The sequence below is a fragment of the Rhinatrema bivittatum genome, chromosome 19 (assembly GCF_901001135.1).
Source record: "Rhinatrema bivittatum chromosome 19, aRhiBiv1.1, whole genome shotgun sequence".
Classification (NCBI taxonomy): domain Eukaryota; kingdom Metazoa; phylum Chordata; class Amphibia; order Gymnophiona; family Rhinatrematidae; genus Rhinatrema; species Rhinatrema bivittatum.
In genome coordinates, this window is record NC_042633.1 from 28349677 (window position 1) to 28411998 (window position 62322).

General features: G+C 45.2%; 1 protein-coding gene across 4 annotated transcripts; it reads right to left on the reverse strand.

Annotated features, from left to right (window-relative positions):
* Positions 1–17811: 17811 nt before the first annotated feature.
* Positions 17812–60647, reverse strand: LOC115080195 (butyrophilin subfamily 1 member A1-like). Of its 4 annotated transcripts, none has more exons than XM_029584316.1 (9): positions 60148–60647; positions 48297–48392; positions 47545–47901; positions 43759–44040; positions 33345–33473; positions 26869–26889; positions 25673–25693; positions 25551–25577; positions 17812–19781 (listed from the first exon to the last, which is right to left on the reverse strand). In XM_029584316.1, exons 2-9 carry the CDS (start codon positions 48379–48381, stop codon positions 19252–19254), a joined length of 1452 nt encoding a protein of 483 aa, XP_029440176.1. In that variant the 5' UTR covers positions 48382–48392; positions 60148–60647; the 3' UTR covers positions 17812–19251. The 4 variants fall into 4 exon arrangements, with proteins under 4 accessions (XP_029440176.1, XP_029440177.1, XP_029440175.1 ...); XM_029584317.1 differs by lacking the exon at positions 60148–60647 and adding an exon at positions 49307–49741 and having other exon boundaries at positions 47545–47808; XM_029584315.1 differs by lacking the exon at positions 60148–60647 and adding an exon at positions 49307–49740.
* Positions 60648–62322: the final 1675 nt, after the last annotated feature.

Below are 62322 nucleotides of genomic sequence, written 5' to 3' on the forward strand. Positions count from 1 at the left end.
ATCTTTTTGGAGCTGTGATATTCATGAGCCAGAGCCTTGCTGAAACTATTTTCAATTTTATTTTATGTACCTATGCTTAATGTGATAAGGTTTTATATTTGCAAAAGATTGTGCCTTGTCTGTTAGAAAGGGGCAGATTTGAAATTGAAACCTGAAAGAGAGCTATTTTGAGAGATTTCTAGGGCTAAGAATTAAAAACAAACAGCTAGTCTGCTTAGCCATTGTTAATGTGGGTGGGGCTAATTGGATTGGGTTTCCCACTGTCTCATGTATTATGCGTGCTAGCCTCGGCAGACCCGCAGCCTGGCCCTCTCACCTCTCTCAGATGAATCCAGTGCCTGCTTTCTCCTCCATGGCGGCGTTTGGGCTGCCGGCTCCGTACTCGGGCCGCCCCTGCTGCCTCTGACTCCGCTGCAGATCCCTGTGCTCCGAGTCGGGCCTCTCCATGTGGCCCGCGGATAGACGCTGCCATCCAGCAATATGCCCCACCCTTGGTGCATGCGTACCATTGAGTCTTATGAAGGGCCCACGGCGGAAACTTGGCCGCAGCCCCGGATGTTGACATCAGCAGAATTCCATTACTTAAGTCCGGGCTCCACTCCTGAGGCTTGCCTTTGTAAGAGGTCTCCACGCTGGTTGTGTACTCGTTGCCTACTGGTGATTCTCCTATGGTCCTGGTTCCTGATCCTCACTGACTCCTGTTCCTGGTTTCCTTGTTCCTGATTCCTAACCTACACTTGTATTGCTTTCTCGGACATGACCTCTGCTTTGCATGACTACGCCGTTGACTCTCTCCAAGACCGGACCTCAGCTCTACCTATGCCACTGCTTCCTGATTTCCACTGGACCTGACTTCAGCTTTCCCTACGACGTTTCTTAAGTCTACGTCCTGGACTTGGCCTATTCAGGATTTGGCCTGTTCTTGCTCGGGCACCTCCTGTCTGACTTTGGTTATCTTGGCGCCAGTCTCTGGGACTCTGCCTTGTCCAGTACAGACTTCTTCATTCTACTGTTACCACCACTGGGCTGACCTCTCGATCCTTCCATCGACGACGATATACGGAAGCCCACCTAAGATCAGCCGGCCCCGGTACCCAAAGGCTCAACCCATGGGGAATGAGAGCTGGTATTGCTGAAGCACCAGCTGGCCTCCACCCTTTACCCATGCCACCTGTCGACAGTGGGGACCCGTAGGATACCTCCTATAGGTAGTGCCAACCCCACCTCGGCCTAACGGTCCACCTCCGGCGCAACATCATGTCCTGAGGAAACTGAATGTTTTTGGAGCTGGGATCTTCATGAGACGGAACCCTGCTAAAAGTAAGTACAAGTTTATTTTATTATTTACCTGTGATTAATGTAATAGTGCTTTCTATTTGCAAAAGATTGCGCTTTGTCTGTCAGGGGCAGATTTGAAATTGAAACCTGAAATAGCTATTTTGTGAGCTTTCTAGGGCTAAGAATTACAAAAGCACAGCCAGTCTACTTAGCCATTGTTAGTGTGGGTGGGGCTAATTGGATTTGGTTTGCCACAGCCTCATGTGCTGGGGAAACTGAATCTTTTTGGAGCTGGGATCTTCATGAGCCAGAGCCTTACTGAAACTAAGTGCAATTTTATTTTGTTATTTACTTTTGCTTAAATGTGATAAGGCATTCTATGTACAAAAGGTTGTGCCTTGTCTGTTAGAAAAGGGCAGATTTGAAATTGAAATTTTATGTTCTGAATTTTTATTTTATGTACCTCTGCTTAATAGGATAAGGTTTTATATTTGCAAAAGATTGTGCCTTGTCTGTTAGAAAGGGGTAGATTTGAAATTGAAACCTGAAAGAGAGATATTTTGTGAGATTTCTAGGGCTAAGAATTAAAAAAGCACAGCTAGTCTACTTAGCCATTGTTAGTGTGGGTGGGGCTAATTGGATTTGGTTTGCCACAGCCTCATGTGTTGGGGAAACTGAAATCTTTTTGGAGCTGTGATATTCATGAGCCAGAGCCTTGCTGAAACTATTTACAATTCTATTTTATGTACCTATGCTTAATGTGATAAGGTTTTATATTTGCAAATGATTGTGCATTGTCTGTTAGAAAGGGGCAGATTTGAAATTGAAACCTGAAAGAGAGCTATTTTGAGAGATTTCTAGGGCTAAGAATTAAAAACAAACAGCCAGTCTACTTAGCCATTGTTAGTGTGGGTGGGGCTAATTGAATTTGGTTTGCCACAGTTTCATGTGCTGGGGTAACTGAAACTTTTTGGAGCTGTGATATTCATGAGCCAGAGCCTTGCTGAAACTAAGTGCAATTTTATTTTATCTATCTATGCTTAATGTGATAATGCTTTATATTTGCAAAAGATTGTGCCTTGTGTGTTAGAAAGGGGCAGATTTGAAATTGAAACCTGAAAGAAAGATATTTTGTGAGCTTTCTAGGGCTAAGAATTAAAAAAGAAAACAGCCAGTCTCCTTAGCCATTCTTAGTGGGTGGGGCTAATTGGATTTGGTTTGCCACAGCCTCATGTGCTGGGGAAACTGAAATCTTTTTGGAGCTATGATATTCATGAGCCAGAGCCTTGCTGAAACTATTTACAATTTTATGTTATGTACCTATGCTTAATGTGATAAGGTTTTATATTTGCAAAAGATTGTGCCTTGTCTGTTAGAAAGGGGTAGATTTGAAATTGAAACCTGAAAGAGCTATTTCCTGAGCTCTCTAGGGGTAGGTATTAAAAAAGAACAGCCAGTCTACTTAGCCATTGTTAGTGTGGGTGGGGCTAATTGGATTTGGTTTGCCACAGCCTCATGTGCTGGGGAAACTGAATCTTTTTGGAGCTGGGATCTTCATGAGCCAGAGCCTTGCTGAAACTAAGTGCAATTTTATTTTGCTATTTACCTATGTTTCATGTAATAATGCTTTATATTTGCAAAAGATTGTGCCTTGTCTGTTAGAAAGGGGCAGATTTGAAATTGAAACCTGAAAGAGAGCTATTTTGAGAGATTTCTAGGGCTAAGAATTAAAAAACAAAACAGCCAGTCTACTTAGCCATTGTTAGTGTGGGTGGGGCTAATTGAATTTGGTTTGCCACAGTTTCATGTGCTGGGAAAACTGAATCTTTTTGGAGCTGGGATCTTCATGAGCCAGAGCCTTGCTGAAACTAAGTGCAATTTTATTTTATCTATCTATGCTTAATGTGATAATGCTTTATATTTGCAAAAGATTGTGCCTTGTCTGTTAGAAAGGGGCAGATTTGAAATTGAGACTTGAAAGAAAGATATTTTGTGAGATTTCTAGGGCTAAGAATTAAAAAACAAAACAGCCAGTCTCCTTAGCCATTCTTTGTGGGTGGGGCTAATTGGATTTGGTTTGCCACAGCCTCATGTGCTGGGGAAACTGTAATCTTTTTGGAGCTGTGATATTTATGAGCCAGAGCCTTGCTGAAACTATTTACAATTTTATTTTATGTACCTATGCTTAATGTGATAAGGTTTTATATTTGCAAAAGATTGTGCCTTGTCTGTTAGAAAGGGGCAGATTTGAAATTGAAACCTGAAAGAGAGATATTTTGTGAGATTTCTAGGGCTAAGAATTAAAAAAGAAAACAGCCAGTCTCCTTAGCCATTCTTAGTGGGTGGGGCTAATTGGATTTGGTTTGCCACAGCCTCATGTGCTGGGGAAACTGAAATCTTTTTGGAGCTGTGATATTCATGAGCCAGAGCCTTGGTGAAACTATTTACAATTTTATGTTATGTACCTATGCTTAATGTGATAAGGCTTTATATTTGCAAACGATTGTGCCTTGTCTGTTAGAAAGGGGCAGATTTGAAATTGAAACCTGAAAGAGAGATATTTTGTGAGATTTCTAGGGCTAAGAATTAAAAAAGAAAACAGCCAGTCTCCTTAGCCATTCTTAGTGGGTGGGGCTAATTGGATTTGGTTTGCCACAGCCTCATGTGCTGGGGAAACTGAAATCTTTTTGGAGCTGTGATATTCATGAGCCAGAGCCTTTCTAAAACTAAGTGCAATTTTATTTTATCTATCTATGCTTAATGTGATAATGCTTTATATTTGCAAAAGATTGTGCCTTGTGTGTTAGAAAGGGGCAGATTTGAAATTGAAACCTGAAAGAAAGATATTTTGTGAGCTTTCTAGGGCTAAGAATTAAAAAAAAAAAAAAACAGCCAGTCTAATTAGCCATTGTTAATGTGGGTAGGGCTAATTGAATTTGGTTTGCCACAGTTTCATGTGCTGGGGAAATTGAAACTTTTTGGAGCTGGGGTCTTCGTGAGCCAGAGCCTTGCTGAAACTAAGTGCAATTTTATTTTATCTATCTATGCTTAATGTGATAATGCTTTATATTTGCAAAAGATTGTGCCTTGTCTGTTAGAAAGGGGCAGATTTGAAATTGAAACTTGAAAGAAAGATATTTTGTGAGATTTCTAGGGCTAAGAATTAAAAAACAAAACAGCCAGTCTCCTTAGCCATTCTTAGTGGGTGGGGCTAATTGGATTTGGTTTGCCACAGCCTCATGTGCTGGGGAAACTGAAATCTTTTTGGAGCTGTGATATTCATGAGCCAGAGCCTTGCTGAAACTATTTTCAATTTTATTTTATGTACCTATGCTTAATGTGATAGGGTTTTATATTTGCAAAAGATTGTGCCTTGTCTGTTAGAAAGGGGCAGATTTGAAATTGAAACCTGAAAGAGAGCTATTTTGAGAGATTTCTAGGGCTAAGAATTAAAAACAAACAGCTAGTCTGCTTAGCCATTGTTAATGTGGGTGGGGCTAATTGGATTGGGTTTCCCACTGTCTCATGTATTATGCGTGCTAGCCTCGGCAGACCCGCAGCCTGGCCCCCTCACCTCTCTCAGATGAATCCAGTGCCTGCTTTCTCCTCCATGGCGGCGTTTGGGCTGCCGGCTCCGTACTCGGGCCGCCCCTGCTGCCTCTGACTCCGCTGCAGATCCCTGTGCTCCGAGTCGGGCCTCTCCATGTGGCCCGCGGATAGACGCTGCCATCCAGCAATATGCCCCACCCTTGGTGCATGCGTACCATTGAGTCTTATGAAGGGCCCACGGCGGAAACTTGGCCGCAGCCCCGGATGTTGACATCAGCAGAATTCCATTACTTAAGTCCGGGCTCCACTCCTGAGGCTTGCCTTTGTAAGAGGTCTCCACGCTGGTTGTGTACTCGTTGCCTACTGGTGATTCTCCTATGGTCCTGGTTCCAGATCCTCACTGACTCCTGTTCCTGGTTTCCTTGTTCCTGATTCCTAACCTACACTTGTATTGCTTTCTCGGACATGACCTCTGCTTTGCATGACTACGCCGTTGACTCTCTCCAAGACCGGACCTCAGCTCTACCTATGCCACTGCTTCCTGATTTCCAGTGGACCTGACTTCAGCTTTCCCTACGACGTTTCTTAAGTCTACGTCCTGGACTTGGCCTATTCAGGCTTTGGCCTGTTCTTGCTCGGGCACCTCCTGTCTGACTTTGGTTATCTTGGCGCCAGTCTCCGGGACTCTGCCTTGTCCAGTACAGACTTCTTCATTCTACTGTTACCACCACTGGGCTGACCTCTCGATCCTTCCATCGACGACGATATACGGAAGCCCACCTAAGACCAGCCGGCCCCGGTACCCAAAGGCTCAACCCATGGGGAATGAGAGCTGGTATTGCTGAAGCACCAGCTGGCCTCCACCCTTTACCCACGCCACCTGTCGACAGTGGGGACCCGTAGGATACCTCCTATAGGTAGTGCCAACCCCACCTCGGCCTAACGGTCCACCTCCGGCGCAACATCATGTCCTGAGGAAACTGAATGTTTTTGGAGCTGGGATCTTCATGAGACGGAACCCTGCTAAAAGTAAGTACAAGTTTATTTTATTATTTACCTGTGATTAATGTAATAGTGCTTTCTATTTGCAAAAGATTGCGCTTTGTCTGTCAGGGGCAGATTTGAAATTGAAACCTGAAATAGCTATTTTGTGAGCTTTCTAGGGCTAAGAATTACAAAAGCACAGCCAGTCTACTTAGCCATTGTTAGTGTGTGTGGGGCTAATTGGATTTGGTTTGCCACAGCCTCATGTGCTGGGGAAACTGAATCTTTTTGGAGCTGGGATCTTCATGAGCCAGAGCCTTACTGAAACTAAGTGCAATTTTATTTTGTTATTTACTTTTGCTTAAATGTGATAAGGCATTCTATGTACAAAAGGTTGTGCCTTGTCTGTTAGAAAAGGGCAGATTTGAAATTGAAATTTTATGTTCTGAATTTTTATTTTATGTACCTCTGCTTAATAGGATAAGGTTTTATATTTGCAAAAGATTGTGCCTTGTCTGTTAGAAAGGGGTAGATTTGAAATTGAAACCTGAAAGAGAGATATTTTGTGAGATTTCTAGGGCTAAGAATTAAAAAAGAAAACAGCCAGTCTCCTTAGCCATTCTTAGTGGGTGGGGGTAATTGGATTTGGTTTGCCACAGCCTCATGTGCTAATTAACTGAAACTTTTTGGAGCTGGGATCTTCATGAGCCAGAGCCTTGCTGAAACTATTTACAATTGTATTTTATGTACCTATGCTTAATGTGATAAGGTTTTATATTTGGAAATGATTGTGCCTTGTCTGTAAGAAAGGGGCAGATTTGAAATTGAAACCTGAAAGAGAGCTATTTTGAGAGATTTCTAGGGCTAAGAATTAAAAACAAAACAGCCAGTCTACTTAGCCATTGTTAGTGTGGGTGGGGCTAATTGAATTTGGTTTGCCACAGTTTCATGTGCTGAATAACTGAAACTTTTTGGAGCTGGGATCTTCATGAGCCAGAGCCTTGCTGAAACTAAGTGCAATTTTATTTTATCTATCTATGCTTAATGTGATAATGCTTTATATTTGCAAAAGATTGTGCCTTGTGTGTTAGAAAGGGGCAGATTTGAAATTGAAACCTGAAAGAAAGATATTTTGTGAGCTTTCTAGGGCTAAGAATTAAAAAAAAAAACCAGCCAGTCTAATTAGCCATTGTTAGTGTGGGTAGGGCTAATTGAATTTGGTTTGCCACAATTTCATGTGCTGGGGAAACTGAAACTTTTTGTAGCTGGGGTCTTCGTGATCCAGAGCCTTGCTGAAATTAAGTGCAATTTTATTTTATCTATCTATGCTTAATGTGATAATGCTTTATATTTGCAAAAGATTGTGCCTTGTCTGTTAGAAAGGGGCAGATTTGAAATTGAAACTTGAAAGAAAGATATTTTGTGAGATTTCTAGGGCTAAGAATTAAAAAACAAAACAGCCAGTCTCCTTAGCCATTCTTAGTGGGTGGGGCTAATTGGATTTGATTTGCCACAGCCTCATGTGCTGTGGAAACTGAAATCTTTTTGGAACAGGGATCTTCATGAGCCAGAGCCTTGCTGAAACTAAGTGCAATTTTATTTTATCTATCTATGCTGTTACGGTCTCCTTATGGATAGTAGTGGAACCACAGTTAAGACCGCTTACCTTGTGGTTGGAGAGTCGGGAACCAGGGGGTGAGCCAAGAGGTTGATAGATAATCCCGGTCGAGGCAGGCAGCAATCAATCAGGAACCAAGCAGATAATCCAAATAGGCAGGCAGGCAGGCAAGCAGAGAAGTCCAGTAGGCAGTCCGAATCGGGGCAGGCAGCGATCAATCAGGAACCAAGCAGATAATCCAAATAGGCAGGCAGGCAGGCAAGCAGAGAAGTCCAGAAGGCAGTCCGAATCGGGGCAGGCAGCGATCAATCAGGAACCAAGCAGATAATCCAAATAGGCAGGCAGGCAGGCAAGCAGAGAAGTCCAGAAGGCAGTCCGAATCGGGGCAGGCAGCGATCAATCAGGAACCAAGCAGATAATCCAAATAGGCAGGCAGGCAGGCAAGCAGAGAAGTCCAGTAGGCAGTCCGAATCGGGGCAGGCAGCGATCAATCAGGAACCAAGCAGATAATCCAAATAGGCAGGCAGGCAGGCAAGCAGAGAAGTCCAGTAGGCAGTCCGAATCGGGGTCAAAAGGCAGCGAAAACAGCAGCTAATCCTACACAGAGTCCAAGGAACCAAAGTGGCCGAAGCAGAGAGCTAGAGACACTGCTCTCTTTAAATAACCCTTTTTCCCGCGCAAATGCGCCTCTCCCGGCGTCTGACGTCAGGGGGCGTGGCCAGCCCCCGAATCGCGCGATGCTTCGTGCCCTGTTCTGTGCCGGAGTGCTGGCGCGCCTGACGCAGGGAAATGCCCCGACCACCACCGGGCCGCGGAGAAGATGCTGCGATGTCCGTCCTGCTGCTCCCCGGATCCTGCCTGATCCTACCCGCGCGCTGCCCTGCTCTAGCCCGCGCGGCCGAGGTAACAGTACCCCCCCCCGGAAGACCCCCCTTCCGCCCCCGGGGGCCAGGCTGAGAGGGAAAGCGAAGATGGAAGGCCCGGAGTAACCGAGGAGCCTGAACATGGGACGAAGGCTCCCAAGTATTCTCCTCAGGTCCAAAGTTCTTCCAGGAAATAAGGTATTGAAGCCGCCCCCGTACGCGTCTGGAGTCTAAGATATCGTGGACTTCGTAGCGGGTGTCATCAGGAAGAATGGAGACAACAGGCTTCCGGGACCGGTGCGGCCAAGTCATGACAGCAGGCTTCAGCAAGGAAACGTGGAAGGCGTTGTGAACCCGCAAGGAGGAGGGCAGGCATAGTCTATAAGTGACCGGATTGAGCCGTTGAGTGATAGGAAAGGGTCCAATGAAACGAGGCGCAAATTTAGCAGATGGTAAACGTAAGCGAAGGTGACGGGTGCTCAACCAGACGAGGTCTCCAGATTGAAGATTGGGGGCCGGACACCGAGTCTTATCAGCCTGAAGCTTCATGGCAGCAGCGTGCTTGGTCAACAAAGCATGCGTCTCAGTCCACAGACGGGCCATAGAGGTAACCGTGGCAGTAACCGCAGGGCAATCGGAGGAGGCGCGGACGGGCAAAGGGAAATTCAGGTGCCGCCCAAACACCAAGAAAAACGGAGAGCGGCCAGCGGCCTGATGAACATGATTGTTGTGGGAGATCTCGGCCCAAACCAACAGGGAAGCCCAATCATCCTGACGGCGATTCACGTAGGCCCGGAGGAATGCCTTTACCGATTGATTGGTGCGCTCGGTAAGGCCGTTAGATTGAGGGTGATAGGCAGAGGAGAAATCAAGCTTCACCCGGAGAAGTTTGCAAAGATCCGTCCAAAACCGCGCCGTAAACTGGACCCCACGGTCAGAAACAATACTAAGGGGAAGGCCATGAAGACGAAAAACATGGTGCAAAAAAAGTTGGGCCAGTTCAGGAACGGAGGGCAACCCAGGGAGGGGAATGAAATGCGCCATCCGAGAAAAACGATCCACCACAACCCAGATGACCGTATTACCACCGGAGGGTGGGAGGTCGGTAATAAAATCGGTGGCAATATGGGTCCAAGGAGACGTAGGAGGAGGAAGCGGATGCAACAGGCCAAGAGGCCGCCGTCGAGGCGTCTTCTGCGCCGCACAGATGGGACAGGAGTCCACAAAGGCCTTGACGTCCCTCTCCCAATGAGGCCACCAATAATGTCTCGATAGAAGGTTCTTGGAACGGGCAACCCCCGGGTGACCAGCCAAGGGATCAGAGTGACACCATCGGAGAACTTTCGAGCGCAACCGTTTAGGTACAACGGTCTTCCCCAGCGGAACAGTGAAAGTGGCAGCTAACTGGAGTTGAGCGGGATCAATGAGATAGCGGGGGGGATCCGGCGCATCAACAATATCAAAGCTACGGGAAAGAGCGTCGGCGCGGACGTTCTTCTGCGCAGGCCGGAAACGGACCAACAAATGAAACCTGCTAAAAAAAAGTGCCCACCGGGCTTGCCGAGGGTTCAAACGCTGGGCAGTCGCCAAATATTCAAGGTTTTTATGGTCTGTATAGACCGTAACAACATGGCGGGCGCCTTCCAAAAGGTGTCGCCACTCTTCCAAAGCCAATTTTATGGCCAAGAGTTCTCGGTCACCAATAGTATAGTTACGTTCCGCAGGTGTGAATTTTTTAGAAAAGAAGGCACATGTTACCCACTGGTCCTCTGCTGATTTTTGGAGGAGAACTGCCCCTACACCAACAGCCGAGGCGTCCACTTCGAGGGTAAAAGGTCTCGCAGGATTGGGACGTAGAAGACATAGATCCTTGGTAAATTCCGTCTTTAAACGTTGAAAAGCTAGGACCGCCTCCTCTGGCCAGCTTTGTATAGGGGCTCCCTTCTTAGTGAGAGCTGTAAGAGGTGCCACTAATGAAGAAAAATGGGGAATAAATTGCCTATAGTAGTTAGAAAACCCTAAAAATCTTTGTAAGGCTTTCAACCCCACCGGTTGAGGCCATTTGAGAATGGCACTGAGTTTGTCAGGGTCCATGGCTAAGCCTTTGTTGGAGACAATATATCCGAGAAAAGGCAGTTGTTGCTTGTGGAAGACACACTTCTCCAACTTGGCAAACAGTTTATGTTCCCGGAGGCGTTGCAAAACTTGGCGAACATGACTAACATGTTGAGGCAGTGACTGAGAAAATATCAATATATCGTCTAAATACACAATGACGTGGGAGTAAAGGATATCACGAAAGATATCATTGATCATGTCCTGAAATACCGCGGGGGCATTACAAAGTCCAAAGGGCATCACTCGATATTCGTAGTGGCCATCATGTGTATTAAACGCGGTTTTCCACTCATCCCCCTCTCGAATTCTTATCAGATTGTAGGCCCCCCGTAAGTCCAATTTGGTAAAAATTTGAGCTCCTTTTATCCGGTCAAACAGTTCAGAAATGAGAGGAATTGGATACTTGTTCTTCCTAGTGATGTCATTAAGACCACGGTAGTCAATGCAGGGTCTTAAAGACCCATCCTTCTTTTTAACAAAAAAGAACCCGGCTCCTGCCGGGGAAGTAGAGGGTCGAATAAACCCACGCTCCAGGTTCTCCGCAATATATTGATGTAGCGCCGTTGACTCGGGTTCCGATAAGGTGTAAATTCTTCCCTTGGGTGGAGACTTCCCGGGCAGAAGATCAATGGCACAATCATACTGTCGGTGGGGTGGTAAAGATTCCGCGTGTTGCTTGTTGAAAACATCTTGAAAATCTCGGTATGAGCGTGGAAGTCCATTAGAAAGTTGCGTCGCGTGCAGGGAAAGGTTGCGATAATCCCTAAGGCAGTGTTGGAAGCAAAATGGGCTCCATGTCGCGAGCTGTAGCGAGGCCCAATCTAGGTGAGGCTGATGAATCCGTAACCATGGTAATCCCAATATGATCTGGTTCACGGACAAAGGAAGGACATAGAGCTGGATGTTTTCTTGGTGGAGAACACCGGTGTGAATCAACAGAGGCTTGGTAATATAAGAGATGTGCATTCCCACCGGCTGCCCCGATACTGAGGTTACCGACAATGGAGTAGATAATGATTCCACCGGAATCCGATATTTCTGCACCAGGCGTTCTTGAATAAAGTTACCCGCCGCCCCGGAGTCTATGAAGGCCTGGAAATGTAATGATTCGTTGTTTATACAGATCGTTGTGGGTAATAATAGTTGAGGAGAGGGAATGGTGGGACCCAGGGAGGCCTCTCCTACCCGACCTAGGTCCGTGAGTTTCCCGGCTTGTTGGGACATTTATTGAGGAAATGTCCAGCTCCGGCGCAGTACAGGCAGAGATTCTTTGCACGTCGGCGATTCCGTTCTTCGGGAGTCAGTCGAAATCTATCTATTTGCATGGGTTCTTCCGTGTCCCCTGAAGCCTGGACAGTTTGCGGAACGACCATAGGTTGCTGAAAGGTAGGAGCCAAACGAAAATTTCTCCGAGTGGCAGCTCGCTCTCGCGTCCGTTCTTGAAAGCGTAAATCCAGTCGAATGGCTAGGCGGATTAACCCCTCCAGGGTTTCTGGGGGATCTCTACCAGCTAATTGGTCCTTTATATTCTCTGCTAGTCCTTGTCGAAAAATGGCTGTGAGGCTCTCCTCTCCCCAAGCAAGTTCGGCTGCCAAAGTGCGAAACTGAATGGCATATTCTCCCACTGATCGATATCCTTGTTTTATCTGGAGTAATTCATTCGCTGCGGAAGATGAACGTCCCGGCTCATCAAAAATCAGACGGAATTCCTTAAGAAACCGATCCAGAGAGTTAAGGATAGGATCGTCTCGTTCCCATAAGGGAGAGGCCCATGCCAATGCGGGACCCTCCAACAAGGACAGGAGGAAGGTGGTCTTGGTCTTATCATTGGGGAAGGAGGCAGGTTGTAGCGAGAACTGCATCCGGCACTGGTTGATGAAGCCTCGACATAAAGCAGCATTTCCATTAAATCGAGGCGGAGGTGGTACCCTGACAGGAGCAGGGGCAGCCGCCACGCTGGGTGCTGTGGCAGCCGGAATGTGGGCTAGAGCATCCATACGTGCAACCAAGCGATCCAGGACCCCTGTGACTTGATCTAGAACCCCCTGTTGTTGTTGAATCTTGTTTGCCATTCCAGGAATGGCTTGTAAGGCGGTCAAATCAACTGGTTCCATGGCTTCGGCCAACTGTTACGGTCTCCTTATGGATAGTAGTGGAACCACAGTTAAGACCGCTTACCTTGTGGTTGGAGAGTCGGGAACCAGGGGGTGAGCCAAGAGGTTGATAGATAATCCCGGTCGAGGCAGGCAGCAATCAATCAGGAACCAAGCAGATAATCCAAATAGGCAGGCAGGCAGGCAAGCAGAGAAGTCCAGTAGGCAGTCCGAATCGGGGCAGGCAGCGATCAATCAGGAACCAAGCAGATAATCCAAATAGGCAGGCAGGCAGGCAAGCAGAGAAGTCCAGAAGGCAGTCCGAATCGGGGCAGGCAGCGATCAATCAGGAACCAAGCAGATAATCCAAATAGGCAGGCAGGCAGGCAAGCAGAGAAGTCCAGAAGGCAGTCCGAATCGGGGCAGGCAGCGATCAATCAGGAACCAAGCAGATAATCCAAATAGGCAGGCAGGCAGGCAAGCAGAGAAGTCCAGTAGGCAGTCCGAATCGGGGCAGGCAGCGATCAATCAGGAACCAAGCAGATAATCCAAATAGGCAGGCAGGCAGGCAAGCAGAGAAGTCCAGTAGGCAGTCCGAATCGGGGTCAAAAGGCAGCGAAAACAGCAGCTAATCCCACACAGAGTCCAAGGAACCAAAGTGGCCGAAGCAGAGAGCTAGAGACACTGCTCTCTTTAAATAACCCTTTTTCCCGCGCAAATGCGCCTCTCCCGGCGTCTGACGTCAGGGGGCGTGGCCAGCCCCCGAATCGCGCGATGCTTCGTGCCCTGTTCTGTGCCGGAGTGCTGGCGCGCCTGACGCAGGGAAATGCCCCGACCACCACCGGGCCGCGGAGAAGATGCTGCGATGTCCGTCCTGCTGCTCCCCGGATCCTGCCTGATCCTACCCGCGCGCTGCCCTGCTCTAGCCCGCGCGGCCGAGGTAACATATGCTTAATGTGATAAGGCTTTATATTTGCAAAAGATTGTGCCTTGTCTGTTAGAAAAGGGCAGATTTGAAATTGAAATTTTATGTTCTGAATTTTTATTTTATGTACCTCTGCTTAATAGGATAAGGTTTTATATTTGCAAAAGATTGTGCCTTGTCTGTTAGAAAGGGGTAGATTTGAAATTGAAACCTGAAAGAGAGATATTTTGTGAGATTTCTAGGGCTAAGAATTAAAAAAGAAAACAGCCAGTCTACTTAGCCATTGTTAATTGTTAATGTGATAAGACTTTATATTTGCAAAAGATTGTTCCTTGTCTGTTAGAAAGGGGTAGATTTGAAATTGAAACCTGAAAGAGCTATTTTGTGAGCTCTCTAGGGGTAGGTATTAAAAAAGAACAGCCAGTCTACTTAGCCATTGTTAGTGTGGGTGGGGCTAATTGAATTTGGTTTGCCACAGTTTCATGTGCTGGGGAAATTGAAACTTTTTGGAACTGGGACCTTCATGAGCCAGAGCCTTGCTGAAACTAAGTGCAATTTTATTTTGTTATTTACTTTTGCTTAAATGTGATAAGGCATTCTATGTACAAAAGATTGTGCCTTGTCTGTTAGAAAGGGGTAGAATTGAAATTGAAACCTGAAAGAGAGATATTTTGTGAGATTTCTAGGGCTAAGAATTAAAAAAGAAAACAGCCAGTCTCCTTAGCCATTCTTAGTGGGTGGGGCTAATTGGATTTGGTTTGCCACAGCCTCATGTGCTGGGGAAACTGAAATCTTTTTGGAGCTGTGATATTCATGAGCCAGAGCCTTGCTGAAACTATTTACAATTTTATTTTATGTACCTATGCTTAATGTGATAAGGTTTTATATTTGCAAAAGATTGTGCCTTGTCTGTTAGAAAGGGGCAGATTTGAAATTGAAACCTGAAAGAGAGCTATTTTGAGAGATTTCTAGGGCTAAGAATTAAAAACAAACAGCTAGTCTGCTTAGCCATTGTTAATGTGGGTGGGGCTAATTGGATTGGGTTTCCCACTGTCTCATGTATTATGCGTGCTAGCCTCGGCAGACCCTCAGCCTGGCCCCCTCACCTCTCTCAGATGAATCCAGTGCCTGCTTTCTCCTCCATGGCGGCGTTTGGGCTGCCGGCTCCGTACTCGGGCCGCCCCTGCTGCCTCTGACTCCGCTGCAGATCCCTGTGCTCCGAGTCGGGCCTCTCCATGTGGCCCGCGGATAGACGCTGCCATCCAGCAATATGCCCCACCTTTGGTGCATGCGTACCATTGAGTCTTATGAAGGGCCCACGGCGGAAAATTGGCCGCAGCCCCGGATGTTGACATCAGCAGAATTCCATTACTTAAGTCCGGGCTCCACTCCTGAGGCTTGCCTTTGTAAGAGGTCTCCACGCTGGTTGTGTACTCGTTGCCTACTGGTGATTCTTCTATGGTCCTGGTTCCTGATCCTCACTGACTCCTGTTCCTGGTTTCCTTGTTCCTGATTCCTAACCTACACTTGTATTGCTTTCTCGGACATGACCTCTGCTTTGCATGACTACGCCGTTGACTCTCTCCAAGACCGGACCTCAGCTCTACCTATGCCACTGCTTCCTGATTTCCACTGGACCTGACTTCAGCTTTCCCTACGACGTTTCTTAAGTCTATGTCCTGGACTTGGCCTATTCAGGCTTTGGCCTGTTCTTGCTCGGGCACCTCCTGTCTGACTTTGGTTATCTTGGCGCCAGTCTCCGGGACTCTGCCTTGTCCAGTACAGACTTCTTCATTCTACTGTTACCACCACTGGGCTGACCTCTCGATCCTTCCATCGACGACGATATACGGAAGCCCACCTAAGACCAGCCGGCCCCGGTACCCAAAGGCTCAACCCATGGGGAATGAGAGCTGGTATTGCTGAAGCACCAGCTGGCCTCCACCCTTTACCCACGCCACCTGTCGACAGTGGGGACCCGTAGGATACCTCCTATAGGTAGTGCCAACCCCACCTCGGCCTAAGGGTCCACCTCCGGCGCAACATCATGTCCTGAGGAAACTGAATGTTTTTGGAGCTGGGATCTTCATGAGACGGAACCCTGCTAAAAGTAAGTACAAGTTTATTTTATTATTTACCTGTGATTAATGTAATAGTGCTTTCTATTTGCAAAAGATTGCCCTTTGTCTGTCAGGGGCAGATTTGAAATTGAAACATGAAATAGCTATTTTGTGAGCTTTCTAGGGCTAAGAATTACAAAAGCACAGCCAGTCTACTTAGCCATTGTTAGTGTGGGTGGGGCTAATTGGATTTGGTTTGCCACAGCCTCATGTGCTGGGGAAACTGAATCTTTTTGGAGCTGGGATCTTCATGAGCCAGAGCCTTACTGAAACTAAGTGCAATTTTATTTTGTTATTTACTTTTGCTTAAATGTGATAAGGCATTCTATGTACAAAAGGTTGTGCCTTGTCTGTTAGAAAAGGGCAGATTTGAAATTGAAATTTTATGTTCTGAATTTTTATTTTATGTACCTCTGCTTAATAGGATAAGGTTTTATATTTGCAAAAGATTGTACCTTGTCTGTTAGAAAGGGGTAGATTTGAAATTGAAACCTGAAAGAGAGATATTTTGTGAGATTTCTAGGGCTAAGAATTAAAAAAGCACAGCTAGTCTACTTAGCCATTGTTAGTGTGGGTGGGGCTAATTGGATTTGGTTTGCCACAGTTTCATGTGCTGGGGAAACTGAAATCTTTTTGGAGCTGTGATATTCATGAGCCAGAGCCTTGCTGAAACTATTTACAATTGTATTTTATGTACCTATTCTTAATGTGATAAGGTTTTATATTTGCAAATGATTGTGCCTTGTCTGTTAGAAAGGGGCAGATTTGAAATTGAAACTTGAAAGAAAGATATTTTGTGAGATTTCTAGGGCTAAGAATTAAAAAACAAAACAGCCAGTCTCCTTAGCCATTCTTAGTGGGTAGGGCTAATTGGATTTGGTTTGCCACAGCCTCATGTGCTGGGGAAACTGAAATCTTTTTGGAACAGTGATATTCATGAGCCAGAGCCTTGCTGAAACTAAGTACAATTTTATTTTATCTATCTATGCTTAATGTGATAAGGCTTTATATTTGCAAAAGATTGTGCCTTGTCTGTTAGAAAAGGGCAGATTTGAAATTGAAATTTTATGTTCTGAATTTTTATTTTATGTACCTCTGCTTAATATGATAAGGTTTTATATTTGCAAAAGATTGTGCCTTGTCTGTTAGAAAGGGGTAGATTTGAAATTGAAACCTGAAAGAGAGATATTTTGTGAGATTTCTAGGGCTAAGAATTAAAAAAGAAAACAGCCAGTCTCCTTAGCCATTCTTAGTGGGTGGGGCTAATTGGATTTGGTTTGCCACAGCTTCATGTGCTGGGGAAACTGAAATCTTTTTGGAGCTGTGATATTCATGAGCCAGAGCCTTGCTGAAACTATTTACAATTTTATTTTATGTACCTATGCTTAATATGATAAGGTTTTATATTTGCAAAAGATTGTGCCTTGTCTGTTAGAAAGGGGTAGATTTGAAATTGAAACCTGAAAGAGCTATTTTGTGAGCTCTCTAGGGGTAGGTATTAAAAAAGAACAGCCAGTCTACTTAGCCATTGTTAGTGGGTGGGGCTAATTGGATTTGGTTTGCCACAGCCTCATGTGCTGGGGAAACTGAATCTTTTTGGAGCTGGGATCTTCATGAGCCAGAGCCGTGCTGAAACTAAGTGCAATTTTATTTTGCTATTTACCTATGTTTAATGTAATAATGCTTTATATTTGCAAAAGATTGTGCCTTGTCTGTTAGAAAGGGGCAGATTTGAAATTGAAACTTGAAAGAAAGATATTTTGTGATATTTCTAGGGCTAAGAATTAAAAAACAAAACAGCCAGTCTCCTTAGCCATTCTTAGTGGGTGGGGCTAATTGGATTTGGTTTGCCACAGCCTCATGTCCTCGGGCCGCCCCTAAGAATTACAAAAGCACAGCCAGTCTACTTAGCCATTGTTAGTGTGGGTGGGGCTAATTGGATTTGGTTTGCCACAGCCTCATGTGCTGGGGAAACTGAAATCTTTTTGGAGCTGGGATCTTCATGAGCCAGAGCCCTGCAGAAAGTAAGTATAATTTTATTTTGTTTTTACCTGTGCTTAATGTAATAATGCTTTATATTTGCAAAAGATTGTGCCTTTTCTGTTAGGAAGTGATATATTTGAAATTGAAACCTGAAAGAGAGTTATTTTATCTGCTTTCTAGGGCTAAGAATTAAAAAAGCATAGACAGTTGTCTAAATGTTAGACTTCAATAAGACGCTTGTCAGCACATTTTCAAACAAAGATATGACTCAGAATTTAGTTAGAACAAATATAAATTTAATATTTCATACCTTTGGAAGCACAGATGCCAACCTTGTAAGACAGGCAGAGCATCACTGTGTCTTACAATCTCTTGTGAAAGCTGTTACTTTATAGTTTTCAAACCATACCTAGAAAATGCTTGTGAGAGGATCCTTCACACAATATGACAGTGTCATAAACTGAACTTCTCTACCCTGAGAAAATTCCTCCCACCTTAAAAAGTTCTTTTGTCTTAGCATTGCTTTGATGCACTCTGTTTCCTTCTGATCTTCTGTATTTTGTAAATAGATATGTTTGTGTTTTGTTGTTGGTTCCAAGCCTTTAATTAGTCTTGACCTCCGGGAATCTCCAGTTCACCTGCAATCTTCAGTTCACCTGCTTCTTTCAATGAGATAGGAATCTGTGAGAACCAAGCTTGAAATATAGTTCAGATATCTGCCATCGATAACCTTATGGCCTTTAATTATAGGCTTTACAGAGCCTACAGGTTTCTCAGGTCTTTTCCAAATTCTTGAATCTGAGGTCAGTCAAAGGTTCACTGTATCCCAGCAGATTCAGTTTGAAGCAGACAGCTAAGGATTCTGGTACTAGCTGAATGAACCAAAGTCCTGAACCAAAATCTTCATTATATCACAGTCCTCCTAGCTATTGTTTATTCAGGACAGCCTTCTGAAAGGTGTTTGGTCTTTCACTGACATGTGACAGTGAACGGAGCAATCAGCAATAAGTGAAGGAGTGAATAAATTAATATTTAGTGCCTGACACTTTAATATTGATTTATTCACTCCTGACCTGCCCTAAGCTTCCTCAGGGGGAGGGAGCTTAGGGTAGGTCAGCCAAGGGTACCTGCAGTCAGGTTTGGAAAATGGACGCTGAATTTATCAGCGTCTGTTTTTCCCAACCCATGGATGTGCAGCGGTTAGGAAAACGGACGCTGAATGTAATCTGCTTTGAAGTGCTGAAAAAAGTGCAACAAGCGAATAGAAAAAAAAATGTAAACAAATGCCTGAAAACCCTAGCAGCTGCCTCTCTTCTTCTCTTCTGCTGGGAAGTAGAAAAGAAAAAGTCATATGATGGGAGCGACCGGCCTAGCGGGGGAAGCCCTAGCTCCCGATAGGGCAAGCCGCCCCTGGGCACAGGCTTTGCTCTCCTTTCTGTCTCCCTCAGTGTGCTACACAATGAAAAATCCCACCACAGATTGTATATACCAAACCAGAGCATCTCGATCAAGAGTCATCAGGCAGTCCCTCCGCGGCCTGGCTAAAAACGTGCTGGCTCCACAGCACAGCTACTGTTCTCCAGAGTGTAAGTGGGTTCACATCAGAGGAAATTAGTAAAGTGCATACAGATTTGAATTTCAAACCTATGGAGGTAAATTTTAAAAAAGTGCCGATGCCTAGTTCCCATGTGCAGGAATATGAGCTTGGCCAAATTGGGTCTCATTCCCAGGCTGGGACTGCTCGGATCTTCAGAACACCTTCAATACGATAAGGGTAGAAGAAAGGCAGGAGTGTCCCTGTTAAGGTGTGGGTGAAGGTGAAGAGAAGAGATTTCTCATCTGCATTGTAAAAGGAGACCTTTCCCGCCTCGCAGTCCAGGAGGATCCCCACTGCCCGGGGTCTCACGCTCAGGGGGAGGGGTGTGCTGGGGGAGGTGCAGGCCAAGTATGCACCTTCATTCCTCTGCCTCACTACACAGTACCCTTCTTCAGGTGATGGTCTGACCTCTCGCTTCCTGTTCACAGAGTCTTGGCACATCCCCACCTCCCAGCCAGTCTCTTCTCCCACCTCCACCTCCCAGTAATGTCTCCCCGAGGTGAAGCGCTCGCTCCCCAGCACGCAGCAGGAATAATCAAATCTCTGGGGAACGTCGGGCACGTCCTGTCTTGTCTCCCCGCGTCCCACACTTTTGCGATCCTCGGACAGGATGAGAGTTGGATAAGCAGTCTCGGGGTCCAGCGTCACAGCCACTGTAAGGAGAGACAAATTCATGATAGACAATCAAGCGGACAATTATGATTGGTTCCTAATCCCCACACCTCTAGCCCTCATTGGCTGCTTTCTCAGTCACCCACTTCACACTCTGGGGGTCATTTACTATGCTGTAGTATTTTGCCAAGGAGAGGAGAAATGCTGGGGGGTGGAGGTGGCATTCCTGCAGTATTTTTTTCCCTCCACAGTACTTCCCCATGGTATTTTTTTCTAGCGAAAAAAATCTGCAAAAATAATTCCGCCAAGAAATGGTGGCCCAGTTCGCTTGGGGCACTTTTTGATGAAAATATTGTGTGATATTGCTGTGATAACTCTGTTACATGAGAAGCAGCATTTTTTCTGCGTTCAATGCTTATCGTGGTTGGTGAATATACCCCTATGAGAGGAGCTGTGCTATTGGCAGGCCCAGGGATACTAGCAATTTTATTGGACCATGGGTGTTACTCTTTCATAGGCTGCATGGCACAAGACTCCTCATTGGCCCCCTTCTTCTCCTAATAATTCCTTTGGTTGTTAGATGAAATTGCTCCAGAGTGAGTTTTTGTTCTCTGCAGATGGCGACTCTAGAAATGTTTAAACTGAGCAGCCCTTTAATTTCAATTTCAAACATTCCCACCTTGCCTGTAACAGCAGACAGACCACTCCCTGCTGCACTTTTAGTGCCACACGCTCCGCTCATCCAGCACTCCTTGCTTCTTACACTACTCCCAGACCTGACATAGTAACGTAGTAAATAACAGCCGAAAATCAATCGAAGCAGCCTATTCTGCTTGCCCAATTGAGATTATTCCACTGTGGGTAGGTAGATGACCAGAGAGACTCCCGTGTTCGAACCAATATCAGCTCCCCACTCCCATTGTCTTCCTTTTGCTACCACTGCCCTCCATGCCAGTCTCCAGCGTACCCAGAATCAATTAAAGTACTGACCTCCAACAATTCTGCTGGTAGGCCATTTCAGGCCTTCTCTCCCTATTTCTCTTCTTATTAATACTTTACTGGTACTGAGATAACATGCCCCCTCTCTCTCCTTTCCTCTAGGTCCTCAAGTCTCTTCTCAGATGGCTTTTGGTTCACCCATTACACTATTTTGTTGCCTTTTTCTCAACCACCTCTATCTAGATATGGGCTCCAGAACTGAAGTGTTATAAGTGAGACCTCCCCACTGACCTGTACAGGGGCACTATCACCACTTTTGTATTCTGCTGGTTATACCTCTTCCAATGCACCCTAGCATCCTTCTGGCTTTGGCCACCACCTTATCACATTGTCACTACCTTGGATCATCAGATACCTTCACACCAAAGTTTCTCATCTTGGTTGGTGCAAATCAGCTCTTATCACATAATGCCCCTGCAGATTTCTGCCCCAGGTACATGACTGTACTTTTTACTTTATTTTATTTTTTACAGTGAATCTTAACTGCCAAGTATACGACTATCCGTCAAGCTTTCCAGAAACTTAGAAATGTGATGTCAGAAAAACACTGTATGGCCTATCCAGTCTACCTATTCACCCAACTGGAGAAAGTGCAGAGAAAGGTGACCAAAATGATAAGGGGCATGGAATGGTTGCCCTATGAGGAAAGGCTAAGGAAGTTAGGGCTGTTCAGTTTGGAGAAGAGATGGCTGAGGGGGGGATATGATAGAAGTCTACAAAATCATGAAAGGACTTGAACAAGTTAATGTACATTGGTTATTTACTCTCTCAGATAATAGAAGGACCAGGGGGCACTCCATGAATTTAGCAAGTAGCTCATTTAAAACAAATCAAAGAAAATTCTTTTCCACTCAGTGCATAGTTAAGCTCTGGAATTCATTGCCAGAGGATGTGGTTACAGCAGTTTGTGTAGCTGGGTTTAAAAAGAGTTTGGATAAGTTCCTAGAGGAAAAATCCATAAACTGCTATGACAGTAATTAATAAGCAATAGTAGCTTGTGATCTATCTAACGTTTGGGTACTTTCCAGGTACTTGTGACTTAGATTGACCACTGTTGGACACAGGATACTGGGCTTGATGGACCCTTGCTCTGACCCAGTATGGTAACTTCTTATGTTGATTCCATGCTTTATGGAATTCGTTTTTGTCTCCATCACTGGGAGGCCGTTCCATGCATCCACCACCCCCTCTGTAAAGAAATATTTCCTAAGCTTACTCCTGAGTCTACCCCCTTTCACCCTTATCCCATGACCCCTCACTTTAGATCCTTTTTTACATTGAAAAAGGCTCACCTCCTGTGCATGGAAACCTGTGAGATATTTAAATTTCTCTATTATATCTCCCCTATCTCACATTTCCTCTAGGGTGTACATGTTTAGATCTTTAAGTCTGTCCCCATATTCTTTAGAATGAAAGACCACTGACCATTTTAGTAGCCACCCTCAGGACCAACTCCAATCAAAGTCAGTCCAGATCACTTCTCCTTCTGTCTACTGCCTCACGGGGGTCCACGCTGTTGCTGATCAAAAGTATCATCTTCAAAAAAACAAACTTTTTTTTCCCCTAATAATCCCTCTGCAAATTCCATCACCAGGATAATCTTTGAAGTGCTCCACTCAACACTTCTCTCTCCTCATGGTGAATGCCATTTACCACCACCCTCTGTTTATCACTCAGCCAGTTTCTAATCCAATCCCCCACTGGGGACACAGGCCTACGCTGATCAGTGTATTTTTGAGTTTCCTGTGGGGGACAGTATCAAAAGCTTTGCTGAAATCCAAGGAAACCACATACAGTGCATGCCTTCAGTTTAAGTCTCTAGTCACCTAATCAAATAAATGAGACTCATTTGACATGCTCTCCCTCTGGTAAGGTCATGTTGCCTCAGATCCTCCAACACACTGGAATATAGATCGTTCACTATCCTTCAGTAGAGCTTCCATTAATTTATCCATTCCTGAAGTATGACTAAGTGGTCCATTTTCAGCTGCTGTCTGGCCAGAAATTTTAGCTGGATAAACTTAACCAGCTAACTGTTGGGATATTCAGCTGCATATATAACTTTAACCAGCCTATTTCAGACTGCCCTATGGCATGACCAGAGTTAGCTGCAAAAGTTAGCTGGCTAACTCTGAAATCGGAGTTAGGAGGATAAATTTACCGGGTATGTTAACTCCTCCCTAATCACTCCAAAACATCCCTAAATTATCTGGCTAAATTTTATCTGGCTTACTACTTAGCTGGATAATGCAGAGGAGGTTAGCCAGTGGGCATTTGTAATCCAGACATGTGGCCGGCTAAATCCGAATTTGGCTGGGCAAATGGTATTGAATATGGCTTCTACCTGTCCTGTTTCCATACTCCTCTTTGTTAGCATTTTTATGAAAAGGGACCATATCCATCATTCTCCTCTCCAAAATCTATTGAACAGATCATTCAGTGGACCTGCCAGAACCTTTCTGAGATCCCTTTCATTTCCTAGGATGTATCCCATCTGGCACCATGGCTCTTTTTTTTTTACTTTCAGGTCTGCTACTTCCACACTAACAGTCTCTACTGTAAATGTTATATTTATCCCACCAGTAGAGATTTAGGGAGGTCACGCAGGTACAGAAATTCTGTCCCTGCTCTCTTCTTACCAGACGAATCACTCCCTGCCCCTGCAGTGTCTGATCAGGAGCAGGGGGGTGTTTGCCCTGGACATAACGGGCCCGTGCCCTAAGTCTCCTTCAGCGGCTGTTGGACTGTGAAGAAAAGGAGAGGCCCAGCAAGGCTGCAACAGACCCCATCCTGCAGCAGCCAAAAAAAGAGGTCTGGAAGGGCGGAAGTGTGTAAGTGTGTGTGTGAGAGAGAATGTGTGTGTTACAGAATGTGTGTATATGAAACAAGAGGAAAAGGTTTGTGTGCCCCCACCTCACCCTACAAATCCAAGACATCGCAGGGTGACTAGAAATCTAAGGTTTGTTGTGTTTGTGGCATTGTGGACCCTTGGTCGCTGTGGAGATGACTCCGCCCATGGGGAGGGGCCCCATGGGGAACCACAGCGATAGGCTAAACTCAGATAGCAGACACGGAATGAATGGAAGTCTTTATTGTACTGCTGTAGATAGATGGTATGAAGCAGGAAGGTAAGGCACTGAGGTTCTCAAGGTGCCAATACGTTCAACAGTCTTAGATGTAGAATCTCACCCAAATGTTCAAGAGAGGTGGGGACCCGTGGAGCGGGCAACACCGAGCCTGGTGGGTGGAGTTGGAGCACCGGATCATACACAGGAGTGTAGGTGTCTTCCTGGTAGAGAGATGGTGGGACCGAAGGTCCGTGGTACAGGATACATAGACTGGTAGGCCCTCGAGGAGCGACTACCTGATAGTCCGGAGATCCTGAAAAGAGCGGGTGTCTTGAGCTTCTGAGGAGCGAGGCCCTTGGAGTGTAGAGCGGCGTCTAAGTGTGCAGTTTAGAGCGGTCAGAGTAGCTTAAACCGAAGTCCTTGCTAACTCAAAGGTGGTAGCGAAACGGAGGCTTTAAATACCCGGAGGTATTGACGTCATGTGGTGGGGACACCCCCGAGGTTCCCGCCATGACGTGTATTTGAGTGTAGGAGATGTGCACGCGCGCGCCCTAATAGGTCACGGGAGTGAGCATGGTGGACTGGAACACCCATGCTAAGCTGGAGATGCCGAGGCCCTCGGCACTCTGCATTGGAGGCAGCCATCTTGCCCAAGGAGGAGGGAAATGGAAGAAAAGAGGAAAGGCAAAGCGGTCGCAGCAGTCTGCGACAGACGGACGCAACAAAGTTCCAATGTAGGGACAGCAGGGGATTTTTATCCTTATGAGTTTTAATGATTGGGTGATATTTGATGTGTGTGCTGTCTTGAAATATTTTATTGGTGATAGGTAAATTTTTAAAAAAATGTATGAGTTTTTAATTTTTGGAGTTATTCTATTTGTTAGCTGTTTTGAAATATTTATTAATTTTATTAGTATGGCTTTACTATTATGATCAATGTTTTATAGTTCTTGATTTTATTGTTTGTTTTATGAGGAATGGTGATGTTTCTGCTTTTCCCATTGTTGCACTGCATACAGAATCTGGCTTGTTGCTGTTTCCAGTTCAGGTTTTTATCTGCACATTTGTATTTCTACATTTTATTCTCCATTTGGCAAGGGTTTGTCTGTATTCGGCATGTGTGACCGAGGTGAGGTATTCTGCTAGAGTTTAGTTTCTGTGTAGGGAGCTATAGCAGCCTGACTTGTTCTGTTTTCCTAATAGGAGGTGTACTGGTGTTTTAGAGCCTGCAGTTGAACTTGAGGTGCAGGTTTTATATTGGGATTCTGTCCTATCCTGTACAGACCCCAGACTTCACTCCCATATAGAAGAATATTTATTGATTGATGCTCTTGAATAATTATAGGGGTAGTTTTACTAGATGGTTGAATGTGGCCAGGGATTTATTTGTTACTTAGATGGTTCTTCTGTCTAAAGACAGCTGTACTGGAACGTAGAAAAGAGATCAGTTGTCTGATGTCCAATTATGTGTTTTTAGAGGATTGTTCTTGGGGAGAGGAAGTGGCTGATCATGATTGAGTTAATCATCAAAACCTCAAGGGGAGGGAAAAGAAGGGCTTATGAGCCCATACCCTGGCTCTTTTAGGTACCTAGTAGTGCCCCTGATCAGGACACACACACACTTTTGTGTCACAACAAATTAATGTTCTCTCCCTATCATCATCTGTAGAAGTTTGTACTGAGAGCCTACGCTGGGAACAGCTGCACAGAGAAGAAATTCAAATTGGATAGGCCAGATGTTACCTGCATAGCTACGGCATCTTCTCCATTCTGAAACCAGACAAAGAAACGCAAGGATCAGAGCTCAGACAATCACAGGAAAGAAAGTCTTAAACACTTTGATATACTCGGGAACAAAATCTTACCAAGTTCTGCAGAAAGAGATTCTACAATTAAAAAAAAACAAATATAGACAAGTTAGAGCTCCTAAGTTGTAAAACTTAGTTGTAAATCTCTTTACCAAATCATCCTTAGAGTCACGTAATACGATTAGCACACACTGCTGTAGCTTCTGAATGTTAAGACTGGGATGACAGCTCCTTTCAGTCTTCCATCTAAAGAATGTTGAGCTCTCAGGTGGTCAAATTGTCAAACTGCCGCCTTCGATGTGTATTCATATTTAAGTGTTCAATAACTTCATAGATGTCTTCACAATTGCTCTTTATAGAATCTACATTCCAAGAGTCTTTCTCAAAGTTACCAGCCCTTGATGAAGGAGCCAGCCTCCGAAACATCTTGATGTCGGCTGTGACAGACTGGATATAAGATAAGTGGCAATAATGGCACATTTAACACCGATATTATAATTATTTGGATGTGGACATTTCAAAGAGCATTCATCTGAGGTACCTAATGATTAGAAGCCTTCACCAGGCTCACAGTCACGATAGCTGAATCATTGAACAGCATCGTATGAAGGTACACTCAGCATCAAATATATTTTCTTCAGACATCATTTTAACAGGTCTTATTTTTCAAGATTGTGTCTACATGTTATATTAAGGGTCCTTTTTTTCTATTCATTTTAAGAGTGGCACGTCCCAACTGAAAATGGCCTTCCCCCGAAAAAGCCCCAGTTCATTAAAAAAAAAAAAAAAAAGTCTCCCCACCCCCTCAGGCCCCCACAACTGCTTCACAGGGCCTCCCCAGGTTCCTTTGATCCCCCTCCTGCCCTCCAAATGAAGCCTGCAGGGCCTAGGCCTACCTGGTTGGGCTGAGCCCAAGCCCATCTGGGGCCTCCGTAGGCCAGACTGATGGCCCTCTCCAACCCCCTCAAAATATACTGAGGCTGGGGCCCTCCTGTGGGAGTGTATGCTGCAGAACAGACATGGCACCTGCCTTGCTGCAAACCCTTTATAAAATGGCTTGGGCCAGCCCTGAGATCAGTGCCATTTTGATATCACACCGGGCCAGTAGGAGGGCCAGCCGGAGCTATTTTCAAAAGGATGTATGGCAGGGCAGGAGCGATCAGACATCAGGGGAATAAAGGGCTAGAGTTTAAAAAAAAAAAAAAAAGAATAGAATGTTTTTAGACACCGTAAAGAACTTTACAATTACTTACGGACATCTGCAGAAAGCCGTGCTGCAAGAAAACAAAAGAAGGCACGATCAGTACCAAACAGACATTGACAGCAAGATTTGATTTCTCATGGTGGCGTAGTCGCGCTTGTTCTTTTCATTGGTTCGACTCATACTCATTTCTTGATTTATTCAGCTATGCTTAGGGAGGGCACAATTCTGAAAGCCATGTATCTGGAGAAAGACAGATTTGCCTAGCCTTGGTATGGCTGAAAAGTAGCCACAGCACGCATACTTCCAGCTGTGCTACAAAGGGGAGACCTTCCTTTGGGCAGGCCGAGATCAGGGGAATAAAACAGCACCTGTACTTGACATCTTGTCACGTGCACACCCTATTTTATCCCCTTTCCCTCACCTGCACAAAACGCAGGTGCGAGAATATGCAGCCGCTTTTAGCGCACGCACTTTCTGCTGATTTTCAAAGAGAAGACAGCGGCCTGGTACAAGCGTTGAGAGTGCCCACAGCCAGCGGTGTGGTTTCTCTTGAAACTCCACATAAAGCACATGAGCTACAAATGGCTGCATACTTTACACCAACGCAGTCTCTTTGCAAATTGCCTTATAAATCTACTCATACCATCCATAAGAGAGAGAAACATAGAAAAGGTAAAGAAATTGCCAATCACTGGGCGTCTGCGACGACCACAAGACTCCCACTCTGATTTGTGCTATGGTGAGATCATTAATGACATCACGGATCACAGTCGATTCTAAAAATGAGATAAAAGGGACAATTTTCTTTAAATAGCGCGCTCAGCATGCACACCGTACACCAATTCTCAGAGTACCACCACCCACATGGTTTCCATTTGACCCTAAAGTATGAACATTAAAAGCTCCCAAATGCACCGAGCCTGCTATTTCATGTGAGTGACTGGCAGGGGTAACTTTGAAAAAGTCATGATCTTCTTGCACGTTTTTCCTCTTCCATGCCAAACATATGCCTGGGAAAGCCTCCTTGCAGCAAGCAGTCAAAGTGCACTCTTTACTGTAACGGCGTGGCAGGGTTTCAGGGCCTCTTCATGGGGCATGGATTAGACAGGATGCAAGAGCTGCTGTCACCGGGGACTCGGGAGATGTGGACAAGGGGAAGACCCAGGACACGGCATCCACCATTTGTACCCTACGGAGGTTCCTATCATACTATTTCCGTGTTTTGGATATGCGAGTTCATTAGAAATGTAACATGCCCACATATGCACTAAATAGAGGATCCAAAGCATAGCGTGATCATGTCAGAAAAATCTCAATCATCTCTTCGATTGGTTGACCAGAGAATTAGATTCAGGTTAATGCTGCCAAATTGAACGGGTTTGTTTGTGCACACCATGACAAAAGTGAACCTCACTCAAAAGCCAGGATACGTTGTGAATGATCTCAGTCTCACGAAATGTACTGGTAGTGCTCACCTCAATATTTGCATTGTGCCACAGAGAGGCTCCTTCTGGAGTTCGTAAGATGTAATACGTACATGCAACCTATCACGATGCACCTGGAAGTTCCTTTTAATAACACGAGTGGCACCCCATACAATTAGGATGATTTCTGTATCTTCCTGCCACATTTTGTGGTTTCCAATTACGTCTTTTGGTACTTGTGGATCTTCTCTCTTTCTGTACACCATACAGCATAATCAATTGGTACTGACGCTTCTATTAGCAATGCTATTCTTGTGTTTCCTCCTGTTTTCTTGCACCAAGCTTTGTATCTGTAGGGAAAAGACTGTACAGGACTAGGACAACTTCATTCAAGCGATTCTTTCAAAGTCAAGGTCCCAGTGTTTTTCTGGTACAGCAGTGTGTTAGTATTTACACAGTTTCCAGTGGATAAGCTGTGGCACCTTGTTGTGCCTTTCTGTATCCAGGTCTTCTGACATCAGTACATCACATCTAGCATTTGTCCGTTTGAGCATTTTTTCTACACTGGGTGTAAACTCTTCCCTGTAGTCCACTGTCCTATGGTGCAATTATCAATCTCTCATCTTTAGCTTTAAGTTGATTTCACCTTAGCCATTCCTGTGTCACATTTTGATCCACATGGGGTTACAGAAGTAACTCTGTATTTCCCCCTGTATTTGCGCTTTTACCAATTGTTTTTCCTTCTTTGCTGGTCTGATTCTTTAAAGAGGTTTTTTTTCTCTCATTTTGCAAATTCAGTTTCTTATTCCCCCCACACTGGTGAATTCTCACTCATTCCTTCCCCACGTTGAAATAATTGTCTAGTCTTAGATCTTTATCAGGCCAGTCTACAATTCTAAAACTGTAGGAGAGTGCAGGGATTGCAAGTTGGTTGATAGCTTGCATCTTATTCTGTGCTGTTAAAGCACTTTTCAATAGCTGATCTTCTCTCTCATTAGCTTATGCTGGATTGTTGCATTTTCTTCTAAACCTAGATAGATTTGAGCTTTGTGCTGGATGTGGAATACTTGGATTTCAACAAAGCTTTGGATGCTGTCCCACACTGGAGGCTGATAAAGATGAGCAACCCAAGTGGAATCTAAGTTGTGTGTTGTTGTCAGTGTTACGAGCGCGCGCGGGCGCGGTCGTCTCGGGCGGGTGGTGAGCCCTTGGGCCACGGCAGGACCCCAGGAGGAGCCCAAGGCCACACCGTGGGAGGTGAGCTGAGCAGGCATGGTGAGCCAGGCAGGCAGGAACAGAAGCAGGGAGTCCGACCCTCAGCCAGACCTGCATGCCCATGGTAGCCAACACGGGGAAGTTGACTAATGAACGGTCCTCCGACTGTTCCCGGCCCTTTCGGACCTGCCGCTGGGAACGGCAATGGGCAGCAGGCCGGACAGAGGCGAGGGCAGACAGAGTCCTTAAACAGAAGACATCAGACGGGGCAGAAGCAGGCTGAAGCAAGACGGAGACATCAGGACAAGGGCTGAAGCGAGACACAGGAAAGATCCAGGCGAGCAGGAACTCCGATGCTGGGATACTCACATCCGAAGCCCCCTCGGCTGGCAGAAGCTCAAGAGCCCGGGGGACGAATCCCTCCTGTTGGCCACTCCAGGGCCCAACAGGACAGAAGGCTCAGGAACCAGACGAGGACGTAGGTCAAGGCAGAGACAGGAAGACATCCGGGCGAGGACTGAAGCAGACACTGTAGACAAGGCTGGGCGGAAACATGGCACTGTCCATCAGGGCGCCCTACTCAGCCCACCCGTGGGACTGAGTCGCGGACCACCCTGTCCCAGACGCGCCCTACACAGCCCAGGAAGGCTGGTCGCGGACCACGCTGAGAAGGAGGGCGTGGGGAAGACCCAGGCGAACAGGAACTCCGATGCTGGGATACTCACATCCGAAGTCCTTACAGCTGGCAAGAACAGGAACAGACATCAGGAAACACGTCAAGGCAGACATCAGGAAACACGTCAAGGCAGACATCAGGAAACATGGAGGACCTGGATCAGCGAGGTTACAGACAACTGTAATGCACAATCCGAAGGCCCGGTGCAAATGAACAGACAGTCCTTAAATACTGGAGGTAGAAGGCAACTCCCTGGGAGGAGCTTGCCAGGACCGCCCACCGCTGGTCCTATAACTAGGGTAGAGAGCTGCGGGCCAGCCCCTATGGAAGGGCGTCGCCCAACAGGAAGTCCAAACGCTGAGGCATGCAAGCCACAGGCACAGCTAGGCCTCTCAGGCCCTGGAGCAAGTCCCGGATGGAACACAGACGAGGCCCTGGCTTCAAAGCGGCCTCTGGAGGAAGGTAAGAGACCTCCTGTAGTGCAGCAGCAGCAGGGGGGATCGCAACAGTCAGAGCAACAGGGAAAACTAAGCTGGAAAGTAGTAAGACTGTATCCTTCTTCTAGCTCGGTTTGGGAAGAGGGGGGAAGATTTTGGATGGAAACAGGACTTTAGAAGGAAGGATTATAGGGGGCCATCAGCCTTGTACCATACTTGTACATTTGGCCAGGCGGAAGAAAGATCCCTGGGAGGGTTGCTGGTCCCATGGTGAACATTATAAAAGCAGTGAGAGGGCAAGGGAATGATTCAGGGCTGTCATTCCCCTCCCCCATCTTCACTTTTAAAAGTAGTGGAGGGAAGGGAGATGCCAGAGAGAATTGTTATCCCCCCAGCTTTACTTGCAAATGCTGTGGGAGGGCATTACCAGTGGCAGGGGGAAGGTTGAGTTTAGGAACCCATTTTTATTCAAGGCTGAGTGCCTAATCTAGGAAAATTCAGTCAAAAATCTAGACACCTAAGTTTGGCTGAACATTTCAAGAAATCGAGGTGACCAAAAACTTTGGCTGCATAAATTAGACATGCTGCCTTGGCTGAAATATGGTCGGACAGATCTTGAATAGGTTTTTTTTGGATTATTTTATGCAGCATTTATACTCTAAATTGTATTTTTCCTTATTGTACCCCAAATCAGTTCATGTGAGTGGGGTTTTCTTCCCTACCAGCAGATGGAGACAGAAGAAAAGCTTTTACTATACTAGTAGTACATTAGACAGTGTGCGTTGGGGTGAGTTTGACACAAACTATAAGGAAGGCCCAGTAGGGCCTCACTGCCAACTGGTGGAGCAGATGCTGCAGAGACTGGGCTGGAACTATGCCCGTACCAGTCCCTTTCACCTCGGGCATTCCAGGCATCCACCACCCTTTCAGTGAAGAAATATTTCCTGACATTGGTTCTAAGTCGTCTTCCCTGGAGCTTCAAATCGTGACCCCTAGTTCTACTAAATTGTTTCCAATGGAAAAAGTTTGTTGACAACCATGGATCATTAAAACCTTCCAAGTATCTGAACATCTGTATCATATCACCCCTGCTCCGCCTCTCCTCCAGGGTATACATATTCAGGTTCTTCAACCTCTCCTCATAAGTCATTCGATGGAGACCACCCACCTTTTAGGTCTCCTCTAGACTGACTCCATCCTGCCTGGGTCTCCTTTGTGATACGATCTTGAGAACTGAACACAGTACTCCAGGTGAGGCCTCACCAAGCACCTGTACAAGGAGATTATCACTTCCCTTTTCTTTCTAGATATTCCTCTCTCTATGCAGCCTAACATATTTAATGTAAAAAAATTAGAGACAAATGCCAGAACATAATAAAATTGAAGATAGTGAATACAATATTACAGAATATATTTCAATACAAATATGAAGCTGAACCTAATAAAATGGTATACAAGTATAATAAACAATGAACTGTTAATTAACTCATTGTTAATTAATTCTTTCCTGCTAAGGGGATTTGTCCATCAAATGATGGACTGCCTGTGTTTCGAAAATGTCAGCTGGACCACTCCCCTGCAGAATGGGGGTTGGGGGAACAAACAAAAAACAATTTGTCATGGTTTCTCTGCTTGAGGTCTGGGTACACCACCCTGGGAGCGGTACAGGATTGCAAGGCTGGATGCTGAGTAGGACAAGGGTCAGTTTTCTGCTTAGCCAGTCTCCTTCTCCTCAGGTTGAGCCCTTGAGTTCTGGGGTCTTTGCTACAGCAGTACAACATGGCGAGTCTGTACTATTGGAGCAAGAATGTACAGACTGGAGCAAGCCTGGACAGGCTGGGCTGAGCCTGAAGAATGGATGCAGGGGCAGGGCATAGAGCTGGGAGATGGAACTCAGACATAGGCAGGCTGGAATTGGATAAGGACTGGGACCAAGTACAGGCTAGGGCGAAACGAGACAATGGCAAGACAGGGAAAGTGTACTAGAAACAGGACTGGACAATGACTAGACAAGCAACACAGAACAAAGAACACAAAGGCCTGAATACAGTGGTATAGAAGGTCCATAGGCTGCTAGGCATAAGGCTGGAGGCCAGTAAGCAAGGAAAAGCTTGAAGAGGCCAGAGCGTAAGATGCAAGGTAAGAATATATCCGAAGGCCAAAGGCAAGGTAAGACCAAGAGTAGGCCACAGAGCAAAGTATGAAGTAAAAGCAGACCCGGAGGCCACAGGGCAAGGTACAAGAGAACAGAAGATCCAAGGACCACAAGGCAAGGAGTAAGAAACAAGAAGACCCAGAGACCATAAGGCATAGAACAAGGAACAGCAGCCAGGTGACTCCATGAAGAGGCAAGGATACAATGGCAGGACTGGGTTACATATGGTAGGAGCTTGGGTGTGTTGCGAGCAGAGAGAAAAAGCTTGGCAAGACTGGAGGCCAAGCTCACTGAGGACTCCTGGTGGAACAGAGGCTGCAAGACAGGCTGAGTCAAGAGGCCATTGAGGAGATGGCTTGCATAGCTCTGAACAGAGCTCACTGGAAGCGTCATAGTGGTCAGAATGAGGGTACGATGAGGCTGCACAGCAGATTAAATTGTAACAATTTTAAAGCATCTATAGATTGAAAACTGAATGGAAGTGACAGGTATCAGCTAAAGCTTTCTCTTGCCTCTCACTGTTGTCAATCTCTGCAGGGACCCTCCCATCCAGCTGCTCCAGCTGTTCCCCTCCTGTAAGTCTCCCAAGGCATTGCCGTGGCTCAGCGGCTACTTTACCTCTCTCTTTGCTTTCCTTCCTCAAGTGGTGAACAACCAGAGCAACCAGCAAACCACAGGGGGTTAGCACAGACAGCAAAAGGATGGAGAGTGAGATCATCCAACGGGAGACCCGGTGGAAGAACGCATCTGCAAATGAAATAAAACAGTAAATTATCCGAGGCCATCACAAGTGATATTTCAGCGCTTTTAATTTGATAATGAAAAGGGATTTGTACAGAACGCTGTTAGGGAAGAGAAGGTTTTGTATCTTGGAGTGGTGGGAGGACAAAGGCAACGCAATCTTAGAAACCGAGAAACACTGAGATGCCTGGCACAAACCTGAAATAAGCATTAGGAAATTCTACCAGACACTAATACTGAAGGATGGAATGGCTGGGGGTATTAATGTGGCAGGTGAATACCAGACCCAGAAGGCTACAACTGGATCTAGTTCTCTGAATATTCACAATGAACCTACATGAGTTGCATTTCCAGGCAGCAGCCTTCCCGCAGCCAGTTGGGTTTTCAGGATATCCACAATGATTATACATGTGATAAATCCACATTCACTGGAGACAGAATGAGGATAATTTTCCGCAGTGAGCCTAGTCAGTAGAAGTGGGCGTAGGGCAAGCCATGCCTGTCTTTTATAAGCTGTGTGGCAGGAGGTGCAGATTATAAAATACCGCCTCTCTCAGCACTGAAAGCACGTACCTGCCCCCTCCAGGAGACTCTCCCAACTCCCCCACGAGCAATCTGTCCATGTTTCGCCAACACAATGTTTTTCACCAATGTTTTCAATCATCCCAAGGTCACTATGTATCAATAATAAGGCTACTCATCCTCAAAATATTTTGGCTATATACTAAAATGTTCTTTTTAAAAGACTTCCTAGCCCATATTTCTAACCTACAATGTATCAATGGTTATATCACAACCAAACCACTACAAATGTTGCAAAACTCGGCTGCCAGGATTCTAACTAACTCTAGTAGAGGAGAACACATCACACCTATTCTAAAGAACCTTCACTGGCTCCCTATTAAATCTAGAATCATCTTCAAAGTACTAACTATAACCCACAAGACCATTCATTCCCAAACTTCACTAGATCTAAGCGACCCACTTCGTCTCCACACATCACTGAGACCTATCAGAACCAGCTACTTACGTACTTTATATGCACCTCCAGCCAAGTCACTGCTAAAGAAACGAGCATTCTCGACTGCCAGCCCCTCTCTCTGGAATGCCCTCCCCTTCGTCTAGAAACCTGTAGTCGAACATTCAAAAAGAAGCTCAAAACTTGGCTTTTTACAAAAGCCTTCACTTAAAGGTCTCTCCCTTTGGGATTGATTCACGCATTTCTTACCCCATTACACCAGATGTCTGATGCCGTATACATAAATTTCCTGTTAGCTGTACTTTAATTTGCACTCATGCTTATTAAGCCGGTCGTAACTCTGAGTTTGTTGTCCGCTATTTGTTATTTATAATAATTTCATAATTTTAAATTTTGTTGACTGTTATTTTTGTTATTTGTAATATTTTAAATTTTAAGTCTTCCTCAGCTTTATCTGTAAGTTCTCACGAAGTTAGCCCTGTTATTTGCACCCTCTTACTCAATGTAATTATCTTGTTTCTTAATTTTCCTGTTCGATGTAAATGGGATGGCTTATGCGGCTTCCTGCAAGGCAATGTAGAGGTATTTGGTTTCCCAAGATTCCTGGTTATTCATTTGGGCGGGAATGACATTGGCCACCTCACTTGTCGTGAGTTTATCAAAATTATCCGTAAAGATCTGGCGTTTCTCCTGAACCGCTTGCCCAACACGAAATTGGGGTGGTCTGACATCATCATTCGCCTACGCCACCGGGAGGAGCCCATGTGGCGCTCTGGTGTCAAAAACTGAACCGCCAAATCGGCAAATGGTTGGTGCGGGAAGGCGGGTTTTGGATACGTCATGATTGGTCGTGGGAGGTCTTGGAGGGGTATTTCCTAGGCGATGGAGTTCACCTTTCTGACGTTGGCCTAGACCTCTTCAACAATGCCTTGGAAGAAGCCCTTCATTTGCAGCTCCTAGTTTAGCCGCAGTGGGGGAACAAGGGCATTTAATTTGCCTTGTTGGTGGCGGTAACCCGAGCCCTATGTGATTGTGTATTAATTGTAATTGGGAAGGGAACGTTGGAGGGGAGCGCAATGCTCGTGCAGTTTGGGGCCGCTGCACGAGAAGGCCTAAAGAGCAAGAAGGGGCCGATGCTCAGGCCGCAACTTACCCTCGCCGATGACGTGGCGGGGTAAGTGAAAGGAGGGGGGGCTCCAAGATGCTTACCATTGGGCCGCGATGGTAGGTGAAGATTGGCATGCGGCAGAGGAGGTGGAGGTGTGGGAGTTTAATTTTGGACCAATGTTAAGTGTGGCTCGGGTTAGGTTTTAATAAACTGCGGCCTTATTTGTTATTCCAATCAGTTGTTGAGTTCAATTTGTTGGTAATTGTGTGAGATGTTGAGGGCGTGCCTGAACGACTGGTCCCGAGTACTTGTGTTAAAAGAGGCGACCCGGGCGTGTCCCGAGGTCGCCGAAAGTAACACAGGGTCGGGTGGGAGGCAAGGCAGCCAGAAGCGGGGGGGGGGGGGGGGTGAGTAGGAGAGAAGGGAACGAGAGACCAATGGCAGCTGGCGATTTAAAAAACCGCGCTGCCATTGGACGGAGGGGGTTAAGAAAAGAATAGGGCTAGCGGGTAGCGGTTAGTGGGGCATTCGGCAGCGAGTAAGGTGGAAGCGAAGTTTGCTTCCCTCCCTCCCGCCCTTCAGTCGTTCGGTGCTCTTTTGCTTTGTTGCTGGACTGTCGCAGTAGGCGGTAACCCGAGCCCTATGTGATTGTGTATTAATTGTAATTGGGAAGGGAACGTTGGAGGGGAGCGCAATGCTCGTGCAGTTTGGGGCCGCTGCACGAGAAGGCCTAAAGAGCAAGAAGGGGCCGATGCTCAGGCCGCAACTTACCCTCGCCGATGACGTGGCGGGGTAAGTGAAAGGAGGGGGGGCTCCAAGATGCTTACCATTGGGCCGCGATGGTAGGTGAAGATTGGCATGCGGCAGAGGAGGTGGAGGTGTGGGAGTTTAATTTTGGACCAATGTTAAGTGTGGCTCGGGTTAGGTTTTAATAAACTGCGGCCTTATTTGTTATTCCAATCAGTTGTTGAGTTCAATTTGTTGGTAATTGTGTGAGATGTTGAGGGCGTGCCTGAACGACTGGTCCCGAGTACTTGTGTTAATAATAATTTCATAATTTTAAATTTTGTTGACTGTTATTTTTGTTATTTGTAATATTTTAAATTTTAAGTCTTCCTCAGCTTTATCTGTAAGTTCTCACGAAGTTAGCCCTGTTATTTGCACCCTCTTACTCAATGTAATTATCTTGTTTCTTAATTTTCCTGTTCGATGTAATTTTTCTAATTTTCTTGTTCGATGTAATTTCCAACTTTGGTTCTATGTAAACCGACATGATATGTACCAGTACATGAACATCGGTATATAAAAGCTCTCAAATAAATAAATAAAAAATGTTAAAATTACTAATTATGTGTCAACAGTTATATTTATATCGCCTCCTACCCTTTATTTCTAATTCCTAATGTATCAATGCTCAGTTTTTCAATGTTCACTGTTTAATGCACAAATAGTAAGGCTACTCATCATCAAATTATTTTGGCTATATACTATAATGTTCTAACTATAAGGCTCCCTAGCCCACAGTTTCCAACCTATAATGGATCAATGGTCATATGTTAAAATGTATTAATTAGTTTTCAATGGTTATATTTATATCGCCTCCTAGCCTTTAGTTCTAAGTTCTAATTTCTAATGTATCAATGTTTCAGTGTTTAATGTATAAATAGTAAGACCCTCCTCTTACTATTACATATATATATATATATATATATATATATATATATATATATATATATATAGTCAAAAATAGATACCAAACAAACCTTCCTAATGAATTAAGTGCTTTGCTAATACATACCTTCATTCCTGTGTTCCCGATTCCTAACCTATCATCAGATTGCTTTCTCGGACACAACCTCTGCATTGCCTGACTACGCCGTTGACTCTCTCCAAACCCGGACCTCTGCATTACCTGACTATGCCGTTGACCCTCTCCAAACCCGGACCTCTGCATTGCCTGACTACGCTTCCGATTCTCTCCTTGTCCAGTCCTCAGCCTTGTCTTGCCACTGCTTCTTGATTGCTGCCGGCCCTGACTCCAGCTTGCTCTACGACGCCTCTTCAGTCTACATCCTGGACTTGGCCTATTCAGGCTTTGGCCTGTTCTTGCTCGGGCGCCCCCCTGTCTGACTTTGGTTATATTGGCTCCCGGGTCTCCGGGACTCCGCCTCGTCCCGTACAGACTTCTCTATCCCACTGTTGCTGCTTCTGGGCTGACCTTCCACTGACGACATATGGAGGCCCACCTAAGTCCAGCCGGCCCCGGTACCCAAAGGTTCAACCCGCGGGGAACGAGGGCTGGTATTGGTGAAGCACCAGCCGTCCTCCATCCTTCAGCCACTCCGCCTGCCGACGGTGGGGACCCGTAGGATCCCCCCTACGGGTAGTGTCAACCCCACCTCAGCCCAAGGGTCCACCTCCGGCGCAACATGGAGAAGGGACAGCAACCATAACTTTTTATTTAACAATTTTCAAGCATACAATGAAACAAAGATATGAACATTTGCCAACAATTATTCAAGGTAATATACAATCTGGATAAGAAATTCTGTATATCTTGGACTTAGGTTGCGAAACATACTAGAAGGTGCAAGACAGGCCACAGATTACAACCCAGCCTGAGCCTCAATAAGATATTTTCTCCATATCTGAAGGTACTTAAAACTCTTATTTGCCAATTCATATCTCAGCTTTTCAATATCACATATATTAGCTACCTGCGCGCACCAGTAGTCCATTGGGTGTGACTTCCAAAACTGTGCTATAGTAACTCTGGCAGCTAGAAGTAACTGGCCCCCTAACGGTCGTAAAGGTCGCAGAACCAGCAATGCCCGCCAGATCCCCAACACAACCAGAATCAGGCAAACATCAACTGGGATACCCAGAATATTAGACATTTCCTGCGCTATTTCTCCCCAGAATCAGGATCTCTCATGGCAATGCCACCACATATGGACATAAGTGCCCTGTTCCCCACAGCCCTTCCAACACCTGCAATCATATGTCGAAAACATTTTAGCATAGTATACATCCAATGGAAGAGTCTAACCATCAAGGCCACCCTTCTGCAACATATGGAAACCCGATGTGCCGCTGTCCAGATTCCTTTCCATGCTTTAGCATCTAGCTCGACACTCAAATTGTCATTCCACGCGGCAATAAGCCGAGGGGAAATTTCCACCCCAAACTTGCGCAATAGGGTGCCCGAATACATATTCATTATACCTCTACACTGTGCTTTCAATGCACACATATAACTTTCCAATCTGTTGAGCTGGCACAAAGGGGCTTGTACCTTCACTTTACCTCCCAGCGCACCCCTAATTTGGAAGTAGGGAGCCAGCGACTCATCCTCCAGTTCAAACTCCTCTACCAAGTCCTGATGAGACATAAACCCCTCATCATTCCATAGTTGTTACACGAAAACCAATCCTTTATCACTCCAGTCCCTAAAAGCTGAAGAGAAGGTACAACTGAAAGTATTAGGATTCTTGTACAGGGGATTCATAGGGAGGAGCCATTCCTCATCAGCACCCATGGACCTAGTGACCTGATACCACACTTATATTGTGTGAGCAATAATAGGATTACTTCTACAAACTTTTCTACTAAGAGGAAAGGAGGCTGGTAGAAAGGGGAGCACTGCCAAGCTAACCTCCCCTGCCAGCTCCCCCTCCATCGCCAGCCAATACATATCCTGATTGGCTAACCACTGCTTTATGCCTATCAGTCAGACAGACGAGTAGTAAAGTCTAAAATTAGGCAGTGCCATTCCCCCTTGTTTTTTGGCAGCCAAAGGGTATCCAATTTTATTCTCAAGGGTTTATGGTTCCATTATAAATTTACTCACTTGGCTGTGCAACTCATTAAACACTTGCACTGATGACGTACAAAAAATATGTTGGAAAAGTTATATCAGCTTAGGAAGCATAGAGTTCTTGACCAGATTGATACGACCTGCCCAAGACACCGGTATGTCAGCCCAATCTTTGAGGTGCTACTTGATGCTTGCTAGCACCGGCGGATAGTTCCTAGTGAATAGGTTTCTAAGATCGGCAGGGACATAAATACCCAAATATTGAAAACCTTCTGTCACCACCCTCATGTCCTAGAAGCAATTTGGAATGTGTTGCCCAGACCCGAATTGGAGAATTTCAGATTTATCATAATTCAATTTATAGCCAGACAATTTGCCAAATCTAGCAATGGTCTCCAGGAATGCTGGACCTGAGATACTAGGTTCAGCGAGAAACGGAAGGTCATCTGCTTATATCGAGACCTTGTGCTCCCTATCCCCCAGCTTAATGCCCTTAATGTGCAGGTTTACACTAATAGCCACAGCAAGCGGCTCAATACAAGATCGAATGACTGCAATAGAGGGCAACCTTGCCTCGTGCCCCATTGAATGGGGAAAGCGGGCGTCAAGGACCTGTTCAGCACTAGCCGAGCTCACAGCCTCTCGCACATCGCCTTCACCCATGCTAGGTATTGCTCAGAAAACCCAGTTGCCCAAACAAACTGCCATGATACACTGTCAAATGCCGTTTCGGCATCCAATGAGATCAGCAGTCCCTATAGTCTTTTGGCCTTTGCCATGTGTAGTACATTAAAGACCCGCCTGGTGTTGGTCATGGAAACCTTCCCTTAGACAAAGCCAGTTTGATCTGGGTGAATTAATCCCCTCAATAAGGGTTCTAGCTTATGCTGCAAAACTTTGGCCATTATTTTGATATCAGAGTTTAATAGAGAGATTGGCCTGTATGCCCCACAATCCAAGGAATCCCTTCCCTTTTTAAATATCAGGAAAACATGTGCATTGACCATGTTCCCCAAATTTCCACCCAAACTCTCTACATGATTAAACACACTCGCCAGGAAGGCAACCATGTCAGAGAGATATCTCTTGTAAAAGCTCACTGGGTACCCGTCAAGGCTGGGACATTTACCACCTGATAATGCCTTTACCACCTCCTGTATATCTAAACAGGAAATTAGCCTCTGCAGCTGATGTCGGTGCGCCTCCGTGAGACTAGGCAGCTGCAGGGATATTAAGAAACATCCAATATCTTCACGATCTAACAAGGGGCCTGCTCTATATGGACCCACGTAATAACGAAGGACCTGTTCCTCTGTTTCCTTCAGGTCTGATATTTCCCCAGTTACTGTCCTCACTATTGTGATCATAGCCTTACTGGCCCTTTTCCTAACTGCTCTCACTTTCGTAGAATTTCGCTTTAAGGTATTTCATAGCCCTCCCAAGCTTTCCTATTTCAAACTACTGCAATTCCCTTCTACATGTTTCCAGCTCCTTTAATGTGTGTTTAGAGCAATCCCCCAGGAGCTAGGCATTATGTCTCAAGGAAGTAAAGCACGGCCTAGTTTGAGCAAAGTCTAGAACCATCTCCACCGGATGATCGTCTGAGATGAGAGCACACCATAATCCCATTACTGGTAACGTGCACAAACAATAATCCAGCCTGCTATACATAAGAACATGAAATATGCCATTCTGGGTCAGACCAAGGGTCCATCAAGCCCAGTATCCTGTTTCCAACAGTGGCCAATCCAAGTCACAAGTACCTGGCAAGTACCCAAACATTAGATAAATCACAAGCTACTATTGCTTATTAATTACTGCAATAGCAGTTTATGGATTTATCCTCTAGGAACTTATCCAAACCTTTTTTAAACCCATTTACACTAACTGCTGTAATCACATCCTCTGGCAATGAATTCCAGAGCTTAACTATGCACTGAGTGGAAAATAATTTTCTTTCATTTGTTTTAAATGAGCTACTTACTAACTTCATGGAGTGCCCCTGGTCCTTCTATGATCTGAGAGAGTAAATAACTGATTTACATTAACTTGTTCAAGTCCTTTCATGATTTCAAGTCCTTTCCTTAGTAAACATCACTAAGGAAACGAGCACTATCCGCAGCAGACCCCCACCAATGAAATGCGCCCCCCCCCCCCAGATCTACGGCTTGAACCAAATCATCAGGAATTCAAAAAAAAGCTAAAAACCTGGCTCTTCCGCCAAGCCTTCCCAGACACTTAATGCTGTCTTACTAAAGGTTCTTCCCTTATTAATGATACTGGGTTCAATTGTTTCTTGTAACTGTACTATGTTCAGTTTATACTGAGTTCTTTTGTTCTATGTAAAGTCCCCCCACCCCCTTTCTTTGGGCGTTTCACCGTTTTATGTAAACCGGAGTGATTTGTATTTCATACAAGAACCTCGGTATATAAAAATTAAAAAAAAATACATTTTGTAGCCTTCTATCATATCCCCCCTCAGCCATCTCTTCTCCAAGCTGAACAGCCCTAACCTCTTTAGCCTTTCCTCATAGGGGAGCTGTTCCATACCCTTCATCATTTTGGTCGCCCTTCTCTGCACCTTCTCCAGTGCAGCTTTATCCTTTTTTGAGATGCGGCGACCAGAATTGTACACAGTATTCAAGTGTGGTCTCACCTTGGAGCGATACAGAGGCATTATGACATTTTCCGTTTTATTCACCATTCCCCTTCCTAATAATTCCTAACGTTCTGTTTGGTTTTTTTAATCGCCACAGCACACTGGGCCGATGATTTCAATGTATTATCCAGATTTCCAGGCGAATAATATGTATAATCTCTCTCATTAGGGTGACCCTGTCTCCATATGTCAACTAGGCGAAAAGTCCAGTCCCGAGGGGAAATATATTATCAGCAGACCTTTACTCTGGGAAATCAGGATCAGAAGGAGTGGTTGCCAGTTTATTGTAAAACTCCTTCTGATCCTGATTTCCCAGAGTAAAGGTCTGCTGATAATATATTTCCCCTCGGGTCCACTAAACGTCAAAGGACCCATAGCAGAAGGTTTTTATGGATCAGGATACAGACCCCCCCCCCCTGCTTTTAGTGTTGTAAGAGGAGTAAAACACCTGGCCCACCCCCTCTCTGCGCAACTTCTCATGGTCGGCCATTGTTGAGTACCTCTCCTGCAAAAGCAGAATATCTACCTTATTCCTGTTAGTGAATTGAAGTATCCGCTTCCTCTTAATTGGCAAGGAGACACCCCACACATTCAAGGACACACACCTAACTTTAGAACCCATATTTAATGAGGGATATATTACACATCAAGCAACCCAGGCAATTGGGCTTGTAAGCTGAACAATGCATTCGACTCCTTGTCTGCTTTGTAGGTTTTTCCAGGTAACATAGGATAACCCTAGTGTACCAAACTTGGACAAGTTATTCTTCTGTATTACAATCATTTTATTGAAATCCTGCACTTTATGTAATCTCTGAAAAGCAGCTTTCATTGGAGGTGCCACCTTTTCCTTCCAGTGTAATGCAGTCTGTGGCATGGGCCTGTCAACCTGTGAGACGGGAATATCTAATAAAAGCATCCATGGGGGAACATACAGTGTGTCACTAACACCCGCAACAGTATTCATCCATGAAAAAACTTCTCTTCCAAAATGCGGCTAAAATGTCACAGTCCCACCAAATATGAAGAAAAGAGACCCCAACCCTCCCCAGCCCCTCCAAAGACGTAAGTGCCTGTGGGTACATCTTGTGCCAAGGCTCAGGTGTTAAATCCCACCGCAGCTGTGCTTTCTAGCCACATACTCTGTACACTGTGTACAACTAGTAAAGTCCCTGCCCTGCTGGTAAGGCAGATAATAACTAAATAGTCCCCAAGCCAGCCGCCCTCGGGACTATAATCACCACCTATGCTAGAAAATACAGGCGCATTGCATTATTTCTCTCTTTTTACATTGTGCTTTTCAGCACCTCAAAGCGGTGTGCATTCCGGCACTATAGGTATTTCCCTGCCCCCACAAGGGCTCATTAATATTTAATACACAAAATCACTGCAGCTCAAGCATGGAGGCAGGTATTTCCCAAACCCAGGCAAACGCTCTGCTTCTGAAAATACTTGGGTGCATATTTGCAGTCGCCAGTTGGACCAGCGCCTCCACCAGTTCACCCATGGCTTTGGTCAAGGAAAGAACTCCACTCTACTATCTGAAAATTAAAAAAAATATACCGGAGGAACTAAATACAGAAATGTTCACCTGGGCAAGGGAAGATGTTAACAGCCTTTGATGGAGCCGATTCTAGGAGGCCCTGCTGCTGGTTAATGATATAAAATACGTCCCAGTTACATTCACACTTTCTATTACTGAGGCTGCTCCCTGTGAGCGTCACTGACCTGAGACAGAAATGGACAATTCTTGCTCTTGGTTCAGGACGGTGTTTCTCATGTGACAGGAAACCTTCCTGTACTGATTCGTTCTCAGAAGCAGGGAAGTGCTGACGTTGAACAGATCATTTTGCTGTTTTGTTTCTGTTTCAAATAACGATGTCAGACTCTGCCCATCTTCTCGCCTCCAGGTCACGTTTGGCTCCGGATACCATCCTGTAGACTCGCACACAACCCTTATTCCTCTGTCCTGATGGTCATTCACAAAGATGGACAGAGCACTGCCCATAACTGATGGAAAATTAAACAAATCTGTTAGAACGTTAGAGAGAGATTCATTCTTACACTGACGAGATGATCGGCTTTTATCTCCCTCACTAAACATGAGGCTGATTTTGCCTCCTGCAGATGATGGAGAGCAAACTCAGAAATCCTGATTACCAGTAGAACTGCAGAAATATAAGAGATCCAATGTGGTCTCTTCTGGACATAATTGCTGACACTAATAATGTTGGAAACATTCCTTGAAAGAAAACCTAACAATTGTGAAGTCATAGAAAGACCATTCTGGAAGGGACCTCAGATTGTCATGTAGTCTTTCCTCTGCCTCAAGTCAAGATCCAGTGTCCCTAAGCCACCCAAGACAGTGCATTCTACTACCATTCTTAGCAACTTGTCCCAATGGGTAACTACCCTTAACAGTAGAGCGTTCTTCTTAATATCTGATATCTATATACTGGCAGCGCAAGTTATCCAATCCTTCAAGAAAACAGCACGAGTTAGTGGCACTAGTTCAAAATACTGGAAGCAAAATATTTTTCAAGCTTTTGGAATTATTGTAGTCCAATACCAAATTACAGTAAAGTTTATCTGTATTCTGTCTATAGGCTAGCTGTGCTAGATGGATAAAAACACCACACACATCAATAATACCTGAATCAAATATTATAACAAGACATACACTTTCACAGACTTGTGTATTGCTGGAAAAGTACTAGATTGGTTCACATCTTTTATAAAAAAATAAATAAATAAAAATCTATTTTTACGAGTAAAATGTAACCACGAATATTCACAGATGAGCATTATGAATACTGGAGTACCACAAGATTCTGTTCTATCGGTAGTCTTGTTCAATATCCACTTGGCCCCGATTTTCAAACTGCTGGCTACTGTTTGTGATGGCTACAAAATCTATGCTGACAATATACAGTTCTACATTTGTCTACATCCTACTTGGAAGGAGACCATATCTGCTTGTCCTCTGCTCAACAATGGTTACATTTTAATAAACTGTAGTTGAATACGTCCAAAACAAGATTTTTGGTGGTTAATCGACCACATTCTTTCCGAAACTTATCCCCCTATTTCTTTTGGTAATTGCTCTTTCAGTATCTCAGACTCCATTAAAAGTCTGGGAAACCGGATTGATTCTTGTCTTTCCCTCAAACCCCAGATTAAATCTGTGGTTAAATCTGGCTTTTTTACGCTTCGTATTGTCACTGGTTTAAAGCATTTACATTTTGCTTTTGACTTTAGAACAGTTGTTTAAGCAGTAATTTTGCCTGTTATTGACTGCTGTAATAGCCTTTACCTTGGTTTCCCATCCTCTACACTTTACGACTGCTACAGGTATTGTTAAATGCTGCTTCTTGCTTAATTTCCAACACCAGGAGTATCAGCACATAACTCCAGTACTGGCAAATTGAAAATGGCTTCCAATTGAACAACTATTTGCTTATAAAGAGGGCATGACTGTAGCTAGATTGTTAAATCCTAGCACTTGTGCCTGGGCTAATGCTTTGCGAAAAATGCATCAACTGCGTTCCTCTGTGAGGGTTCTCGACGTACCGTCAGTCAGATGTACTCGCTTATCCTCTATAAGAGAATCCGCTTTTTCTGTGGCAGCCCCCTCCTTCTGGAACTCCTTGCTGGCCAATTTAAGATTAAATCTCTGTAGTAAAACTTTCAGACGTGGCATCAAGGCTTTTCAAGTCTAGTAATCAGCTGTTTATTTTCCCGTCTAAGAGGCAATGTTAATTTTTGAAGTTTTAGTACCTCTCCTGTTTAGAAGTTATACTGATGTACATAGTCTGTTTTAGATTTATGAATGTTTTATTATACATCGCTTCAGCCTTGTAGTGAAGTGAATACAAATTTTATTAAATGAAAAGAAGTTAATCTGCTCTGTCAGAGCATGGGGGTTTTTTGTGCCCTCAAAGAATAGGCAAGTGCTTATCAGATACAGTATGTACCACAGAGAGGCATAAGCAGGCCATGCAGACATAGCCGTACATGTAACATAAAAACCATGAGGAGTCTGACAGAAGAGTTAGCGTAAACCAGAAAATCCATCTCAGACCCCTCCCCAGTCAGAGTCCTTATGATCTTTATTTCTGCCCATAACCACCCCGTATCCAGCTCTCCTTTGAGGCTGTATGTCAACATCTCCCGTACATCTTCAGCAGACCGAGATTTTAGGGGTCTCTTGTTCCACAAAGTTCTGATACTGACTTGAGCTGGGTTTCTAAGGAAGGTGATCAATTTTACATCCTTGGTACGTGGCTCCCAATGAGTCCCAGTATCCCAGATGACACAAGAAAGGTGACAATGTAACATGCAAACTTATGGTAGTATTCATTTCTGTTCCCACTAGCATCCATAACTGTTGCCCCCTAGAGCATTCCCACCAGATATCCAAATTTACAGAAACATATATGGTACATATAGAAAATAGACTCTTATGGCCAATATTATACTTTCCACATTATCACCAGCTCTTTTCCACGTTGAAGAGCCCTAATCTGCATAGCCTGTCATCTTAAGGGAGTCATTCCATCCTGACCTGTGACCAAGATGTAGGACGCGCACTGAACTGAATAGCTTTGAGATTAGTATTTTTTGTTTGAAATAATTTTTATTCATTTCAACCCTACAGTCATACTCAAACATGTCCTTATACAACTGTGAGGTAACCAAACTTCCACAATCTAAACTATTACCAGATAATAGCAAATGAAATTAGTATTTTTAATAGCTCAAGAATCCCCGAAGAGGTCAGGCAGGATGTGTGTGAACACTTTAAAGAAAAAGTTTATAACTGAAATTTGACAAATCCACAAGAAGATGCAGATTTCACTAATCGAGTTCGCTAGAAATCCTTCAGACAGAAGCCGAACGCATTCCTTCTTCTTGTAGGTCTTTCCTCTGGGTTAACAGACATGCTGCCATTTTTTGTCTTATTTCAGTGACTTAAGAAACATTGACTAGGGTTTTCCTCCAATTTAAAATTTGCCTTTTTATTATTATTCATATTCTGCCTTTCGGACATTTATGTGATTGCAAGCAGCAGCTATAGGAGCTTCTCACATGCAATAGTACCCAGGCAAACAGGACAGAAAGCCGAGTGCCAAAGTGACTCCTTATACAGGCCCGAGTCAGGATGAGACCTTCCTGCCTTTAACGTGGCGGCTGCTGCTTGGCCTCGTAGACTCACTCCCAGGTCAGCACTCTGCAATATGTTTAGCTCGCATTCCTGGTTGAGGTTAAATTCTGTCCTAGTCAAAGTTTATTGTGCCTGGCTTTTCCTGTAGCCTGAGCTCCATTAAATCTCTATCACTTCCCTGCTCCATTTTACCCACCATTATCTTTGTAATATCAGTGAGTCCTGCAAAGAATCTACAATAGGGAAGTTTGGTGTCTTTTGCAAGAAAAACTGCTTATGAATTTCAGTCAATGTAATAACAAAACAGAGAAAGGATTACAAGCCAGAAAAGAAAGAACTCTTTCTCTTACCTGCTACTTTCAGCTCCAAGGTTGCTTCATCATAATTGGTACCAAATCGAAAGAAACACGTGTAGCGTCCTTCATCATGCAGCCCAACATTGCGTATCCTCAAAGAAACGCTTCCATTGGAGATGTCAGCTCTGATCAGCTCCGTCCTCCCTTTGTACTCTGGGAGCTGGTGCTGGTTCTGATCCATCCCATTTTCGTACAGGTGCACGAGTGAATCGAAGCCGGTTCGGAACCACCTCACCTGCATGTGCTCGGCGCTGAGGCCTAGGGAGAGGTGGCAGGGTAACACAGCATCTTCACCCAGAATGGCAATCACAGGGCGATCAGGGCCGATGACGTTAAACCTTTCTGCTAATTCTGTGATACCAAACAAATGGAATGACATCAATTAGCAAGGAGGAATATGGGACCGACTGCTGAGAGATCTAAAGAGCTGCATAAAAGTCTGTGCTGACTGCAAAGGCCTTGAGGCAGGGGTAAGAAAATGACCAATAATTCTAAAACCTCTTCTACTTTACAAAACTGGGCAAGCTTCATTTGCACCTCACACTGTATGAATCCAATCAGAAGCCCCACAGCTGGAAGACCCCTTTCCAGAGAGAGACTCCACCATGGTCCTAACACAGATAACTCGATCAGTTAATGAAGCTGAGGCTTCACTTTCTTCTCTCTCCCATTGTGGCCATTAGGAAAAGTAGGCACATGCTTAGGGACACCAGACAGGAAATGAAAATATTCGAGTGAGCTCTTACCTGCATTTATATTTTGGAAGTGATGAGAAAACAGGAAAAGAACAGCTGAGAGAGCCCTTATCCCGGGGAATTCAGGAAAATCCATCTTCAGAATCCCTGAAAGAAGAGAATCAAGTCACCAGAGAGCACATGAGCTTAAGTCACGAAGACATCAAAATATCTGGAGGCTCAGAGCTGGGAGGGTGTTGCAGGAGGATAGGACCGGGGTGCACCGTGCCGGGGGGGAGTGGGCGTCGGGGGCACAGAGCCGGGCGGGAGTTGCAGGAGGATAGGACCAGATGAACTGTTCTGGATGGGGAGCCGGGTCCAGGGCCCAATCCTGGACTGGGGATATCGAGGAGCTCCCCGGCAGCAGAGCTTCCTATGTCAGAGGGAGGGGCTCTGCAGATTCCCATCATTTTATAGGCAGGACCCATGTATGTCACTTTGACATGGGAAGAAAATAAAAGGAATTGTAATGGTGCAGTCCCTTATGATGTCAGTCTGTACAATTGCATTTTTAGTCCAGTTTTGCCCTTATTTATAGTTGTACAAGCCGTCAAGCCCGTTAAAACGGGTGAGATTTTTGTCCCCTCTCCGCCTACGTCTTTGCTCTGCTCCGCTCCCCCCCCCCCCCCAGCACCATGAAGGGCCAGAGGTGGCGGCGATGGTGGCAGGAGCTGCAGCAGATTTGGGAGTCGTTGCCTGGCTTGCTTTGCTCTCTTTCTGGGAGACCTGTGCCTTGAAGAAATCCGATCGGGGGCTTGGGAGGGAGCAGGGCTCTGGCTTTCACTTTTGTTGCTGTGCTTTGCGGGGAGTGGGGGTGGTGTGATGCCCATGTAAACTCTTCCCGTGGTGGCTGAGACCTGCGGGTTGCCAGCACTGCTCCCTCCCCCTGCTGTTGTGGGATGTTTACTTGGCTTCTCCTTATCTACGGGACTCAGGGGGCGGGGGAGGAGGGCGAGCTGACTCAGATCTTCTCTGTTCCCCTTGTCTTCTCTGTCCAGCTCTTTGTGCTTTGGCTGTCATACCTTGCTCAGCACCATGAATGCACGCACGGGGGCAGGACACTGGGAAATGTTGCTGCAGCTGCTTGTTATCTCTTCAGCTGGAGATAAGGAGCAAGGCCCCTTCGCGGCATGTCGGTCAGAGCTGCGGCACGGCACATCAGCCAGAGCTCTCTGGGCCGCGTATGCACAGCACGTCGCTCACAGCTGCTCTCTACTGCATTTGCTCTGCTCCGGCCGTCCCAACTCCCTTCCCCGGCAGCAGACAGTCGGGCTCAGCGACTCTTCTGCCCTTTCCTCCTCCTGTCCCTGTGCGTGACAGTCTGGCCGTCCCTATCTCCCCCCTTCCCCGGCGGCAGAGGGACAGGCTCAGGCTGTGTTAACATGTCGGAGGAGCGGTTTCTCAGAGCGGCGGCTCGTCTGCCCTTTCCTCCTCCCCTCTGTCGCTCAGAGTTCTCTGTTCTGCGCATGTGCGGCAGAGCTGCTCTCTACTGCACATTTGCGGCACGTCGGTCAGGGCTCATTTATCTGTATTGATGTTGCATTTAAGACTTTGTAGTACTGTCATCCACTAAGATTTGTGGATTGGTGGAATACAAATAATTTTAAATAATAAATAAGTTGCAGATTAGGGGAAATACATCAGGACATAAAGTCTTCCTGCACATCAAGGGCTCACTTAAAAACAAAAAAAACTGCTTTTCTGTGCTTCCTCCTACTTAGTATCAGGGCTATTTATTTATTTAATTTATTTATTTATTTAAAAGTTTCTTATATACTGCATATGCACACGGTGGTGGATCTAGGCGGTTTACAAAATTAAAGCATACAATCATCTTAAAAAATTATAAGGAAAAACAGTGGAAATATAACAGAGAACAGGAAAATACAGACCGTTTACAAAACGTTAACTCCGGGGGTTTGGAAAAGCCAAGGAAAATAAATAGGTTTTTATTGCTTTTTTGAACTCGTGCCTGGTAGTAAGTTGAAGGATGTGGTTGGGTATGGCGTTCCAGAATTTGGTGCCGTTGACAGAAAAAGCGCGGTTTCGAGTTAAGTCTAGGTGAGCAGTTTTTACAGTGGATATTTGGAGATAATTTTTATCAGTGGAGCGAAGATGGCATGCTGGTTGGTATAGTCAGAGTGTGGAGCATAGCCATATGGAAGAAGTATTATGGAGCAGAGAGTGAATTATTCAGACAACAACCAACAAGGACTGAACTACACAGTCTGGGTAAACAAATAAATGTGGGAGTAGCTTGCTTATTGCGGCGGTTACTACCCTAAACCAATTAAGCCTGATACATCACTTTGAATACATATACAGTGTTGCTCTCTGCTTCAACGACAGGGAAAATGTGGAAAAGAGGATTTACATTCAGACAACATCCAACAAGGCATTGATCTGTGCAGTCTGGGTAAACAAGCATCAGGGTAACTTGCTTGATGCGGCGGTTACTACCCTTAACCATAAGCCTTATGCTCACCTTTGATGCACCTCCAACATTACTCTCTGCATCGACGGCAAGGGGTGGCAGGAAATTTGAATCAAACAGTTACCAACAAGGGCCCTGAACTTGGTGGTTGGTGAAACAGCTATGAATGGGAAAATAAGTGTGGCAGCTTGCTGGGCAGACTGGATGGGCCGATTGGTCTTTTTCTGCTGTCATTTCTATGTTTCTATGTATTGTTAGGATTTTATACTGTACTCGTTGCTGAATGGGTAGCCAATGGAGTTATGTGGGCCTTACGTGAAGTATTGGTAAGAAGTTGAGCAGCACAGTTTTGGATTGGTTAAAGAGGTTGTATCAAGTATTCAGGGAGACCGACATATAAAGAATTGCAGAAATCAAGGCATGTTAGGACTAGTGATTGTAGTACTGAACAAAAATCATTGGAAAGAGCAATGGTTTGAGATTCTTTAGTAAGCAAAATTTGTAACATGCTGATTTCATGACGGCTGAAACGTGCGAAGACATAGAGAATTTTGAATCAATGATAACACCCAGGTTGTGGGCGTGATTACTTAAAGGTATGGTGTGGTTATCAAAAATGAAGACTGGAGGTGGGACACATACAGAGTCTGGGATAGAGGATTAGTTTTTGCTGTGTTGAGAGTGAGGCGATTATGTGTTAACCATGTATTTATTGTCTGTAGGTAGAGAGTTGCTAGAGAAAAAGTGTATTTCCAAGATGTATCATATGAAAGGATAAATTGGATGTCGTCTACATATATTTTATAATTTATATTGAAGCTTGATAGGAGGTGACATTATGGCAAGAGGTATATATTGAAGAGAACTGCGGAGGGAGCAGATCCCTGAGGAACTCCAGAGCCTGTATAATACCGATCGAAGCAGTGCTGTTTGAAATTAATCTGTTGTGGGCGATAATGAAGAAAAGATCTGAACCAGTTGAGAACCTTGCCATTAATACCTATGTTTCTGAGACTGGTGCAGAGAATGTTGTGATCTAGGGTATCAAAGGCAGCAGAGATGTCAAGAAGAATGAGAATATAATCTACGTTAGAATCAAAGCCTCGGATTATGGAATCAAATGATGAAAGAAGTAGAGTTTCCGTACTGTGACCTTTCCGGAAGCCATGTTGGTTCGGGTGTAAGATATTATTATCCTCAATATATTCGTTTAGCTTGTGTAAAACAACTGATTCGATAATTTTGGCCAGGGTGGTTAGTGATGCGATTGGATGATAATTACTTAGTACGGTTGCATCGATAGTTTTTTTTCTTGGGGATGGGGAGAATTGACATTTTTTTTAAGGTGTGTTGAGGAGATACCAAAAGACAGGGATGAGTAGATTAAATGAGTTAAAAGATGGAGAAATTGATTCACGGATGTCTCGTAGGAGTTTACCAGGACATGGATTGTCCAGGCTATTGGAAATGTTTATCTTTGAGAGAATGTGAATTGTAGTATAGTCTGAGATGGTTGAGAATTCAGTCCAAGAATAGGCAGGGAAGGATTGATTGTTATTTGGAATGGGTAAATGATCAAGTTTTGATGAAAGATTTTGTATTTTGTTTTTGAAACAATGTGCGACATCATTACAAAAAGAATCAGATGGGGGGGTTGAGTGGTCATTTTTTAATGTAGTTAGAGATTTCACGATATATTGAATAATATATTACTTTTACCATTAGCAGCAGATATTTTCTTTGCAAAAAATGATTTTTTTATTGTAGTTGACTTGTTTTTTGTAGTGGTTTAGGCAGACATAGTAAGCATTTATTCGTTTGGGGATGGGATTTTTTTTCCAACATCACTCAAGACAGCGTAGCTTGGTTTTCAGATGCTAAAGCAGCACCATGCAAAAAAAAAGTCTTGACATAAAAAAAAAAATATCAGGGTGCACAGTATACACCCGCAATATACACGCTCAGGGCCATGTATATTGTGGGTGTATACTGTGCCAGTAAATTTGGTGCTGTGGGACAAAATGGACCTTCTTAAATTATGTTTTGGTAACCTGCACACACAGGGCCCTTAATATTAATTTATTCATGGCTTCACTTACTGCCGATTGGTCCATTCACTGTCACATGTCAGTGAAAGGACCAATCCCATTTCAGAAGGCTGTCCTGAAAGAGAATTGCTCCTATCTCTGACCCTTGTCAGTGAAAAGGACCAATTGGGAACAGCCCTGCCAGGGGGGGGGGGGTGAGGATGGGGCTCCAGCCAGGCTGTTGTGGACGCACACCCATTTCTCCTGGGCGCCCAATGGTAGAGCATTAGGGACACACAAATTATCCATTGCGTGTCCCTTTTAGCGCAGCAGCTCATTTGCATATTGCATTGAGCGCCCAGGAGAGGTTCAAAAAATGTGCATCCACTTTGGACGCACGTTTTTTACGCACATGATATTGCATCAGCCTGCTAGTAACCTTTTTGGCTTAGGCCTACTCCTCTGAGTGTCCCTTAGATGGCAGGCACCAGGGAAAACTCTTCCAGGGGTTGGAAGATGGTCCCCTAGTGAGGGGTACATGGTTATCCTGCCCTCCCCTGCTGTTCCCAGGGACCCCCCTCAGGTAGAGAGCGTCCCAAAACAGGAATGGGGACACAAAATTCCCCCCTTAGAAAAAATAGGACCCAAAAGCTTCATAAAAATCCTCTCCTGAGGCAAAAACTGCTGTTCCTCCACTTCCTTAGGATATGAGTCACCAAGTCCTTCTTCTCCTGCCCTCCTCTATGCAGGGAGTACAGTCCTCCTGAAGACAGAAACAGGACACCTCCTCAGCACAGTAAAATAAAAATCCTCCAAAAGGCTGCCCTAAAACCAAGACAAATCCTGCCAGACTGGTTGGGTACTAGGCCAGAAATCTGTCTCTTGCCTCTCCTTCTCTAGTATCAAGCTACTTTAAGAGCTGCCACGCCTATTCTTCTCTATCTGCGATTATGCAGGATGGGTGACTAATCCCAACAGCCTTGTAGTAGGTGCTAGAAAAATAATATTCTATCCCTCCTGCACCCTAAATCTTACCTTAAAGCCTAAACTGCGGTCAAACTTAGGGGAGCCCTACAATTATGCAGAATCTTTCCCTGCTCATTCTTTTGTGAGAAATCTTGGATTTTCTGTCAGCTTTGGGAATGTGCATCTCTGATGCTTTTGTATTTTGCACAGCACAGGGGACAATGCATTTCCGTTTCTATTTCTCTGGTGCATACCGAGTCTGGCTTCTTGGGGTTTTCAGTTGAGTTTTACTCCGAGATTGTTCTTTTTTTTTGCATTTGTGACCGAGGTGAGGCATTCTACTACTATGTATTTTCTATGTAGGGATCTGCAGCAGTCCAGTTTCTTCTGTTTCACAATTTGCATCTCCCAACATGAGGTAGGGCACTTTAATCCTTGCATTGCTGCCTTTTCCTAGGCTGGGTTGTAGTTTGCGTTATGGATGCTAGTGGTGGATTAGTATGGGAAGGTTGCTACATAGATGCCAAGTGTGTTTTTTTTCCCAGGGTTTTGTGTTCTCCAGGTTCACTTGGTCTCTAGCAGGTTTAGGTTCTCTTGTAGACCTTTGGCACAGGGGGTAGAATAACCAGATCTGCACATAGCAGGTGTAATCTGCCAGTTTAGCAGGATTTTCACCAGGGTAAGCTTTGGGTATACTCAGTCCAGCCCCTATGCCCTCCATGCACTCATGCAGCTGCGAAGTAAAACAGGATTTGCTCATCTTTGAGTCCAACTGCCTTGTCTATTTCTTGGCACGCTTAAATACAGAGAATGCAGGTTCCAGACATGAGGTAGCTGAATACATTCAAAGGAGCCCCAGAAACTATCAACACATCGCTAGACAACATTGCTGCCTGATGCAATTTTATGAAGTCCTGCATCAGACAATTGCTCTTAGTTTAGAAAATTCACTGACCGTGGAACTGCTGTAATCCCATGATACTCACTCTCTGAGGATTTGTCCAAGCCTTGGCAGAAGTCATCCCAGAAAATAGCTGGCATTATCCTCCCTGGAGCCCCAGGTTGCTCTACAGGGAGCTGGGTTCCTCCAGGGCAGCATGCTGGAAGATGTGACTCTTTCAGAGGCTCTCATGGAGTGACAACGCAACAAAATGAAGCAAGGCCTTTTATAGCAGCCATATAAGGGATATAGCTAGTATACAATCAAAGAAGAAACAATAGCTAGCTATATGATATGTGTTACAGGTTGATCATAATATGTTCTTGAAAGTGAACTAGATATAAATGTGACTATAGAGATAAGACCTCAGTATTGGCAAGAGATCTGAATTAACAGAAACTTCTAATGGCCAATTGGTTCAATCACCGGTCTTGTAATCTCTAATATTGATTTAATTTTACTTAAAAATGCCTTTTAATTGTAACTGATTACTGTGATGCATGCTTGCATTTTATTTTAATTTTTAATTTTTTTATAAAAATTGGTGTCTATTGACACTAATGAGGCAACAATGTGGTTAATTTTTAGAAAAACTTGTTAAACACTGCTTCCTAAATATTTGTAGAATTGATAATAATTCATGATTGTGTGCTGTGTTTCCTCTTATTGTAAAGTTGTTTAAATGGACTGACGCGTCTCAAAGAGGAAACAAAATGTTGCTATTCAGCAACTTTATAACATTGATGAAATGAAGTAGCAATTCTTTCACTCAATTCTTTCAAAAAGGTAACAATGTTGATGTTCAAGCAACTTGGATGGTAAATTAATCACTCAATGTCTCAATGTAAATAAACCGCAATGTGAGCTGATAGAACTGTTTCAACCTAGTTCAATCGCTTTGCGCCTCAAAATATGGTGCAAAATCTTCTGCAACCGGAAATATGATACAACTCGAACACTGAAATTTCAGTCTTGCAGTTAATGACAGGACGGGCGGTATAATTCACTCCGTCTCTCATAGAATCTTGACCCGACAATGTTTATGAACGGCAGAGCACTTATCTTTGTTTGAAAAATTTGATGATCACTGGCATTGCAGATTGTTCATTCGCTTGGTGCTGCCGTGCTGGAACCCGAAGGGTCTAACAACCGCCGCCAACGCGGCCGGCGTTTCGCAAAAAACGCTGCTTCAGGGCGGACTCTACAGTTAAACAACAAATGAATAAAAATTATTAACCTTTTGCAAAATCTGTGATCAAACATTAGAAATGAAAGAGTACATTTGTACACATACACAATACAGATACAAAATGTATAATTTCACCACATGTCAGACAGATCATGTGATATACATCATAAGATGTCCATGTAACAAAATTTACGTTGGACAGACAACGAGATCATTCAAATTAAGAATAGGTGAACATAAAAGCTGTTTGAAGAATAAAAAAACATCTGCTCCAATTGTCCTGCATTGCATACAGGAGAACCATGATACTAAAGAGCTTAGATGGTTTGTATTAGAACACATCAAACGAGACATAAGAGGAGGTGACAGAGAGAGATTATTATACAAAAAGGAGCAAGAATGGATCTTTAAACTAAAATCTGAAGAACCGGATGGTTTGAATTCCAAAATAGAATGGAACAGTCTTATCCATTGAATCATTTTCATTTTCATTTTTATTTGTCAAGTTATCACCAATCATTTCATTTCATTCACATTGAAGAAGTAGATGCATGACGGTTTGTTATTGAGTTTAACATCAAAGATCTTTATTGACAAGCAGTAAGTGTTACATCGCAACAATACGTATGGCATTGATAGCATAGCACAACGTCAGCATGTTGGCAGCTTGCATTCGAGAACACCTATTGGTGACTTTTTAAGCCAATCAACTGTTTAAATCTAGCGCGGCCATTTTTGAAAACAATTTCAGTCTGAGCCTGACTACATCAGAAGAAGTCTTTCTCTACAAATTGTAAGTGACTCTAAATTTGTTTCAACATAACATTAGTTTTTCAAAAGGTTAATAATTTTTATTCATTTGTTGTTTAACTGTAGAGTCCGCCCTGAAGCAGCGTTTTTTGCGAAACGCCGGCCGCGTTGGCGGCGGTTGTTAGACCCTTCGGGTTCCAGCACGGCAGCACCAAGCGAATGAACAATCTGCAATGCCAGTGATCATCACATTTTTCAAACAAAGATAAGTGCTCTGCCGTTCATAAACATTGTCGGGTCAAGATTCTATGAGAGACGGAGTGAATTATACCGCCCGTCCTGTCATTAACTGCAAGACTGAAATTTCAGTGTTCGAGTTGTATCATATTTCCGGTTGCAGAAGATTTTGCACCATATTTTGAGGCGCAAAGCGATTGAACTAGGTTGAAAAAGTTCTATCAGCTCACATTGCGGTTTATTTACATTGAGACATTGAGTGATTAATTTACCATCCAAGTTGCTTGAACATCAACATTGTTACCTTTTTGAAAGAATTGAGTGAAAGAATTGCTACTTCATTTCATCAATGTTATAAAGTTGCTGAATACAACATTTTGTTTCCTCTTTGAGACGCGTCAGTCCATTTAAACAACTTTACAATAAGAGGAAACACAGCACACAATCATGAATTATTATCAATTCTACAAATATTTAGGAAACAGTGTTTAACAAGTTTTTCTAAAAATTAACCACATTGTTGCCTCATTAGTGTCAATAGACACCAATTTTATATAAAAAATTAAAAATTAAAATAAAATGCAAGCATGCATCACAGTAATCAGTTACAATTAAAAGGCATTTTTAAGTAAAATTAAATCAATATTAGAGATTACAAGACCGGTGATTGAACCAATTGGCCATTAGAAGTTTCTGTTAATTCAGATCTCTTGCCAATACTGAGGTCTTATCTCTATAGTCACATTTATATCTAGTTCACTTTCAAGAACACATTATGATCAACCTGTAACACATATCATATAGCTAGCTATTGTTTCTTCTTTTATAGCAGCCACAAATACCAAAACCTTGCCACTAGGGGTCACTGGAGTTCAATGGGGTGCACAGGCCTTTCCTTTCTGAGTCAATGAAACATGCAAATATTCTCCCTGCATTTCACATGGTGGTTGATCAGTGTCTGTACAGCACTCTGTGGGCTCTCTGGGACCTACGTCCTCCCTTACTGTGTGTCGGGGAACTCCAGAGTGGCTGAAGTGAGCTGGGGGGATGGAGAAACAGAGATTCAGGTAACTTTATCGGCAGGACAAAATAACACACAGAATGATTCAAATAAAAGGGGACGAAAAGAAAGAAGGACAATTACCAAATGATCATAGTATTCTGTAACCCCTGAGTTAGTGTCCCATCACAGGACCCCAAAGAGCACATCTGAAATAAGAGTGAAGTACTTAAAGACCTCTCCTGATGTTAATATAGTCTGAGCGTCCGGAGTTCCTTGTCCAGGAGAAGATTCTCTTCTAGGCCCTGTGCGTTGTTCAAGTCTCAAGCAAGTGTTGCAAATCGAATGTAAACAGCACTAATGAGCACGCTGGAAGCTGAGGTAGTTTCCAGATGGAGAATTTAAGGAACAGGTTCCTGACAAAATCATTTGCATCTTCAGATCTTCAACAAATTTGTGACCTTACTTTCCCCAATCTCTTTATTGCATGGTTGAAGCCAAGTCCAATTAATTATTGTATTCCTTTTGCTTTCCAATCACTGGGGCAGTTCCTCCCAAGAGCTGGCAGATGAGATTGTAACCGTCTTTAGATGAGTTTGCGTGAAGTCCCATTTTTCATATCTTTGGTCCGGTTACTCCATATTCTCCTCACTTCCTTGTGTTGTGCCTGGATGGTACCTCCAGACTCCTCTCTTCATCTCAGCGAGATGACATTGGATGCTCAGGATAGGTGCCGCTGTTCTTGTGACTTCTCCTACTCCTCCCTTCCTTAGATAGCACAGAAGCTGAGTCCCTGGACCCTAGGGTGCTCAGGCAGTTAACAAAACCCAGGTTCTTAAACAACAGGGGAAACCAAAGCAAAGAGGAAGAAAGGGTGGGGGAAAAAACACCTTCCTCCTCCTGCCACAAGGTTTCCACACAGGGCAAGGCTCCCTGGCTTGTTACGGCGGTTACTACCCCAAACCAAATGTGCCTGATACTTCACTTTCGATGCATATCCAGCATGGCTCTCTGCTTCAACAGCATGGGAGAAGAATAAACTGATACTTCAAACATATCCAGCATAGCTCCCTGCTTCAACGGCAGGGGAGAAGAAAAACAACCAATAAGGGCTGTATAACATAGTCTGAGTAAAACAAGCATGGGTGTAGCTTGCTTATTGCGGCGGTTACTACCCCTACTACCCCTAACTTATCAGCTAGATATTCACTTGGATGCATCTCCATCACTGCTTTCTACATTAATGGTGGGGGTGGAAGGGAAATAGAACCAAGAGCTAAGAGAAACAGATAAGTATGAGAGAAAAAAGTGTGTGAAGCTTGCTGGGCAGACTGGATGGGCCATTTGGTCTTCTTCTGCCGTCATTTCTATGTTTCTATGTTTCTATGTATTTCACCCAGCTCTCAATCCCAGACACCCAAGGGTGCTTCCTAAAATCTAACCTATACTGGGGCAGCACAGGAATATGCAGGTCACGAAGCGTCAACTCAAAGATCCACAAACTAAGATGGTCTAGGAGCTCAGCATCTCAGTCTCCCACAAGGGGGAGCTACAACCAGCGCTAACACTATCTCTGTTACCCCTCTAAGGAGCAGGCATTCCTCTTAGTAAGAACCCACACTAGTCAGGTTACATAAAGTACAACATGACCTTGTCTGTCAGCCACATCTCCTGCTCAGATTTAGAACCCCTTCCTCTCCCTCCCAGAGCCTCAGTGCGTGTCCCGTGCTTTCTTTAATGCTGATACAGGCCTCATCGCCACCAGTTCTATTCCTCCACCATCACGTTAACATAGCCCGGTCTATGCCACTAAATATCCCGGTTAAGTTAGATAAGTGCAGTTCTGTGTCCTGCTCCTGTCCCAGGCAAGCAGCACATAAAGAGACTCACACTGCTTACAGAAGCAGCTCACCGGCTGGGCCATAAGCTGCAGCTTGGGGATAAAGGAGGGGAGGGAGGAGATCAGTGGAGACAGTCCCAGATATAAAACTCTTTTGGGTGGCCTTGGAACAGCCACATTCCAAAGAAAAGTCTGTCCCCATCTGCTTTAGAATGGAGACCAGTGACCATTTAGTAGCCACCCTCTGGCCTGACTTTATTGCGTGGACGACCTTCTGAAGGTGCGGACAAGGACGGTAACACCCATCCGGCCTCTGCTCCATTGCCTGATCCCCCCCCCCCCCCATGTTTGCAGACAGGGATCCTCTGTCAGTAGGGAAGCCAAACCCCTCCTCCCCCTCTACCACTCCACTGAAAGCGGCATCAGAGCCAAGGCAGCTGAGGAGGGGAGGCGGAGAGGTTGGACAGGTTTTTCTCCTACCTCTGTTGTTAGTCTTCACCGTGAAAGTCCCTCAGAAGTCCCCCGGAGAGGAGTCCATTCTCCTTGCCTCTCCTTCATAGCAATGTAAACCCAGGCCTGCATTGGTCCAAAACCTTCAGCACAGGAGGACTTCGGCCTCTCTCTCTCTGCCACCTCCTTTTACAGCATTTAAAAGAAGAAACGCTTTCTTCCTGAGAGAAACTGAAAGCACATTTGTCTTGTTTTCGTATGCTGTTGCTGGGTTATTACGCGCTGAGCATTTACTAAACTGGCTGCATTCATGTGTTGGGAAAACAAAGGTGCGGCAGAAAGAAATGGAAGATATGGAGGAAATGTTGAGAGTCTGAATGGAGCCGGAGCTGCCAAACCTGAAAGAGACCAAGAAATCATAAATGTCACAGTGCTCGGAGGCATCGAGTGTGTAAACAGACCTAGCAAATGTAATAAGATATGTACCAGCACCAGGGCCGGTGCAAGCGTATTAAGTGCCCTAGGCGAACCTTCTGCCTTACGCCCCCCGCCCCCTCCGTTCCAGGCCTCGGCTCAGGCCCAGACCTCATTCACTCAGACAGGGCCCCCCCGCCCCTCTCCTGCACACACTTAGGTTCCTCATCTCATTCACACACACACCCTTACACAGGCTCCCTCCCTCTCTCACTAACACCATCGCTCTCTCGTACACACACACAATCCCTCTCACTCACACACACACAAACAGAGGCGCTGCTAGCAGCCCGCCGAGTCTCTGCTCCTCTCGGCTGTGAGTGGGATGGGTGCTGCTCATGGCCTGCAGAGTATCTGCTGCTTGCGGCCCGCTGAGTCTCTTCTCGGCCACGCGTGGGATAGGCTCCATTTGCAGCCCGCCGAGTCTCTGCTCCTCTCGGCTGTGAGTGGGATGAGTGCTGCTCATGGCCTGCAGAGTATCTGCTGCTTGCGGCCCGCTGAGTCTCTTCTCGGCCACGCGTGGGATAGGCTCCATTTGCAGCCCGCCGAGTCTCTGCTCCTCTCGGCTGTGAGTGGGATGGGTGCTGCTCATGGCCTGCAGAGTATCTGCTGCTTGCGGCCCGCTGAGTCTCTTCTCGGCCACGCGTGGGATAGGCTCCATTTGCAGCCCGCCGAGTCTCTGCTCCTCTCGGCTGTGAGTGGGATGGGTGCTGCTCATGGCCTGCAGAGTATCTGCTGCTTGCGGCCCGCTGAGTCTCTTCTCGGCCACGCGTGGGATAGGCTCCATTTGCAGCCCGCCGAGTCTCTGCTCCTCTCGGCTGTGAGTGGGATGAGTGCTGCTCATGGCCTGCAGAGTATCTGCTGCTTGCGGCCCGCTGAGTCTCTTCTCGGCCACGCGTGGGATAGGCTCCATTTGCAGCCCGCCGAGTCTCTGCTCCTCTCGGCTGTGAGTGGGATGGGTGCTGCTCATGGCCTGCAGAGTATCTGCTGCTTGCGGCCCGCTGAGTCTCTTCTCGGCCACGCGTGGGATAGGCTCCATTTGCAGCCCGCCGAGTCTCTGCTCCTCTCGGCTGTGAGTGGGATGAGTGCTGCTCATGGCCTGCAGAGTATCTGCTGCTTGCGGCCCGCTGAGTCTCTTCTCGGCCACGCGTGGGATAGGCTCCATTTGCAGCCCGCCGAGTCTCTGCTCCTCTCGGCTGTGAGTGGGATGAGTGCTGCTCATGGCCTGCAGAGTATCTGCTGCTTGCGGCCCGCTGAGTCTCTTCTCGGCCACGCGTGGGATAGGCTCCATTTGCAGCCCGCCGAGTCTCTGCTCCTCTCGGCTGTGAGTGGGATGAGTGCTGCTCATGGCCTGCAGAGTATCTGCTGCTTGCGGCCCGCTGAGTCTCTTCTCGGCCACGCGTGGGATAGGCTCCATTTGCAGCCCGCCGAGTCTCTGCTCCTCTCGGCTGTGAGTGGGATGAGTGCTGCTCATGGCCTGCAGAGTATCTGCTGCTTGCGGCCCGCTGAGTCTCTTCTCGGCCACGCGTGGGATAGGCTCCATTTGCAGCCCGCCGAGTCTCTGCTCCTCTCGGCTGTGAGTGGGATGAGTGCTGCTCATGGCCTGCAGAGTATCTGCTGCTTGCGGCCCGCTGAGTCTCTTCTCGGCCACGCGTGGGATAGGCTCCATTTGCAGCCCGCCGAGTCTCTGCTCCTCTCGGCTGTGAGTGGGATGAGTGCTGCTCATGGCCT

Excerpts from the sequence above, each read along its gene's own strand:
- LOC115080195 (XM_029584316.1), bottom strand. The coding sequence starts at position 48,381 with ATGGATTTTCCTGAATTCCCCGGGATAAGGGCTCTCTCAGCTGTTCTT. Across the intron at positions 44,041-47,544 it reads CTTGGAGCTGAAAGTAGCAG|TTATGGGCAGTGCTCTGTCC; the intron begins GTAAGAGAAAGA and ends ATTTTCCATCAG. Across the intron at positions 26,890-33,344 it reads GAAGGAAAGCAAAGAGAGAG|CACGGCTTTCTGCAGATGTC; the intron begins GTAAAGTAGCCG and ends GTTTTCTTGCAG.